This window comes from Manihot esculenta, chromosome 9 (assembly GCF_001659605.2).
Source record: "Manihot esculenta cultivar AM560-2 chromosome 9, M.esculenta_v8, whole genome shotgun sequence".
NCBI lineage: Eukaryota > Viridiplantae > Streptophyta > Magnoliopsida > Malpighiales > Euphorbiaceae > Manihot > Manihot esculenta.
Window position 1 is genome coordinate 891253 of NC_035169.2, and position 72089 is coordinate 963341.

Sequence of the window (72089 nt, forward strand, 5' to 3'; positions counted from 1 at the left end):
TTTTTTTTTTGTTATTTGACAGAAATGGTGGCTTCATTATCTGAATTGGTCCTGCACTTTGAGAAGGAGGCAAACACATGGAAATTAAGAATGTATAAAATACTAGTCATCATTCATAATAGCTTGCATTGCATCAGATTTACGTACTACAAAAGTCTGTACCCACAATTTATGAAACTTAAGATTTCATTAACCCACATCCAACCCAAAATAACCCACAATCTATGATACTTAAGATTTTATTAACCCACATCCAACCCAAAATAACCCACAATCTATGAAACTTAAGATTTCATTAACCCACATCCAACTACTTCAACAACCTACTCCTTTTCATCCATTTACTTACACCCAAAATAACCCCAAGAAGCAAATACTGCAAAATACATTACACAGATCTCATTCTCCCCTCAATGAGAACGAGAATGAGAAGAAAAATAAAGACTATTAACACCAATACAATAACTAAGATAGCCTTTGTAAAACCCATCATATTCTCCATATCTTCCATCTTCATTATCATCTTTCGATTCTCATCTTGTACAATAAGCATATCTTCTTTTATATCAGCCAACTCTCGCCCAAGATTTCTTTGCCTCGGCCCGACTTCCACTGTCTCTGCACTTGCTGGAAACCTTGATGCCAGTATACACCATCCCAGGAATGAGCCACATACGTTGTTGCGACAAGCATAATACAAGCAGTTCTTGTTCCTTTCCGATTCAGAAATCCTCACAGCAGCCCTAATGCCACACTTGCAATTCTTATTCAGATATCTTCCCTCCCATCCGCCGCTGGTCGTGGGTGAGCAACTGGTGACCGACATCCTTCAATAATTTGCCTGTGCAGTAACTTTTTCTCATTCTTAAATAGCCCCTTCTTCTGTAATTGGAGGGAAAAAATATCATCCTTCCCGCTAGTTAAAGGGCAATCTTGGAATTTTCTATTTAATTTTCTGTTGACCAACTTATAAATTGAAGACTAACGGTGATTTAACCGAAAATCTAACGGGAGGGACTAAACGCATAATTATTTAAAATCACAGTGACTAAATTAAAGGTTTTTTAAAACAGAGGGACGAAAGGTTGTATTTCACTAAACCAGAGGGACTAAATTACACTTTACCCTTATTTTTTTAATAAAGTCAATAGAATATATATATATATCACTCTTTAAAACTTATTTATTAACCTTTAAGTGATATTTAATAAAGAATTTTATTACTCATATAATTTTCTTTATTATTTTAAATATAAAAGTGTTAAATTATATTAAAATAAATTAATAAATAATCTACATGAGTGGATAAACTTCTCTTATATAAATTACTATATGATTTTAGACGATAATAGTAAGTAAATTATGAATTGTCACTATAAAATAGTAATGTAACAAAAATTATTTGATAAGTGGATAACGCGGTTTCATCCGATAAAAGAAGACCTGAACACCTTAATATTCGGTTCATCATCAAAACTCGTATTCTCCTGAATAGGTCGAAACTTGCATAAAGTTATTATTAGTAGGCACAATCCAACGGACTCCCATTAAGCCTATAATCACGAGATTCTCGACCAGTTAATTCAGCGGGACCCCTTATCAATTAGCCGGCCACATCGTCGCCAGATTATTAGGAAATGCTATATTTATCTCCATCTTCTTACAATATAAAAGCAAAACAATCACAGAGGCAAAGATACATAATTCTTATACAACTACACTTGAGTTCTAAGCAATTCTTTACATTCGCCCTATTCTCCAGTTTACTGACTTGAGTGTCGGAGTGGCTGTCATGGGCACTCACTACCTCACATTTTCTTTCTTGTAGGATTGATCAATCACAACACAGCTCTATTTTCGACCGCATCATTTGGTTCTATTGCTGGAATTTTTATTCAATTCTCTCTATTCATTTGGATAAAAAAGGTCTCTAATTCTCTTTTCTCTTAAAAAGAAATCTTTCTCCTTCCTTGAGATGGACATCGATTCACAAGCTAGACAGTGATTCATGAGCTGCTGCTAGGGTCTTTACCAATGAGGACACTATCATTTCTTCGACTCCTAGTAGTGGACATAATATACCCCCTATGGTCAGTGAAATAGATCCTAATAATCCGAGCATTGAGCAAATACTCCAGTATATCAGAAGGCTGCAGGTTATTTTTGAGTAATACAAAGCTCAAGAACAGGCATCACTCATGGCTCCCAGGGGAAGGGAGGAAGTCTCTATAGATACCTCAAGGACTCGAACATGGGCAATCCAAACACGGCCTAAAGGGAATGACAAATTCAAGAAAGATGAGCCATTAGACGATGTTCTGAAGGACGCCAGTTGGAAGCTGGTACGGGCTGCTTAAAAGTACTGAGAAGGACGGAAAGAGGACAACAGGTGAGCGAAAAGCCAAAAAAGCAAGGATATGAGAGAGACCACAAAAGTTACCTGGTCTCCTGAGGAAGGAATGACCGAGGTAAGTATAAGTATTATATCCCATTGAACGACTCACGAACACATATTCTAATATGGATTAGAAAAAATGACAAAAAGATTAGGTGGCCTCCCAAGCTCAGCCCTACGAAAGCCGGAACGCGAGACAGGACCAGGTACTGCCATTTTTATGAAGACCATAGACATGTAACAGAGGAGTGCTAGCAGTTGAAAGATGAGATCGAGAGATTAATAAGGAACGACACACTTTAAAAGTTCACTAGGAAGAGTATGGAAGAGATGAGACTAAACCCAAGGTAATCACCTCTGATAGAGAACCTGTAGGGGTTATTCACATATCTTTTATGTAGGAGACTCAGCCCTCAAGAGAACAGATGTAACAAATGCTGAGTCTAGTAAATTGGCCAAAAACTGGAAAGGACCATTTAGGGTCTCGAAGGTTATTCATCCAGGGTCGTATAACTAGCTAAGCTAGATGACCAAGTCATTCTCTACTCCTGGAATACTTGTAATCTAAGAAAATTTTATTAATAACATTTAACGATGTATTTTTAGTAAGTTGGGCAAAAACTAGAAAGGACCATTTAGGGTCTCGAAGGTTATTCATCCAGGGTCGTATAAGCTAGCTAAGCTAGATGACCGAGTCATTCTCTACTCTTGGAATACTTATAATCTAAGAAAATTTTATTAATAACATTTAACGATGTATTTTTCATGTATTGTTCTATTCAGTGACAAGGAACGATTGAGGTCCTCATAGTCTACGTGATGCCTTCTTCAAAAAGATTAAAAAGCATTTCTAAAAGAACATAAAGCAGCTTTAGCTACGCCATTCGGGCATCGGTCTTGCATAACAAGGCATCTCATGCCAGGCCATTCGGGCATTGGACCCACTAAAACAAAGGCCACAAGGCAACTCTCGCTAGGCCATCCGGGCGTTGGACCCACTAAAACAAAGATCATAAGGCAACTCTCACTAGGCCATTCGGACATTGGGCCCACTAAAACAAAGTCTATAAGGTAACCACCAGACCATCCGGGCATTGGACCCACTAAAACAAAGGCCATAAGGCAGGTTTCACCAGGCCAGAAGACCGGGCATTGGTCCCACTAATCAAGACATTCATGCCAGACCACAAGGCGAGTATATGCCAGGCCAACCAACCAGGTGTTAGTCCCAAAAATATTTTATGCCAAAGCCATAAGGTGAGTGTTAGCCAAGCCACGTGACCAGGCGATAGTCCCGCAACATAAAAAATTTTAAAGTCATTGGACGCCCAAGCATAAGGCAGGTACCCATTAGACTCAATGATCGGTTGTTAGTCCCATATTAAAATTTCTAAGACATTTGATATCCAAGCCACAAGGCAAGTATCCGCCAGGCTCAATGACTGGGTGTTAGTCCCATATAGAAACTTTTCTAAGCCATTTCATGCTTAGATTGTACAGCGAGTATCCGCCAGACCTCATGACCGAGTGTTGATCCCGTTTTACAAAAAAAGGTGAGTTATTTTATGGCTAGCAGTTAGATCAATAACTAGGTGCTATGTTTGGGTGATTGACCCCTTAGCAATTTTTATCAATTCAAGTTTGGATTGGCAATAGATGGAAGAGGGTTACGGACGAGTATCAATCATACAAGCATGTAAAGATAATAAAGATATGAGAGAAAATATTTTCATTAAAACTTAGAAGATTACAAAGGGGGAGGGATGACTTCAGGTTCCTCTTCCCGAATCTCCATTACATCAGCATTTCCTACATCTATTATATTTTCTGCAGAGACTCGGCTGATATCATCAATCATTTCCTCCTCTTGCTCGTCCTCACCCTCCTCCTGCTCTAGAAGAATGTCATCTATCCAAGCAAAGTCCTCAAAAGAAAACTGCTTCACCAGCTCCTTCTTAATTAAGTCTTGGCCTTCGACGAACATCTCTCCTCCCTAGGCCACCGTCTCTTGAAGCTTGGCCTCTAATTCAGCAATTCCATTGGAGGCGACCTTGTTCTCCTCAACTTGAGACTGCAACACTCGACTTGGCACTGAAGCATGGCCACTTAATCCTCAACACTCTTAGCCATTCTTAAGGGCAAGTTTGGAAGCATTGGCCTCACCCAAATCTGCCTGGAGTTTGTCTACTGACTCTAGAGTCTCCGTCATGGTGCCTTCCACCTCATCAACATGACTCTTCAACTTCGAGTACTCCTCTGCCAAGAGTCTTCTGTCTATTCCTTAAACCTCGAATTCCCGCCTCAGGACCCTATTATGCTTCTTACCCATATAGGTATAGAGGGCACTCTCTAGGGCAGAATGCATGACATTGTCAAAAAGTTTTTCCGTCTCAACCTCATTTAGGTGACGACAGTCTTCAAGCCTCAGAGAATTCTTGGTTACTAAGATAGCCAGGTTGGGCTTGTCCAGAAGAGAATTCAGCCGGGTTAACGCCAGCACCAAGTGTTGAATGTTGCAAGGCCATAAGGAATCAACCCCCACATTGGCGAGAATATGCTCAGTAGGGGCATGAACTGATGTAGAAGGTTTGTAAGCAGGGACTGTCATAGAGGTACCCACTGTAGAAGACTCGGGCTGCGAATGACCCGATTCTTCTATTGTAGGTGGGGTAGGAGGAGGAGTAAGCATGACTACTTCTTCAGTTCGACGAGCACGCTTGGGAAGGGGACCAGATTACCCAACAATAGCTTTGCCCTTGTGGGTAGCCCAGATCGCTTTAGCAAGCTTGTTCCTTCCAACCATATATGTACAAAGCAAAAAGTAAATAAGTAAGGCAGTCTGAACTGTAAAAGAAAGCGAAAAAATAAATATCCTGCTTGTTGGCTAGAGAGGTGCTTTCCCCAAAGCAGGAAGGATTGGGCAGGTGAGAACTCTGAGCCTAGATTGCCTGAAAAAGGCTCTGCCAAGATAAGACGGTGTTTCTCACCACCTTGGTAATGTCCATTTTCTGCAAGGACTTAGCCATTGTCAAGATGATGTTTAAAGCCCCTTCCTCATCCCTCCATGGCTGGATCCCATCAGGTTCCAGCTTGTTCAATGGCATCCAAAACCCCCGGACGTCCAATGGCGGAGGATAAAAAACTTATTCTTCTATCGCTTAAGTGAAGAAGGTATCTGGTCAAACATTGTCTAGCGGTTCCTCCAACTAAAGAACCAGAACTCTTAATTTCTTTGAGTATCCAACTGATACAGCTGAGAGAAGACAGCCACACTCGGCTCAATGTTGTTATTAAAATAAACAAACCGAAAAGCCACCAAGATTCTCCAGCCATTGGGATGCAATAGAGCGACTGAAAGTTTATGGAAACAAAGGACCTGAACAAAAATTGGGTTCATGGGGAACTGAAGACCCGCTTTTAGCTGCTCTTCATAGACAATAAGGTATCCTCTGTAGGGATCTGGTCATCTACGTGAACACTCGAGGATGGAGCAAAGACGTGGAAGGTTTCTCGAAAAATTTAGTATTTTTTATGAAGACGATCTACACCCTGCTTTGTCAGTATGGAGGGGATGTCATTAATCAAGCTACCTTTGCTTTTGTGAGCCGCTCTCAATGGAACAATAGGAGCTGGGGCACGGATGGGGTCGTTGGAGGAAGAGCTTGAGGAAGGGCTTCCACCAAGAGAAGGAAAAGGAAGTATCTATATTCATTTTAAAAGGAAACAAAAATTACCGTGAAAGCAAGGGAGTATAATCAGGAAAGAAAGAGCAACCGAGTCTTTCCAGAAGCAAAGATTACAGTTGTGAGAAAAAGTGATATTTGAAGAAGAATAAGGGTTCTTATAAGACGGTTTTGATGACAGGCTTTAAATGCAGCTCAAGAAACAAGGCAACCATCATTGAAGAGCTAGGTAGGCAAAACGACGTGAGCAGGGGAAGACCAATCTCAATGAGCCACATGCCCCAAATTTTGAGAACAGTTGTCACCTCCGAATTTGAAGAATCGAAGACTAGCGGAGGACCTCTGATGTTATATAACAATTTTCCATAGCAAGTCATGAGCTATCACCACAAAACAGGTCCATGTGATAAGGATCTGATAAGTGGGTAACACAGTCCCACCCGAGAAAAGAAAGACCCGGACACCTTAACACCCGGTTCATCATCAAGACTCGCTCTTCCCTGAATAGGTCGAGTCTTGGAATAAAGTTACAGTTAGCAGGTAGAATCCAGCGAACTCCCGTTACGCCTATAATCATGGGATCTCCGACCAGTTAACCCGACAGGATCCCTTATCAGTTAGCCAACCACATTATCGCCAAATTATCAGAAAATACTATATTTATCTCAATCTTTTTATAGTGTAAAAGCAAAATGATCACAGAAGTAAAAATACGCAATTCTTATACAATTACACTTGAATTCTAAGCAATTCCTTATATTTACCTTATTCTCTAGTTTACTGACTTGATCGTTAGAGTGGCTATTGTAGGTATCCACCACCTCATATTCTTTTTCTTGTAGGATTGACCAATCACAGCACAACTCTATTTTCGGCCACATCACTATCTAAAAATGATCCATTAATATTTGAAATAAAATTTCAACTAATTAATGTTTTTATTATAAATAGAATTTTTTAGTGTGAATTTAAAAATAACATATTAAAATATTAAATTAAATTATTAAAATAAAATAATAAATAATTAATAAGTTGCATTGGTAAATAGAAGATAAGTAAAATAAAAAAGGAAAGGGAGAACAAATTAGAAAATGAATAATAGGAAAGAGAAAAAAAAATATTGATATTGACCTAAAAATCTATAGTAGCAGTTAAAAAAGAGTTTAATGAATGTAAAATTAAAGTTTAAAAATTTTTAAGAAAAAAATTAAAATTAAATAATTAAATTGAAAAATATTTTGAAATTGAGTGACTCTCGATGAAAATTACACTTTCCGTTGGAGGATGAATAATTCAGCTTATTTTCCTTTCTAACTAAGCTTGTATTTCAGCTTATAATCTTAAGCTATGTTTGGTTTAATCCTATTTTTAAATTTTTATAGAATTCAGTTAGGTTTTATAATTTTTTATTTAATTTCAATAAAAATTAGAATTCAATTTTATAAATTTAATTTTATATAATTCATTATAAATAAAATCAATTCCTATCAAATTTAATGAAATTTGAAACCAATTTCATAAAATTTACACAATAATATATTTCAAACTAAAATGCCCATATTAAATATTTTTTCTCAGCAATTTATCTCTTAAACTTTATTAGTTATAAAAGATGAAATTATAAAACTAATTTTTTTATTTATTTAATATTATTATATCTATACTGTTATATTATATATATATATATATATATATATATATATATATATATATATATATATATATATATATATTTTTTTTTTTTTAATTTTATAATATATAAACTTATTTTCACTTACCAGTAACACCTTTTATTTTATTATGCAAGTATCTAAATCATGAAAATTTATTAATATATTTTCAATAGATTTATTTTTTTTAATTTGTTATAAATTTATGAAACATAAAAATTTTTTATATATAGATATTTTTTTTATTTTACTCTTTAAGACTATTTTAGAAAAAAAAGTTAGTCATATCATACTAAAAAATTATAGAATTAAATAGAATTCTACATAATTTTATAAAAGGGTAATTGAAAAAAACTACTTTGCAATTTAGTGTTTTTTTCAAGTAGAATTTTGTAATTTAATTTATGATGAGAAGAGTCATATGTTCTCCTGAAACTTTTTTATTTAATACCGTTAATAAATACTGATGTACCACTTAAAAATTAATTACAAATAATTTTTAATTTAAATAAATTATATTTTAATCTTTAAAATTTTATAAAATATATAATTTAATTTAAATATTCATAAATATAGTTATAAAGTTTTATTTTTTAATAAAATAGATTTTTAGTTATAATTCATTCTTATATTTTTACAAATTGATCTCTAAATATTATAGTTATTTACAAATAAGCATTTATATATTTTTTTCAAATTAATATCACATGTTTATTAAATTTAATATCTTAAAATAAATTAATAAAATTAAATTAAATCAAGAATTTTAGCACAATATGCATTTAAATTCAAGTTCAAAGAGGTATTTCTAGTCTAATTTTTTCTTCTCAATATGTATTTAAATTTAAGTTCAAAGAGTTATTTCTATAAGTTATTTTATTTTATTTTTATTTTATTGTTTTTCACATATAAGATATTAAAATTTACTACACAGAGAGATTAATTTGTAAATATATGGACTTATTAGTAATTATAATATTAAGGGACTAATCTATAAAAATATAAAAATTAATTTCAATTAAAAATATAAAATTTAAATTAAAAAATTATTTTATTAATCAAACAAAATTTAATGGACTATAGGGACTAAAATATAATTTTTATTAAATATTATAAAATAAATTATAATTTACTAGTAATATTTAACGGTATTAGTGAAAAAATCTCGCTTTATTAACTAGGGGTGAGCAGAATCCAGTTCAAACCGAAAAAACCGACCGAACCGAACCGATTTGAAAATTTGGTTCGGTTTTTTATACATTTCGGTTCGGTTAGGTTTTAAATTTCAGAAATTTTGGTTATTTCGGTTCGGTTCAGTTTTGATCAGAAAAAAACCGAAAAAACCGAACCGAACCGATTAGGGATAATAATATGTTTTTTCAATAATATAGAGAAATTAAATTATATTAAAATTAAAATATTTTAATTAAATTTTAAAATACTAAAAATAAAGTGTAAAAAATTTAAAAAATATTAAAAATCAAAACCGATCAAACCGAACCAAATCGAACCGAATCAGACCGGTTCGGTTCGATTCGGTTTCTGACCAAAATCGGTTCGGTTCGGTTTTCATAAAAACTAGAATTTCGGTTTTCGGTTTATTCGGTTCGGTTCGGTTTTGAACCGAACCGACCGAATGCTCACCCCTATTATTAACGACATGGAAGTGTAGAACACTACTTGAAAATGCGCTAAACCACAGGATAATTTTATATAATTATACCTTTTATAAAATAAAATTGAACCAAATACTATGTTAATTTTTTTTTAAGTGTGTGTTTGTTTTACCTATAATTTATAAACTATAAAAGTAAATTGACACGTTGTTTATAATATTTTTTGAACTTATAAACTTAATTTATAAGTTTAAAAAATAAGATGATATTACTTTTTAATTTTAGTACTTATAAATACTAAATTTATAGATTGATTTAATTAGTTATTTTATAATTATTATTTAATTTTAAAATTTTACTATGAATCTTAATTAATATATATTTTTTAATAATTTTAATAATAAATAGACTTATAGACTTTTTTTATCAAATATGTTGACGGTTTATAAACTATTTATTGATATGACCGAAATAGAACTGTGTTGTGATTGATCAAATCCTGCAAGAAAAAGAAAGTGAAGTGGTTGGCGCTTACGACAGCTACTCCAATACTCAAATCAGTAAATCGAAGAGTATGGCGAGTATATAGAATTACTTAGAACTCAAGAGTAGTTGTGTAAGAAAATGTGTACCTTTATCTATGTGATCATTGATTTTTATATTGTAAGAGAATGGAGTTAATTATGGCATTTCTTGAAAATCTGGCTAGTATCGGCTAATTGATCGGTGATCTCATAATTATAGACGCAATAGGGATCTGTTGGATTGCTTTTGCTAATGGCAACTTTATATGAAGATTCGACCTATTCAAGGGAGGGCGAGTCTTGGTGAAGATTCGGGTGTTACGGTGTCTGGAATCGAAGAGTATGGCGAGTATATGGAATTACTTAGAACTCAAGAGTAGTTATGTAAGAGAATGCGTACCTTTATCTATGTGATTATTGATTTTTATATTGTAAGAGAATGGAGTTAATTATGGCATTTCTTGAAAATTTGTCTAGTATCGGCTAATTGATCGGTGATCCCATAATTATAGACGCAATAGGGATCTGCTGGATTGTTTTTGCTAACGATAACTTTATATGAAGATTCGACCTATTTAAGGGAGGGCGAGTGTTGGTGAAGATTTGGGTGTTACGGTGTCTGGATTTTCCTTTCCATGGGTGGGATCATGCATCGGCTTATCAGGCTTCTTGCCATAGTGATTGTTATGTTATAACAGAGGTCCCCCGCTGGTCTTCAATTCTTTATATTCGAAGGCGACGGTTTATCTTCATGATCTAGGGCACGTGGCTAATTTAGATTGGTCTTTCTTGCTTGTGTTGTTTTGCCTGCCCCTGCCCATAAATGACGATGGCTTTTTTTATCGAGCCGCCATCGTATAAGAAACCTTTCTTCTCCACTGATATTTATGCTTTGGGGGGATCCGACCACCTGTCTTTTTTATTCATATTCCCTCGCTTCAAAGTAATTCCTTCTTGCTTTTCCCTTTTTATAGAAATGAATGGGGATACTTCCCCTTCTTTTTCTCCTTCCTGTGGTGGAAGTTCCGCCTCAAATTCTTCCTTCGACGGTTTTTGTGTTTATGCTTCATCGAGCGTTCGTGTGGATGACCAAATCCATGCGAAGGATACCATCATGGTCTACAAAAGGCAAATGTAATACCCGGCTAGACTCCGGTATCGGAATCCCTACCGTCCGGTGGGACCTCGGATGTCGGAAACCTCTAGAAGGGTAAAACTGTGATTTTATGAAATGTTTTCATGTATTTCATGTTTTTAAGTAAGAAATTAAATGAGTTTTTGCATGAATATAGCTTGAAGGAAAACCCAGGTTCGGCCGCCGAACTTGACTTTCGGCCGCCGAACATGCATGTGATTAGGAGGCACGTTAGGCCCCCGAAAGCATGAGTGAGGGAAGTGCAGGTTCGGCCGCCGAACCTTATGTTCGGCCGCCGAACATTGCATGGATACGGAGGCACATTCGGCCCCCGAACGTGGCCTGGCCAGCCACATATAAAAGGGTCCCTTTGGTCCGCACGGGTGAGCTTTTTCTCTCCCATTGTCGGCCAAGGTGAGTCTCCGCCGCTCCTCCCTCAATCTTGAATGTTTTCCCTAGATCTTTCATGGTTTTCATGAGTTTTAACTTCTTTTTTTAAGATCTGTGAGCTAAGAGCAAGTTTTGGGTACTTGGAGGTTCAAAGAGCTCAATCTCTCCATCTCCAAGCTAGGATCGCCTTTCCTCTCGTTTCTTCAAGAGGTAAGCTTCGATCTATGCTTCTCTTATGCTTTATGAAAGTTTTATGCAAGTTGATGGGGTAGAATGCATGTTTAAGCTTATTGATGAGTTTATGGGTTTTGATGCTTTGATGAACAATGTATGTTGATGTTTGTGTGTTTGAAGTGTTGTAGTTGGGGTATATCATAGTTTGAGACCCCTAGGTGTGTTGTATGCATGTTTAGAAACAAGTTTATGCATGTTTTGAGGCATTTTGGAGGCTGTGGACACAAGGGAGCCGAGTTTCTGCCCTTCGGCAGAAACTCAGGTTCGGCCGCCGAAGTGACTTTCGGCCGCCGAACCCCCTTGTGGAGGCAGTTTCGGCTGCCGAAGCCTGCCCCCGAAACTCAAGGTTCGTCTCTGTCTGGGAGGTTCGGCCGCCGAAAGTGCCGCCGAACCTGCATGACTTTCGGCTGCACAGGGACTTTCGGCCGCCGAACCTGCCGCCGAAAGTGCCCTGTTCAGCCATTTCTTGCATGTTTTCATGTGATGTTTTCAGGATGTTTTAGGGGGTTTTTGGGGAGTATTTTAGAGTCATGTTCATGTATGTTTGGTCCCTCATTTGAGTCCACCTGTGTAGGTTCGGACCTGAGGAACCGAGACCCCCAGCAGTGAGCCAGCTGCTTCAGAGTCTCTTCAGAGCTAGCCAGAGGTGAGTGGAATAAGCTTTAAGTTTTAAAGCAAATTAATGAAATGTTTTAGCATGATTCACGCATCATGAATGCCATGAGATATATCAGGTTGATTGCATTAGAATTCACGAATATGTTGCATTGCATACTTTGTTGTTGATGTGGATGAATGTTGAATGATCCATTAGCCCTTTTATGTCATGATAACCTATGTGAGTCCAGGTGTGCCTGCTACGGCTCTACGCCCCTGGCACTATGATTGATTATGGTAGTCCGGGTGTGCCTGCTACGGCTCTACGCCCCCGGCATGTGTAAGTAAGAAAGATAGGGGCTAAATGGTGACAAGTTCATCCTTGATGTGAAATGTTTGTGTTATGGCGCATACATGAAAGCATGATTTAAATTGATATTTTATTATTCTGCTCACTGGGCTCTAGTAGCTCATCCCACTCCCTTTATCCCCAGAGTTGCAGGTACAGGATAGATCGGGAAGTCGGCTAGAGTGAAGTAAAGTCATGTATGATGTAATAGATAGTAGTGGACATGAATATGATGTAATGAGTATTTATGACTATGTTAATGTAATGAAAGAGCAATGTATAGTTATGTAATGATGAGGATGATTGAGGACTAGTATGTGCTTGACCCTATGTTTATGGTTATCCCCTTGACACATGATCTATAGAAATGTTTTTATGATGTATTTGATAGTCCAAGCTTATCGAATGATGAAATACCCCATTGGAGCATTTGATGAGGACTCCAGTGGTGGTTATGATATTAGATGTGCACATGTTCAGGTTAAGCTTGGAAAAAGAAAGAAAAAGTTTACAGTTTCATGTATGTTGTTGATCATGTATGGGATATTACAGGTTACAGGAAGTATGTTTGGCTTGCTACGGGTCCCGGCGGCCTTAAGCCGATCTGGATCCTAGCGCCGGTAACGGGTCGGATTTCCGGGTCGTTACAGAGTGGTATCAGAGCCCTAGGTTCATATGGTCGGACCTAGAGTGTCGGGCTCATAGATGTTCTAGAAGGTCAAGCACACTAGGAAAATCATGTCCACTAGGATAGGATGTAGAGTCCTGTCTATATGATGATATGATATGCCATGATGATATGCATGTGCATAAATGCTATGATGTGATGCTATGTATATGATGAGGGTTCATGTGTTTCCACATGAACCATATGATGCTGATGATTGTTTATGCTATGTGTTGTTTTTCAGAAAATAGAATGAGAGGAACTCGTCGATCTGCACGATTGACTGGAGTGCCACCTCAGGACGAGGGCGCTGATGCCCGTCCTTCAGCGTTGCCAAGGGCAATGTCCAGTAGGTCCAATAGAGACAGAGTAGCTAGAGACCCTAGAAGGTCTTTGGATCTGGGTAGAAGCAGATCAGTGAGGGGAACAGTGCAGGGAGGAATGTCCGAGGATATGGAGGTAGATCAGAGGAGGGATGGCAATCTTGGTGTGAGTATGCCGGAAGAGGGCATGGGAGAATCAGAAGGAGGCGCTCAGGCCTCGAGTTATGTCCAGCCACATCACTACCCACCCTATTCACACCATCCAGGGTATTCGATGGGAGGTACATCGGATAACCCCAGTTTTAGCCCTTATCCTCCACATATGCCATACCCACCTTACTACCCACCATACTCTCAGTACCCCATGTACCCACCTCCACCTCCCTATACCGGTACAGCAAACCCTACCCCAGGGGATGTTGCACCTCCACCACCACCAGTACCTACTGTCCCGGAAACACAAGTACCCAAACCTACCTCATCTGGAGGGAGCAAGGTCAAGATGACCGATTACATGAAGCTGGGTGCTCCTCAGTACAGAACAGGCGATGACCCATTCGAGTATCTGAGCAGGGTCAAGACTATTACAGATGAGATAGGGGCTGATGACAGTAGAGCCATTCAGATGGCTGGGTTCACACTGGAGTGCAAGAAGGCACGTGGTTGGTTTAAGAACTATGTGAACCCGAGAGCGGACAGTATGTCCTGGGAGGAGTTCGCAAATGAGTTTGCAGGATGGGCTTTCCCTGAGAGCTCCAGAGAGCAGAAGATAATAGAATTCGAGCAGTTGAGGCAGACTGATCAGATGAGTGTGGAGGAGTACACAGACAGGTTCCTGGAGTTGTTGCCATATGCTGGGCAGAATTTGGACACGGATCAAAAGAAGTCAAGTAGATATATCATGAGGCTGCACTCCAGGTATTCCTCTTTGATACAGTCAGCAGAGAGGGAGAGTTTCCATGCCATAGTGGATATGGCTAGGAGAATGGAGGCTTGTGCCATCGTTCAGGGGAAGGTAAAACAGTCCGTGGCACAGTCTTCTGGTTCCAAGACCCCAGGTGGGGAAAGGTTAGACTCTTCTTCTCTGAGTGCAGCAGTTGCAAGCAGTAAGAAGTGGGACAGAGGCCACAGAAAATCTAAGAAGAATAAGTTCTGGAACAAGATCAAGTCAGGTCTGGGTTTAGGCAGTGGCTCAAGCTCTGGCGCAGAGGTTACAGCATGTATGAGATGTGGGAGACCACACAAAGGAGTATGTCTGGCGGGGACAAACACATGTTTCAGATGCGGACAGGCGGGTCATTTGGCTCGAGACTGTCCTAGAGCAGCCTTTCCAGCGCCGTCTCAGCAGACAGCCTCCGGCAGTGTGGTGCAGCCAGTAGCTCCAGCCACAACACAGGCCAGTGGCAGAGGCAGAGGGAGAGGGTCAGCCTCTTCATCAGCAGGATACAGAGGTGAAGGTCCATCAGCTCCGGCACGGATCTTCACTATGACTCAGCAGGAGGCCAACACATCCAACACCGTGGTGGCAGGTAATCTCATCATTGGTTGTTCTGATGTGTATGCCTTAATGGACCCGGGTGCATCTCATTCTTTTGTGGCTCCGAGAGTCGTGGAGAGGGTAGGATTGATGGTCTCTGGGTTAGAGTGTCCCCTATGGGTCAGTGGACCCAAGTGTGACCCGTCAGTGGCAGAGGCAGTCTGCCAATGTAGTCCAGTTTTCATAGAGGGAAGATGCCTTTCCGCCGACCTTGTGGTTCTAGATTTGACAGATTTTGACGTCATTCTAGGGATGGATTGGTTATCGACCCATGGTGCTACCTTGGACTGTAGAGACAAGGTAGTCAGATTCAGAGATCAGGATGGGTCAGAGGTCGTCTTCAGAGGAGACAAGAGGGGTACACCTAGAGGTCTGATCTCAGCTCTTCAGGCTCGTAGGTTGCTTAGGAGGGGATGTCAGGGGTTTCTAGCTCATGTGAGGGAGTTAGATAGTCATGTCAGAGTGCCCGCCTCAGTGCCTGTGGTGAGTGAGTTCTTAGATGTTTTCCCAGACGAGCTGCCAGGGTTACCACCTGCTAGGGAGATAGAGTTCGAGATTGAGTTAATGCCTGGTACCAGACCGATCTCTATCCCTCCCTACAGGATGGCACCAGCTGAATTGAAAGAACTGAAGGAACAGTTGCAAGAGCTGGTAGATAAGGGTTTCATCCGACCGAGTACTTCACCTTGGGGTGCTCCGGTTTTGTTTGTGAGGAAGAAGGATGGATCCCTCAGACTTTGTATCGACTACAGACAGTTGAACAAGGTCACTACCAAGAACAAGTACCCTTTGCCGAGGATCGACGATCTATTCGACCAGCTATCAGGAGCAAGTTGTTTCTCCAAAATAGATCTGAGGTCAGGGTACCATCAGTTGAGGATAAGAAATGAAGATGTATCGAAGACAGCTTTCAGGACCAGGTATGGGCACTATGAGTTCCTTGTGATGCCGTTTGGGTTGACCAACGCCCCTGCAGCATTCATGGACCTCATGAACAGAGTATTCAGTCAGTATCTGGATCACTTCGTTATTGTCTTCATAGATGATATCTTAGTGTATTCCAGAAATGCAGAGGAGCATGCCCATCACCTGAGGACAGTTTTGCAGACCTTGAGAGAGCATGGCTTGTATGCCAAGTTCTCCAAGTGTGAGTTTTGGCTTAGGAGCATATCATTCTTGGGGCACATTGTGTCAGAACAGGGTATTGAAGTAGACCCCAAGAAGGTAGAGGCTGTAGCTAACTGGCCTAGACCCACCTCAGTGACCGAGATCAAGAGTTTTCTGGGTTTAGCAGGTTACTACAGGAGGTTCGTTCAGGACTTCTCAAAGATTGCTGCTCCTATGACCAAATTGACAAAGAAGAATCAGAAGTTCATATGGACCGATCAGTGCGAGGAAAGCTTTGAGGAGCTTAAGAGGAGGTTGACTTCAGCACCGGTGTTAGCTCTGCCAAAAAGTGATGATGACTTCTCAGTATATTGTGATGCGTCCCGTGTGGGACTGGGTTGTGTGCTAATGCAAAATGAGAGGGTGATCGCCTATGCTTCTAGGCAACTGAAGAAGCATGAGCTGAATTACCCCACACATGACCTAGAGATGGCAGCAGTAATCTTTGCACTCAAGATGTGGAGGCACTACCTCTATGGAGTAAAATGTGAGATCTTCACAGATCATAAGAGCCTGCAGTACATCCTGAGTCAGAGAGAACTGAACATGAGGCAGAGGAGATGGGTAGAGCTGTTGAGTGACTATGATTGCAAGATTCAGTACCATCCGGGTAAGGCGAATGTTGTGGCAGACGCCTTAAGCCGGAAATCACTCGGCAGTCTATCCCACATTTCAGCAGAGAGGAGGCCGGTGGTGAAGGAGTTTCACAGACTTATGAGTGAGGGATTACAGTTGGAGTTGTCTGGCACAGGTGCCTTAGTGGCTCAGATGAGAGTGACACCCGTGTTTCTGGAGCAGGTAGCTCAGAAACAGCACGAGGACCCAGAGTTGGTCAGGATAGCCAGAACGGTTCAGTCATGTAACGACCCGGAAATCCGGACCGCTACCGGCGCTAGGATCCAGATCGGCATAAGGCCGCCGGGACCCGTAGCAAGCCTACTATGCATCCTGTACAGCTGGTATAATCCCAAACATGATCCAACATAAGTATAAACTTTAAAACATAAAACTGTAAACTTTTTCTTTAACCCGTTTGACCTGTGTATGCACTATGACTGAACTCATAGAACCCCTAGGGTCAGCATACTCTATGTCAAACTCGGTCCATCACATGAAACAACATAAAATAAAACTCATGTACAAAGGGATTATCCAACTCGGGCCAAGCACAATATTATAACTCTGAACATATGACTTAAGGTCATATTACAATACAACTCTTTTTACATCAATACATAAATCTTATATTACATCATGTCCACAACTATTCTATTACATAAGCATGACCATGGACGTATCCAGCTGATCTCCTGACTATCTCTGAACCTGCAAACCTGGGGATAGGGGAGAGGGGTGAGCTAAAAAGCCCAGTGAGCAGAAACTAACAACATTTGCTTTAATTCCACACTTTTTAGGTATATTATTATTCATTTTATTTATCAAATCATTTAACTTTTTCTTATTCATGCTTTCATGAAATGCAACACATCACAGCTAATCACATAAAGGATGAATTTGTCACCACTAGCCCTCTACATATCATGACATGTCCAACTACACCAGGGGCGATTAGGCCTCACCTAGTGCTCCCTTACATAACTCATATCATAACATGTCCGACTACACCAGGGGCGATTAGGCCTCACCTAGTGTTCGCTTACATAAACATAGTACCAGGGGCGACCTGGTCTTTCTATCTCATATCATACCATGGCATATCATATCATATTATCTCATCTCATACTGAGGGCTAAGGATCATCCAATATCCATCCACATCAACAACATATTATGCAATGCATCATATTCGTGGGTTCTAATGCAAAACAACCTAATACATATCATGGCATTTTATGATGCATGAACATGCTTAACATATGATTTATTTACTTTAAAATAAGAGAGTTGTGTTCCACTCACCTGTGACTAGCTCAGGGCCGACTCTGAAACGGCTGACAATACTAAACACCTCGGTTCCTCGGGTCCGATCCTACACAGGTGGACTCCAGTGAGGTGCCAAACATACTCTAAACAACTCATAAAAGACTACCCAAAAACCCCCTAAAACATCATAGAAGCATGCATAGAAAACACGCAAGAAAAGGCTGGACAGGGCACTTTCGGCGGCACTTTCGGCGGCCGAAAGTCCCAGACAGAGACGAAAGTCAGGCAGGTTCGGCGGCACCTTCGGCGGCCGAACTCTCTCTCCAGAGACGAAAGTCAGGCACTTTCGGCGGCCGAACATTACCTTCGGCGGCCGAAAGTCTGCTTTCAAGCCAAAACTCAACTTTCGGGGGCAAGGTTAGGCGGCCAAACCATGCATCCTTAGGCAGGTTCGGCGGCCGAAACCACCTTCGGCGGCCGAACCTGAGTTCATCCAGAACTCAGCCTTTGTGCATTTCAAGCCTCCCAAACCTTCCAAACACCCCAAAACAAGCATCCAACTTCTCAAACACATGCATACATCCTCAACCATGCACAAGGGAGCTCAAACAAGCTTAAACTCCCAAAAACAACATCTAAAGTATACATAGATAGTTTATGACCCACATAGGCCAAAACCATCAAAACAACCCAAACCTCACATACTCTCTCCCAATCATGCATACTCTCTCCCATATGCTCAAGGGGCTTGAAAACTAACTTAAACCCCAACACAAACATCACATGAACATACATTATCATACATTGGGCATAAAACCCACATAAACCCTAACATGCATATCTACCCATCAAAACCATCTTAAAACTTCATGAAACGTAAAGAAAAACATAGATCCACACTTACCTCTTGAAGATCGAGGGTTGGTGCGACCCAAAGCTTGAGATGTGGAGAACCCAAACTCTTAAAGTCTCCAAGCTCTCCAAACCTTGATCCAAGCTTTAAAACTCTTCAAAACAACCATATAGCTTATAAAACGTGAAGGATTTGAAGAAAAAGCAAGAAAACGACTAGAGGAGGACATGAACACACCTGAGCTCGAGAATGGGGAGAAATCTCGCCCATTTCCGGTCTGAGGGGCTTTTATAGGTGGCCAGCCAAACCTCCTTCGGCGGCCTAACGTACATGCAAAACACCCCCATGTTCGGCGGCCGAACTTGAGGTTCGGCGGCCGAACCTGGTTTGTTCAATCAAGACTTTCGGAGGCCAAAAGCGCTCCCAAAACCAACTCATGTTCGGCGGCCGAACTTCACTTTCGGCGGCCGAACCTGGCAAAAACCTCCTTAGTCTTTTCTTTTCAAAACTCAAATCTTTTTCATTTAAAACCATGAAATCAGTAAAAATCATTTTAGAAAATCACATTTTACCCCCTTAGAAGACTCTGGCATCATCAAAATTCCATATTCCAACGGAGATTCCGCCGGAAGGTAGGGATTCCGATGCCGGAATCTAGCCGGGTATTACATTCTTCCCCCCTTAAGAACATTCGTCCCCGAATGTTCCTCAGCTAGGACATGCATAACATGAAACATAACATACAGTCATAACAACACATAAGTTCAAATCTAAAAAGAAACACGGTGTCACTGGAGTATGAACTCTCGGTCTCCCTGATGCATTTTTCATCTTAAGGTGATTCTAAGGGACTTTCACCATCGGGATTTCCCTGTTTCCACACTTTCTAACTTGTGTGTCTGCGGTCCGTACTAACTGTTCAACATAGGTGAGATCCTTTCTGATCTCCACCTCTGGTTCTTTCCAGAACCTCACTCGGACCCGACACGAACTCATATATCGTGGAAACATGGAAAAACGAATGGATCTCTTCCATAGAAATGGGTAAACCTAACTCGTGGAATACATTCCCAATCCTTTGCAGGATTTCAAGGGTCCAATGTATTTGAGAGCTAATTTACCCTTTTGCCCATAATGAATCATCCTCTCTTTAGGAGACACCTCCAGCAAACCTCGATTTCCTCGAGAACCTCAACACGCTTCCGCTGCGCACTCTGACAAAACTCTTCTTCCCTCCTGAATCTCTACATGCCTCTTGCGGACAACTTCATAATGCTCCTGCTGACTCACAGCAGTTCTGATTCTCTTCATTTTCTGACTATGCAGCTCTCACTCCTTTTCTCTGTCTCCGATTTTCCTCTCTTGACTCAAGATGTATTGCAAGCTCTTTCGATCGGTAAGGATCTGTCCTCATACCTTATGCAGGTATCGCCTCCATATCTTGAGTGCAAGGATTACCATTGCCATCTCTGGATCATGTGTAAGATGATTCAACTCGTGCTTCCTCAGCTACCTAGAAGCATAAGCAATCATCCTACTACTTTACATAACACACAACCTAGTCCCACACGGGACGCATCACGGGACACTGTGAAATCTTTGTCACTGGCGGACAGAGCCACCACTGGTGCTGACATCAACATTTCCTTTGGCTCTTCCAAAGCCCTCTTCACTCTGAGTAGACCATACACCTTCTGGTTCTTCTTGGTCCATCTGGCCATAGGAGCGGCAACTCTAGAGAAGTTCTAGATGAACCTCCGTTAGGTAACCTGCCCAACCCAAAAAGCTCTTGATCTTAGTCACTACAAGGGGCCTGGGCTAGTTAGCTACAAGTTCAACTTTCTCAGGTCTACTTCACCTTTCTTTTCTCCGACACACATGACCCAAGAAGGATATGCTCCTTGACCAGAACTCGCATTGGAGAACTAGGCATCCAAGCCATGTTCTCTCAGGATCTACAATCCTGATTTCAGATGATGGGCATACTCTTCTGCATTTCTGGAACTCGCCGAAATACCGTCAATGAAGACAATGACGGAGTGATCCAGAAACCGATTAAAACTCTGCTTATGAGATCCAAGAATGATGTAGGGGCGTTCATCAACCCGAACGACATTCCTAGGAACTCATAGTGCCCATATCTGGTTCTAAACACTGTTCTCTACACATCTTCTTCCTTGATCTTAACTGATGGTACCTAGACTTTAGATCTATCTTGGAAAGGCAACTAGCTCCTGCTAGCCGGCTTAAAATAGACTGTCGATCCAAGGTAACCAATACTTGTTTTGGGTAGTGACTTTGCTCAACGACTTGTAGTCGATACAAAGTCCTTGGGATCCATCTTTCATCCTCATAACAACACTGGAACACCCCAAGGTGAAGTGCTCAGTCAGATGGGAACCCTTAACTACCAATTCTTACAACTGATCCTTATAACTCTTCTAACTCTGTTGATACCATCCTGTGGGGAGGGATAGAGATTGATCCAATTTCATGCATTACTTCTATTTAAAAATCTATCTCCCTGACAGGTGGTAGTCCTGGGAACTCGTCTGGGGAAACATCTAAACTCTCTAACAACGGGCACTGAGGCGGGCTCCCTGACCTGACTGCTAAACTCTCTCTGAAGAGCTAGAACCCCTGACAACTTTTCCTGAACAACCTACGAGCCTATAGGGTTGATACTGAACCTCTAGGTATCCCTATTCTGTCCCCTCTAAGGACTACCTCTGATCCATCCTGACCTCTGAACCTGACTACCTTGTCTCTGCAGACTAGGTAGTACCACTAATAGAAGAACCAATCCAACCCTAGAATGACGTCAAACAGTCAAATCTAGAACCGCTAGGTCAGCTGGAAGGCATCTACTCACAACACATACTCTGACTATACCGGCAGACTGACTCTGCCACAGATGGATCACACTTGGGTGTACTGACCCCAAGGGGATACTCTAACCCATAAGCTATCAACCCATCCTCACAAGGGCTCACAAGCAAACAAAGAAAAGAGAAACATCAGGGTTCATGAAACAGACACACCAGAACATACCAGAGTGAGATTACCTGATCCCATCGGGTTCGATGTGTTAGCCTCCTGCTGAGTCATGGCGAAGATCCGCGCTGGAGCTGATGGACCTTCCCCACGGGAACCTGCTGAAGAAGGGGCTGTCGCCCTGTCTCCGCCTCTACCACTGCCCTGAAACATGGATGGAGCTACTGGGTGAGCTATACTGCCCGAAACTGTCTGCTGGGACCGTGCCACCAAGGTCGCGGTGGGACACTCACGTGCCATGTGCCCCTCCTGTCCGCACCTGAAGCATGCTGTTGTCCCAATTAAACAGACTCCCTTGTGCTGCCTACCGCACCGTGTACATCTGAAGTTACCTGAACCAGAGCTCGAACCATCACCTAAACCCAGACCAGACTTTATCTGTTCCCAAAACTTGCTCTTCTTCGATCTTCTGAGGCCTCTGCCTCCCTTCTTACTCTTTGTGACAGCCTCGCTTAGAGGGGAGAGATCAACATCACTTGTCCCCGGGATTTTGGAACCCGAAGACTGTGCCACGTACTGTTTAACTGTCCCTTGGACAATGGCACTAGCTTCCATTCTCCGTGCCATATCCACTATAGCATGGAAGCTCTCCCTTTCTGCTGATTGAACCAACGAGGAATACCTGGAGTGAAGCTTCATAACATATCTCCTAGACTTCTTCAGGTCTGTGTCAAGACCTTGTCCTGCAAACGGCAACAGCTCCAGGAACCTGTCCGTAAACTCCTCTACACTCATCTCTTCCGTCTGCCTTAGCTGCTCAAACTCAATCATCTTCAGTTCTCTGGAACTATCCGGAAAAGCCCATCCTGTAAACTCATTGGCAAACTGCTCCCAGGATAAGCTCTCTACCCTTGGGTCCACATAGTTTTTGAACCATTCCCTTGCCTTCTTGCATTTCAATGTGAACCCTGCCATCTGAATGGCTCTACTGTCACTTGCTCCTAGCTCATCTGTTATCATCTTTACCGTTCCGAGGTATTCAAAAGGGTCATCACCTGATTCAAACTTGGGGGCATCCAACTTGAGGTAATCTGTCATCTTTACTTTACCCCCAACTGATGAACCAGGTTTGAGTATCCGGACATCAGGGACTATTGGTTCTGCTGGTGGAGGAGGAGGTGCAGCATTCCCTGGGTTAGGGTTAGCTGGACCTGAGAAAAAGGGTGAGGATGGAAACATGGGGTACTGTGGGTACGGTGGGTGAAAGGGAGGATAGGGCATAAAGGTGGGATATGGGTTATAGCTGAAGAAATCCGACGTACCTCCCATCGGATACCCTGGCCCTTGCGGGTAGGGTGGACACTGTGGTGGAATAAAACCCGAGGCCTGAGTGCCTCCTAGGGACTCCCCCATATCCTCTACTGACATACTCATGCCCAAACTACTATCTCTTCTTTGGTTATCCTCCTCTGTTTCCATCACCTCCGCTGACATACCTTCATGAACTGATCTCCTCCGACCTGCATCAAAAGACCTTCTAGGGTCCCTTGATGTACTTTCCCTGATCGTCCTACAAGATCTTGCTCTCTGCAGAGCAGGGGAATGGGCATCCATGCCCTCATTCTCTGGCGGAGCTCCAGTCAATCTCGCAGATCGACGAGTTCCTCTCATCTTGACTTCTGAGAGCATAACATAGCACATAAACATCAGCATCTTATGGTTCATGTGAAAACACATGAACCTACCTCACATATAAAGCATACATAGCATATCATACATAACATACATATCCTAGCATTAATGCACATGCTCATCATCATGGCATTTCACATCATCATACAAGACAGGACTCCATATCCTATCCTAGTGGACATGATCTTCCTATTGTGCTTGCCCTTCTATAACCTCTATGAGCCCGACACACTATAGGTCCGACCATGTGAACCTAGGGCTCTGATACCATTCTGTAACGACCCGGAAATCCGGACCGCTACCGGCGCTAGGATCCAGATCGGCATAAGGCCGCCGGGACCCGTAGCAAGCCTACTATGCATCCTGTACAGCTGGTATAATCCCAAACATGATCCAACATAAGTATAAACTTTAAAACATAAAACTGTAAACTTTTTCTTTAACCCGTTTGACCTGTGTATGCACTATGACTGAACTCATAGAACCCCTAGGGTCAGCATACTCTATGTCAAACTCGGTCCATCACATGAAACAACATAAAATAAAACTCATGTACAAAGGGATTATCCAACTCGGGCCAAGCACAATATTATAACTCTGAACATATGACTTAAGGTCATATTACAATACAACTCTTTTTACATCAATACATAAATCTTATATTACATCATGTCCACAACTATTCTATTACATAAGCATGACCATGGACGTATCCAGCTGATCTCCTGACTATCTCTGAACCTGCAAACCTGGGGATAGGGGAGAGGGGTGAGCTAAAAAGCCCAGTGAGCAGAAACTAACAACATTTGCTTTAATTCCACACTTTTTAGGTATATTATTATTCATTTTATTTATCAAATCATTTAACTTTTTCTTATTCATGCTTTCATGAAATGCAACACATCACAGCTAATCACATAAAGGATGAATTTGTCACCACTAGCCCTCTACATATCATGACATGTCCAACTACACCAGGGGCGATTAGGCCTCACCTAGTGCTCACTTACATAACTCATATCATAACATGTCCGACTACACCAGGGGCGATTAGGCCTCACCTAGTGTTCGCTTACATAAACATAGTACCAGGGGCGACCTGGTCTTTCTATCTCATATCATACCATGGCATATCATATCATATTATCTCATCTCATACTGAGGGCTAAGGATCATCCAATATCCATCCACATCAACAACATATTATGCAATGCATCATATTCGTGGGTTCTAATGCAAAACAACCTAATACATATCATGGCATTTTATGATGCATGAACATGCTTAACATATGATTTATTTACTTTAAAATAAGAGAGTTGTGTTCCACTCACCTGTGACTAGCTCAGGGCCGACTCTGAAACGGCTGACAATACTAAACACCTCGGTTCCTCGGGTCCGATCCTACACAGGTGGACTCCAGTGAGGTGCCAAACATACTCTAAACAACTCATAAAAGACTACCCAAAAACCCCCTAAAACATCATAGAAGCATGCATAGAAAACACTCAAGAAAAGGCTGGACAGGGCACTTTCGGCGGCACTTTCGGCGGCCGAAAGTCCCAGACAGAGACGAAAGTCAGGCAGGTTCGGCGGCACCTTCGGCGGCCGAACTCTCTCTCCAGAGACGAAAGTCAGGCACTTTCGGCGGCCGAACATTACCTTCGGCGGCCGAAAGTCTGCTTTCAAGCCAAAACTCAACTTTCGGGGGCAAGGTTAGGCGGCCAAACCATGCATCCTTAGGCAGGTTCGGCGGCCGAAACCACCTTCGGCGGCCGAACCTGAGTTCATCCAGAACTCAGCCTTTGTGCATTTCAAGCCTCCCAAACCTTCCAAACACCCCAAAACAAGCATCCAACTTCTCAAACACATGCATACATCCTCAACCATGCACAAGGGAGCTCAAACAAGCTTAAACTCCCAAAAACAACATCTAAAGTATACATAGATAGTTTATGACCCACATAGGCCAAAACCATCAAAACAACCCAAACCTCACATACTCTCTCCCAATCATGCATACTCTCTCCCATATGCTCAAGGGGCTTGAAAACTAACTTAAACCCCAACACAAACATCACATGAACATACATTATCATACATTGGGCATAAAACCCACATAAACCCTAACATGCATATCTACCCATCAAAACCATCTTAAAACTTCATGAAACGTAAAGAAAAACATAGATCCACACTTACCTCTTGAAGATCGAGGGTTGGTGCGACCCAAAGCTTGAGATGTGGAGAACCCAAACTCTTAAAGTCTCCAAGCTCTCCAAACCTTGATCCAAGCTTTAAAACTCTTCAAAACAACCATATAGCTTATAAAACGTGAAGGATTTGAAGAAAAAGCAAGAAAACGACTAGAGGAGGACATGAACACACCTGAGCTCGAGAATGGGGAGAAATCTCGCCCATTTCCGGTCTGAGGGGCTTTTATAGGTGGCCAGCCAAACCTCCTTCGGCGGCCTAACGTACATGCAAAACACCCCCATGTTCGGCGGCCGAACTTGAGGTTCGGCGGCCGAACCTGGTTTGTTCAATCAAGACTTTCGGAGGCCAAAAGCGCTCCCAAAACCAACTCATGTTCGGCGGCCGAACTTCACTTTCGGCGGCCGAACCTGGCAAAAACCTCCTTAGTCTTTTCTTTTCAAAACTCAAATCTTTTTCATTTAAAACCATGAAATCAGTAAAAATCATTGTAGAAAATCACATTTTACCCCCTTAGAAGACTCTGGCATCATCAAAATTCCATATTCCAACGGAGATTCCGCCGGAAGGTAGGGATTCCGATGCCGGAATCTAGCCGGGTATTACAAGTCAGGCCAGAGTAATGAGTTCAGATTCGATGATAAGGGGATCCTCCGCTACGGGAACAGATTATGTGTGCCAGATGACATTGGTCTGAAGGGAGATATTATGGGGGAGGCCCATAATACCAGGTATAGTGTTCACCCTGGAGCCACCAAGATGTATCAGGATCTGAAGAGAGTGTATTGGTGGCCAGCTATGAAGAAGGACGTGGCACTGTTCGTGTCAGCCTGCGATGTGTGTCAGAGGGTGAAATTAGAGCATCAGAAGCCGGCTGGAATGTTGAATCCACTACCGATTCCAGAATGGAAATGGGAGAACATAGCTATGGACTTCGTAGTGGGGTTACCGGCGACGTCCAACAGATTAGACTCCATATGGGTGATTGTGGACAGACTCACCAAATCTGCTCACTTCATCCCTGTCAGGAGTGGTTACTCTGTGGACAAGTTGGCGCAGGTATATGTAGATGAGATTGTCAGACTGCATGGGGTCCCGGTATCTATAGTGTCAGATAGAGGGCCCCAGTTCACCTCCAGGTTTTGGCGGAGTCTGCAGAACGCTATGGGTACCAGATTAGACTTCAGTACTGCCTTCCACCCACAGACAGACGGACAGTCAGAGAGGACCATCCAGACAATAGAGGATATGCTCAGAATGTGTGTGCTAGATTTTGGCGGTTCTTGGAGGCAGCATCTACCTTTGGTGGAGTTTGCCTACAATAACAGCTATCATGCTAGCATAGGGATGGCTCCATATGAAGCTTTGTATGGGAGGAAGTGCAGATCACCTATCTGCTGGGAGGAAGTAGGAGAGAGGACTCTTGCGGGTCCGGAGTTAGTAGAGCTTACCAGCAGGGTAGTACCCATAATCAGAGAGAGGATCAAGACTGCTGCTAGTCGGCAGAAGAGTTATGCAGATATCCGTAGAAGACAGCTAGAGTTTCAGGAGGGGGATTTGGTTTTGCTCAAGGTGTCTCCTATGAAAGGAGTGGTTCGGTTCGGGAAGAAGGGTAAGTTAGCTCCACGGTACATCGATCCTTTCGAGGTGCTTCAGAGGATCGGTAATGTGTCGTACAAGCTAGACTTGCCTACTTCGATGGAGAGAATCCATCCGGTTTTCCATGTTTCTCTGTTACGGAAGTACGTGTCGGATCCTGGAAAGGTTCTTAGTGAGCCTGATGTAGAGATCCAAGAGGATCTCACCTATGTAGAGCAGCCAGTGCGGATCCTCGACACTCAGATCAGAAAGCTGAGGAACAAGGAAATCCCGATGGTGAAAGTCCTTTGGAACCACCACAATATTGAAGAATGCACCTGGGAGACACGGGAGTCCATGCTCCAGCAATACCCCCATCTGTTTTGAGGTGAGTGTCAGTTGTGCTATGTGTTGCATGTGTGATATATTGTATGCTATGTTCTATGTTATGATTGATGCCATGCTTTGTATGTTAGTTGAGGAACATTCGGGGACGAATGTTCTTAAGGGGGGGAGAATGTAATACCCGGCTAGACTCCGGTATCGGAATCCCTACCGTCCGGTGGGACCTCGGATGTCGGAAACCTCTAGAAGGGTAAAACTGTGATTTTATGAAATGTTTTCATGTATTTCATGTTTTTAAGTAAGAAATTAAATGAGTTTTTGCATGAATATAGCTTGAAGGAAAACCCAGGTTCGGCCGCCGAACTTGACTTTCGGCCGCCGAACATGCATGTGATTAGGAGGCACGTTAGGCCCCCGAAAGCATGAGTGAGGGAAGTGCAGGTTCGGCCGCCGAACCTTATGTTCGGCCGCCGAACATTGCATGGATACGGAGGCACATTCGGCCCCCGAACGTGGCCTGGCCAGCCACATATAAAAGGGTCCCTTTGGTCCGCACGGGTGAGCTTTTTCTCTCCCATTGTCGGCCAAGGTGAGTCTCCGCCGCTCCTCCCTCAATCTTGAATGTTTTCCCTAGATCTTTCATGGTTTTCATGAGTTTTAACTTCTTTTTTTAAGATCTGTGAGCTAAGAGCAAGTTTTGGGTACTTGGAGGTTCAAAGAGCTCAATCTCTCCATCTCCAAGCTAGGATCGCCTTTCCTCTCGTTTCTTCAAGAGGTAAGCTTCGATCTATGCTTCTCTTATGCTTTATGAAAGTTTTATGCAAGTTGATGGGGTAGAATGCATTTTTAAGCTTATTGATGAGTTTATGGGTTTTGATGCTTTGATGAACAATGTATGTTGATGTTTGTGTGTTTGAAGTGTTGTAGTTGGGGTATATCATAGTTTGAGACCCCTAGGTGTGTTGTATGCATGTTTAGAAACAAGTTTATGCATGTTTTGAGGCATTTTGGAGGCTGTGGACACAAGGGAGCCGAGTTTCTGCCCTTCGGCAGAAACTCAGGTTCGGCCGCCGAAGTGACTTTCGGCCGCCGAACCCCCTTGTGGAGGCAGTTTCGGCTGCCGAAGCCTGCCCCCGAAACTCAAGGTTCGTCTCTGTCTGGGAGGTTCGGCCGCCGAAAGTGCCGCCGAACCTGCATGACTTTCGGCTGCACAGGGACTTTCGGCCGCCGAACCTGCCGCCGAAAGTGCCCTGTTCAGCCATTTCTTGCATGTTTTCATGTGATGTTTTCAGGATGTTTTAGGGGGTTTTTGGGGAGTATTTTAGAGTCATGTTCATGTATGTTTGGTCCCTCATTTGAGTCCACCTGTGTAGGTTCGGACCTGAGGAACCGAGACCCCCAGCAGTGAGCCAGCTGCTTCAGAGTCTCTTCAGAGCTAGCCAGAGGTGAGTGGAATAAGCTTTAAGTTTTAAAGCAAATTAATGAAATGTTTTAGCATGATTCACGCATCATGAATGCCATGAGATATATCAGGTTGATTGCATTAGAATTCACGAATATGTTGCATTGCATACTTTGTTGTTGATGTGGATGAATGTTGAATGATCCATTAGCCCTTTTATGTCATGATAACCTATGTGAGTCCAGGTGTGCCTGCTACGGCTCTACGCCCCTGGCACTATGATTGATTATGGTAGTCCGGGTGTGCCTGCTACGGCTCTACGCCCCCGGCATGTGTAAGTAAGAAAGATAGGGGCTAAATGGTGACAAGTTCATCCTTGATGTGAAATGTTTGTGTTATGGCGCATACATGAAAGCATGATTTAAATTGATATTTTATTATTCTGCTCACTGGGCTCTAGTAGCTCATCCCACTCCCTTTATCCCCAGAGTTGCAGGTACAGGATAGATCGGGAAGTCGGCTAGAGTGAAGTAAAGTCATGTATGATGTAATAGATAGTAGTGGACATGAATATGATGTAATGAGTATTTATGACTATGTTAATGTAATGAAAGAGCAATGTATAGTTATGTAATGATGAGGATGATTGAGGACTAGTATGTGCTTGACCCTATGTTTATGGTTATCCCCTTGACACATGATCTATAGAAATGTTTTTATGATGTATTTGATAGTCCAAGCTTATCGAATGATGAAATACCCCATTGGAGCATTTGATGAGGACTCCAGTGGTGGTTATGATATTAGATGTGCACATGTTCAGGTTAAGCTTGGAAAAAGAAAGAAAAAGTTTACAGTTTCATGTATGTTGTTGATCATGTATGGGATATTACAGGTTACAGGAAGTATGTTTGGCTTGCTACGGGTCCCGGCGGCCTTAAGCCGATCTGGATCCTAGCGCCGGTAACGGGTCGGATTTCCGGGTCGTTACAGCTGAAGGTGGGTCTTTATGAAGGTGCAAGAGTGATAGAGATACATATTGTCCAGCTCTGTGTATTGGCTGAGGATTGCAGTAAACCTGACTATATTAAGCTTATAAAAGGGCTTTGTGCTGATAATGGTGTTGGCCTCTTTAATAGTTCCCAATGCTAAGACTCTTAGGGAGTAGGTTAGATTTTGCAAGACTGATTCTGAGGGCAAGACCAGGAGGGAAATTGGAGAAGCGGTTCCCTTCTAAAGGTTTTACTTGGATAGACGACATCTTCTCGGAGGAGCAGGGTGATGACGAGTAGAGGGAGAAAGGACAAGATGAGAAAAACTCCACCGGCTGGGTCTCTGCAAATAATGTAATGGATGAAGAAAATACTTGTTGTAATAGAGACTCGGGAGGAAACTAAAGACATCCCTCCTCCCATGTAATCTTTTATAGTTTTCATTGAATATATATACATATATATTTACATATCTCACCATTATTTTTGTCATGCGGTTTTATGTTCTGTACTTGTCCCAAACCTTTATCCAGTCATCACCCATAAAGACTTAAATAATCTCTTAAAAATTGGCTAAGGGGTCACCCCCTTTCAACCAAAGAACCTGATGATCATTGCTTTGGCCTAAAAAATGACTAAAGCAGGTTTACGATAGGACTTAACACCCAGTCACTAGCCTAGCTAGTGGCCATAAAATAACTCCGGAAATCCGCATAATATGATTCAACATCTGGGCCCTTTGCCTAGTGGGTATCAGTCTTGTGGCCTAAGCATGAGATTCCTTAGATATATTTTTTGTGGGACTAACACCTAGATTTTAGCCTGACTGAATTTGTCTTGTGGCCTTGTAATACCCGCTAAACTCTAACGTCGAAATTTCAACTTTCTGATATAATTTCCATTGAAATCCAAAATATCAAAATCGGAATCTTTAGAAGGGTAAAATATAATATTTATAAAATGAATTTAAAGTATTTTAAAACGTATTTCAGAAAAAAAAAGTTTCAGGAAAGTTTTAAGGTTCGGCCGTCGAACCTTCAAGTTCGGTTGCCGAAGGTGGCTTCTCCAGCCACCTATAAAAGAGGTTCTACCCGAAGTGGAGAGAACTTTCTCTCTATTTCGAGTAGAGGTGAGTTTTTCTGGCCCTCTCCTTCACAATTCTAAGGTATTTTATGCCAAAACCACAAGGCGGGTATCCGCCAGACCTATGGCTAGATGTTACTCCCATTTAATAAAATTTCTAAGGCATTTTTATACTAAGACCACAAGACGAGTATCCACCAGATCCATAATCGGGTGTTAGTCCTATTTAATAAAATTTCTAAGGTATTTTTATGACAAGATCACAAGGCGGGTATCCGCCAGACCTATAACCGGATGTTAGTCCCATTTAATAAAGTCTTTAAGGCATTTTTATGTTCGATGTTAAGTCCAATTGATTATTTTTCCAAGTTATTTAGGTCAAAACCACAATGCTGGTAACCACTAGGCTGATGACTAGACATTAGTCCCGATTAACAATTTTTATGAGACATTTAAGTCCCGATTAATTTATTATCAGCTAGAAGAGCTTCTAGTTTTTTTTCTACTTGTTCGAGTATTGAGCATAAAAAAGTACAAAAACAAATAGAAACTTGGTATGGGTTGTAAATATATATTTAATTGTTTTATTATATTATATAATTTTAGAAACTTGGTAGATAAATTCAATAATATAAGTGAATGGCATTAGGCATTTAAAATCCTTTTATTCCAAAAAGAAAGAAAGAAAATAACAAGGACACTTAATTCACTTCTAGAAATCTTCATCCTTCTAGTTAATTAGGCAAGAGGATTGCCAGCTAAAAATGCTTTAAACAATGCTAGTGATCTCTTGGGTGATGAAAAGGGTGCCATGTGGGATCCACCTCTAATAGTTGTAAAAGTTAGGATGTCTCCATAAATTTGTGTCCATCCACCAACCTGGAATGAAGAATAACAAGTTAGACATAAAGGAAAAGATCAAACACCAACTCATCATTTTGTTTAGGCTTTAAAGTTTAAACCTGTTTATCTTCAAACCATGGTCTGTAAGTCTTGGTTGAGTTCAATTTCAGGTACTTTGCCAACCCATTAACCAAAGTCCTTGTCCCAGAAAATGGAATAACTGAGTCTTGATCTCCACTGCAACAATTCAAAAGATGAATTAGTGAATTTTGTAAAGTACAAGGATTTGATAGTAATTATTCCTGTGGTTAATGACAAATACCTGTACACTAGAACCCTGATGCCTGAACTGACCAGTGAACCCACAACACCAATAGTAGGTATCTCTAAGTTTTGCCCATCATAATTGATTACTCTGTAACAGACATATTTTATATCAGAACATAGAATTTAAAACATGTACTATGAGAAAAATTTGAAGGTAATATATTATGAGTTCTAGGGGTGAGAATTATTAATTAATTACTGGCTGCAGAAACTCCAACTGCTGATTCCAACAAGCTGGGCATGAAGAGCTTCTTGCACATCCTTCCTGTTCAAGTATTCATAACTCTTTTCTTGTACACATAGATCAATGTTCTCTGAAGCTTCCTGTATAGAGAGAAGCAAAATGCAATCATAAGTTTTATCCTAAGTTAGAACAGTGTGTAGCCTGGATAGTTTGGTGGGTTCCTGGAGTGCTTACAGGCTGATTGGAACCTTCCTGAAGAGAAAATTGAAATTTTGGTCTCAAGGGATGTTTGTGGAGTTGGGATTGTGAACGTGATTGCCCAGACGACACACAGACATCGGCGGTGACGTCGTAATCATCAATTTCAAAAGGAATTTCAGATGAAAGTTGAGCGCTTACAGCTCTACAAGCAGCTGAAAGAGAGCCTCTAATGCGCTCTCTCCAGAGCTGTGAGGTGTTACAAACTGAGTTGATAAGTTCATAAGTAGCATCTGATATCAAACTGTGAGACCAGTAGTAGACACCCTCTGAGTTCATATCAATACTAAACTCCAAGAGAGGGTTTCCTATCTGAAAATGTAATACATTTTATAAGTAATTATGGAGGAAAGATTATCAGGGTTCACTTTCGTTTTTTGCTTTACTTACAGCTATGCCCTTCAAACTGAAATTTAGTCCCGACTGAACAATGAGCTTCGCAAGTTGTGGGACATAGTGACCTGAAAACGAGGAGTCCAGAGTATCAGTTCTCTGACAAGGACACAGGAGCTTCGTACATGTTTCTTTGAGCTAAATTTACCTGCATAGCTCTCTCCAGTAATGAAGAAATCTCTGTTCTTGTACTCTGGAAATTTGGCAAACCACTGCAACAGGAATATGAAATTGTCTTGTTCTGAAAAGAACACAATCTGATATCACCACTTTTGATGAAAGCCAATCCAGACAATAAATTTAAGACCATTTATATATATATATTTTTAAAAAATCATTTGGCTCCAACCGGGTGCCATTTATGTTTATTTGAAGAAAAAAAAAGAGAGTGAATTCTCATAATTTCAAAACATTAGTTCAGAATTTAAACTGATTAAGGACAAAAGCTTGTGAAAAAACCTGGCAAGACAAGAGTGGAAAGGTTCTTAACCTGTAATAGTGTCATTCACGTAGTCATAGAAAGATGCATTAGCAGAATAAGAGAAACCAACCCCAGCTGGTGATTCCAAATACAGCATATTTGCTTCTGCAGACATGAGGAAAGTTTAAATTATAAATTTTTGCACTTAATATTATTGAAGTAATCTGTCCAATCAATAAAAAAGAAAAAAATAAGAACTTTGTTTGGTCAAATAACACAACTAAAAGAAAAAAAATTCTACGCACGGTGATTAACTCCACATGTAGCCTGAAAATTAAAAAAAAAAATACAAATAAAGGGAGGCAGAAATGGACAATATCATATGGTGACACCTTTATTCCAGCTAAATTCATTTGTGACAAGATTCCCTCCACCACTTGGCCTGAATGGGCCATGCTCGGAGAAAGCTCCGGCTCCAACAGAAGAACAACCAGGCCCTGCAGAAAGATCAAAGTAATTCAATTACCGGTTATAACTAGACTTGTTTTCGAGACAGCAACCAGTTAAGCAAAGTGGGCATACCTCCATTCAACCACAGAACGAGAGGCTTTGAAGCAGGGTCAGTTTCTGCTTCAACAAAGTAATAGAAAAGAGCTCTATTTTGTTTTTGATCAACGGTAATGTAGCCTGCATATTGCTGGAAACTTATCTGTGGTTGCCCTGGCAGACTCACGATTTTATCATCTTCTCTGGAGGAAAATCCTTCTGCTGAGAATGATACTTGCATGAAAATCATGCAAATCACAGCCAATAGGATCATCCATGATGACTGAGAATGCATGGCGTAGAGAGAAAAAGGAGAGAGCACAATGCCTAAAGTGTCGAACTATGCTTTGCTTTTATAGGCTTACAGCTTCAAGCCAGAGAAACCGCTCTGAGTCGGCACACTTGAAGATTACATATGTCTTAACTTGAACGTCTAGTTGGTTTTGTAGCGGAGGATGAGAATTAATCAAGGTGGTTGACATAAGAATTGTTGTGAGATAATATTAAATGACTTCATATCATTGTGATTTACGTAATAAGAAAATGAACAAGGCCAGTTGAAAAATGAACAAATTGACCGAGTAGAGAGAGTTTCAGCTAACGGCTAAAAGAATATTGATATTTGCAATGCAACAAATTATTAGTCGGCTAAATTAGCTGGCCCTATTGATTATATTGCTTTTCAATAATCCTTTGAATTTTCCTTTGTTGGCTTCTCACGCGGTAATATATATATAAAGTATTTAAATAGACTTGATTTATTTTAAATTTAAAAATATTAATATGAATTTCATCTGTCTTAAATATTTATATCATTTCGTTAATATAATTTTAATTATATATATAATTTAGTACTTATACATTTAAATAATTATACTATTTTTTTATCAAAAGTAAAATAAATTAATTAACGATTACTTTAATTGAGTAATTTTTAAATAATAATTTACACATTTTTTTATTAAATCTTTCAAATTTTCTCTTAATTATTAGGATAACAAATGAATTTGTTGCTAAACTCTTAAATTTCTCGCCTTGTAAACCTGATATAAAATATAATAATTTTTTATATTTCACTTGTAAGATGGAAAGTTTGCAAAGAAATCGATATCCACTTAATGAAAAAAATATATATATTGCAAAGGTCGAAATTGAAATTAAAGGTATATAGGAACCAACAGTAATTTAATTTATTTGCCTTTTTATACAATAAGTTTTAATTTCCATGATAAATAAAATAAATTTTGTATTAAAATTTTTATAATTAATTAATTAATATTACCATTAAAAATATAAATAGTTATATCAACGTCTTTTTTAAAAAGTTTAACATTGTAACCATTTCATATAATAAATTTTAACACAATGAAAAAAATTATAGTAAATACACTTTATAATATAATTATAAATAAATAAGAATAATTTTCATGATATAGAAATAACAAAATATTTTTAAAAAGTTAAATATTATACATGGGATTAAAATTTAAGTTATTATTAATTATGAAACATATAAACATTTATATTATTATCCCATTTCAAAAAAAAAAAATTTATATTATTATTAATTATACCTTAAATTTAGTAACGGATCTAGAAACTAAAAAATATTGTCTAATTTTATATTTTCAATACTTTCAATTTTACTTATTTCAGAAAGATTTTATCTTTATAAATATTGAAGACAAGGTAAAACGTAAAATTTAAAGTAACAAAAACATATTACAAACTAAATCAATTTATCCACTTGAGAGTTTTTTTTTTTTTTTTTTTTTTTTTTTTTTTTTATATTTGAATAGCTTAACTTATTAATTATATCAATACTATTTAATTTTAGCTATTTTTTTTTAAATTTAAAATTTATTTTTATTTATTTAAATAGTCTAACATAAAATAAATATAACTATAATTTCTTTAAAAAAATTATTATATAAAATAAAATAAAATAAAATAATTAAATAAAAAATAAATAATTTATCTTTTAAATATTTTAAAAAATAGAATATTTAAAATTAAAAATAAATTTTTTAAATTTTTAAAAAATACAGAAATTACTAGAAAATAGTATTTGAAGTTGAAATTTTTTATGAGAGAATTACTATTAAATTTCTAAATTTTAAAAAATTTTATTATTTCGTCTCTATATCAAAATCGCTTAGTAAAATATCTCTTTATTTTATAAAATTAAATTGTTTAATAATTTATAAAAAAATTATTTATCAATTTATTTTATCTTTGATCATAAAAATTAAATAGTGTAAACATTTAAACTTAAATATACTCAATAATATGTATAATTAAAATTATAAAATTAAATAATATAAATATTAAAATATATTGATAAATTTTTTAATAAAATCATTAAAGAATTTAATTTTATAAAATAAAAAATATTTTAATTGTGTAAATTTCATCCTATATTTTAAAATTTCGAGATTTAATAATAATTTTTTTAAAAAAAAAAATTACGTAAGTACTATCCAACATAGAATGCTTGAATTCCATTTGTTTATAGAAAATAATTTATATTTAAAAAATATTTTTTATAATAAATATTTTTTAATAAGATGATTTATTTTTTTATTATTTAATAATAAAAGATATTAATAAATTTATATATAAAGATATTAATAAATTTATATATAAAGATGTTAATAAAATTTTTAAAATATATAAAATAACTTTTTTAAAATAAATTTATTTTTTTCTTAATAATTAAAATTTTTAATGCATTAAACATAAAAAATATTGTTTAAAAAATATTTTTTTTTTACAAATAGAGCCCAAAACTTTTAAGTTATTAAAATAAGTTATGCCAAAATTAAGAATAATAAATTTAAAATTTTAGAAATTAAGAAGTAAGAGTGAGAAAATTGCCACTATCCTCCACTTATATATATTAATATTAACCCATTATATGTATTCGTTCTATATATTTATATTTATTATATGATAATTTTTAAATAATTATTGATATTATAAATTATAAAAAAATGTAATTAATAAAATATAAGTATTAATATAAAATAATGTAGAATTTTAATTAATTTACTTTTTTTGTGAATATTAAAATAAACAGTAGGATTATTTTTTTAAATAAATATTTAAATATATCACCTTTAAATATAATAGTTTTAATTTTTATTTTCTATAAAAAAATAAATTGTTATAAAATTTATAATAATAAAATAAATATAAGATATATGAAAATATAATTTATAACAAAATATAATACTTATTTTAAAATTAATTAATATTAATTTTTTTAATTAGCTGAATTTATTTTTAAATTATGTAATTAAACCGATAATAAAATTTAATAGTTTTATTTTTTTTTATCAAAATTACAAATTATTAATAAAAATAATATATGCATTGATTTTTTTTTTTCAAATTAATAATATCATCATTTATAAGCAAAATGAAACTATATTGAAAATAATTAATATTTATAAATTAAAATATTATGTTAAAAATATTTAGAATAAAGAAATGTACATAAAATAATAAAAATAATAAATAAATTATTTTAAATATCTTAAATTTAATTTAATACATTAAAAATAATTTGTACCGATATAAACTATTTTTTATGACTCTTTTAAATATATAAAAAATTAATTATATAATTATTTAATTATCCTATTTTTTTCTAAAAAAATAAGATTAATATTACCAAATTTATTGATTTTGATATGTATATATATATATATATATATATATATATATATATATATATATATATATATATATATTACTTTGTTATCTTATCATTACCATCTTATAAATTTAAAATTTTTATTTTATAATTTAATATTATAAATATTATTTTAATATTTTTAAATAATTATAAAATTGTCATTATCATTTAAATAATTTATATTATCACTTTATTATCCTTATAATCAATGTTTTAAATTAAAACACTTATCTATCAATTTAATATTATTAAAATCAAATTTTATTTTAAAAATCTTATCTCAAAATATTTATTTTATTATTTACATGTGTTTTAAAATTCAAATAACTATTTTCTAACTTTAAATTAATTTAAATAAAAAAATTATTATTCACTTTAAGTTTCAATATAATAATTAATAATATAAACAATAACTTATTATTTTATAACATAATATTTCTAAATTTATTAATATTTTATAATTAATAATATATGCATAAAATTAAGTTTGATTCTTGAACTATAATCTGTAATAATTTATTTTTTTTATAATTTTGAGTTAATTTTTATTTTTTTTAGAATTTATCAATATTTAAATATGCTGTTTTGATAATTTTATATTAAAATTTCAATTTTTTAATATATATATAGTCGATAATTGATTTTTAAAATTATTATAATCAGTTTAATTATTATTTTATAATTTTAATTTTATAAATTTAAATTTATTATCTAGTAATTTAATATTATTATAATTATTTTAATATTTTAATATTCTTAATTAAAAATTAATTATTATTATTTGAGTTATATTATCATTTATTATCCTATAATTTTTAATATTAAAATTTAAAATTTTTTTTACTATTCATATATAACCTAAAATTTATATATTTATTTACCAATTTTAAATTAAGTTTGATAATAATAATTAATTTTACTTTAAAAATAAAATATAATTGTTATAATTCTAATTATTTTAATATTTTTAATTAATATTTAAATTTATTATTTTAATAATTTTATTTAAAAAAAATAATTTAAATATTACTAAAATTATTTAATTTTTAATATTATCTTATATAATTAAATTAATTAAACTCATAAATAAGAAATTTAAATATATATTAATTTTAGATAATAAATATCTAAAATTATTTTAAAAATTAATTAAATAATAAAATAATTATTTATTTTAAAATTTAAAATTAATTATAATAAACAGCACATCTATCCAAAAAGGAAAAACATAAAATAAATCAAATTTCCCTTTTTTTCATTACCATTTTTAAATTCTCTCCGATTCTCATTAACAAGTATCCAAACATGGGGTTAGTCTGATTCAGAGCAATTGAAGGTAACCCTTCTGTTCTAATTGTCCTTCCATTCCTGTTTCCTTTTCTGGATATGATTTGTGCAAATATATATATTGCTTCGCATCGCTGATAATAGCTGTATTTTTCAACAAGTGCTCTAGCTCCGTCGATTTTGCAATGTTAGCCTCAAAGAAGTCTCTCCAAAAGCTTTACCGGTGTTGTACCATTTTTCCCTCGATGATCAATTCAGGCGATAGCTGGTTGCTCAAAGGGCACACTTCGTTCCAAGCTTCCTGTTCAGAAACTGCCAAGTAAGCGATTACCTTTTTTTTAAATAAAAAAATTTCCAGTGAGCATAGCATATTCAGAAACGAAATGGGTTTGTTTCATCATCAAGAATTGAGTTCAGAAGGCTTTCATTTGCCTCTAGTCTTTATCTCTTATGGGTAGTGGTTTGGTTAATCAATTATAATACACTTTTACTTATCATGTTCTTCCTTGATGATTTGGACGGATTAAGTTTATTCTTTTGTTTCTTTTAGTGTCCAAATTGAATAATGATTTGTTTTTCTATTCAGTGATGCACGAGAGAGGATATTTTGGAGTGGACAAAGAAGAAATGTATCTCGGGTTGGTTCCTTGACTCCGACATGTGCAGTGTTTCGTGGGAATTCTTTAGACATTGATAATCTTTGCCATGATTGGCACTTGTCAAATCGTTGTTACACTTCCCTATCAAATTACAAATCAACAAGAGGATCTTCTGATAAGGTAAATCAGCTATTTTCAGAATTATTTATTTCCTCTCTGTATATTGCAGAAAATGACATTGTAAGTCAGGGACTTATACTGTCTATTACATATCGTTTATCCTAGGCTCCTTGGTAAATAGGTTAAATCTGATCAGAGTTTGTGATTTCTTTTCCTTTTATGTTTAGTCCTGCATATTGTATCTTCTGCAACACTATTTGGTTCTTGCACTTGAAATTTTGTTCTTCCCAATGCATTGAAAGTTTTTCATTCTTATGTAATACTTGATTATGCAGCTTTTAGGAAGCATTCCCAAATATGTAAAGATGGTGGAAGTCGGTCCAAGGGATGGATTACAAAATGAGAAGGATGTTGTACCTACTCATGTGAAGGTTGAGTTGATTAGGATGTTAGTTTCTTCTGGGTTGCCTGTTGTCGAAGCAACGAGTTTTGTCTCACCAAAATGGGTACCACAGGTAAGAGATTGAATTGACAAAGGTAATCAAAATTTTCTAGAAGAGTTGTTTTGTCTATAGTTAGAACTTTCTTCAATCTTTTGGTTCATTGTCTTGTTAATATTGCTGATTGCTGTTCACTTGTCTTATTTATATCTGAATGATGTGCTTTATTATTATTTTTATTTAAAGAAAACTTATTTCATCTGTTCTTGATGTTTCAAGCAACTATTTCTTCTTCTTCTTCCTTTTTTTCTTTTTTTCCCCAAATGTAGCCTCTTTTGAATTTACATAGTGGTTTATTCTTTTTTTTTTTTTTGGGTGGTCAGGTACACTCTAAGAATTTAAATTCATTAGTTTCATTTTTGAAATGGAGAAATTTAGAATTAGTTTGTTTTCATTCTTAATTTTGACAATACATATTTTTCTTCAATTCTTTTTATCTATGATTCTCATGTAACTTATGTCTAGGAAACCCAGAGTTTTCGTAGTAGCGAAATTTCATGTATTTTCATAATGATTTTTCTTATTTAGGATTACCAAGTTGTTTTTGTCAAGATTTTGATAATGGAATTATGGGTATTTAATTTAGTTTAGAGGTATGCCTGCCTATGTTACTTCACTCTTCCTCGTATATGCATTTCTTTAATTCCCATACCTATAGCCTTTGATACTCCGACTCTTCATTTTTCCATAACATACCTGTGCCAACATGCATTTCATGGAATTCGACATGAAATATGTGTCCAGACACATATTCATGCACACGGACACTTGAGTGACATATTCATGCATAGTTCATAGAGCATTTTTTTTCTTTTGAGATGAAGATATTAAAATAAAAATAGTTGTTTGATTGTATTTTGAATGATATATTTAGTTGTATTTAATCATCTATTTATACTATAATTATTACTATATAACTTCATGTTTTTCTATTCTTGTTTATTTTATACAACATAATGTGTCCAAGTATTTGTGTCTAAACTTAAATTAATATTCCTGTATTTTCTATTTATAAAGTTGACAAAGTCAAGTATAGGGATATGCAGTTATGCACCCATTTCTAATATTCGCATCCGAGTCCAAGCAACATAGCCTATAGCATCCCTAGTTACTATGCACAGTAACCCAGTAACCACCAATCTCTCTCTCTCTCTCTCTCTCTCTTTCTGTCTATCTCTCACCAGCCCTTAGACAAAGACCACCATTTTAAGCTCTTGCCTTTAGAATCCTTGTTTTTTCCTTTCTATTTGTACTCCTCTTTTTTCATTAAATCCACTTAAAATCATAATGATAATTCTATTGATTAGTTCTAAATCCCAATTTTTATCAATTATTTAAGTTTGCCTACTATAGGAGCACTAGTAGATAGATTATTTAACCCGTAGGCAGTTAATCTGTCCTACATCAGTGCTGCCTTCTAATGCATTGCTATAATGTTTCCTGTGGTTGGATTACAGCTAGCTGATGCAACGGATGTAATGGCAGCAATTAGAGATCTCGAAGGTGCTAGATTTCCAGTGTTGACTCCTAATCTGAAAGTATGCTGCTGCAACTAGAAATTAATGCCAAAGAACAGCTCAGAACTTTCTTGGAGGTAATTTATGAGGTTTTATGCTTTTCTCTTCCAGGGTTTCGAAGCAGCTGTTGCAACTGGAGCAAAGGAAGTTGCAATCTTTGCATCAGCATCAGAATCTTTCTCAAAGTCAAATATCAATTGCAGCATTGAAGATAGTCTGATTCGTTATGGTGATGTTGCCCTTGCTGCCAGCAAACTTTCAATACCTGTTCGTGGGTATGAATTTAAACTTATATATAACCTTGTTTTGGGATTTGAGCTACATTAAATGAATTTAAACTAAGGTTAGTGTTCTCCATGCATGGAATGATAGCAGTAGCATAGAACATTATTGTTTATACTTGTGATAGTTGTTTAGAGTTAATAGGACATATTTGTGGGCTTCTGTCATGGTTAGAAATATTATTTCGGATATCAGAAGTCTTAGGGCACATCATCATGTGTAGACCTAAAGAGATGGTGAGCTGACTTGCAGAGCAGGTACAAAAGGAATTGGTGAAGTCCAAGATTTGGTTTATTTAATGGGAAGTGTAGTTAGTTTTTGGAAGACGAGAGACCCTTGGGAAGACACACGTAATACACTTTAGTTATGTTTATCTTTGGCAAGGTTTAGATTATGCAGTATGCACAAAACATATTCAATCAAACACACATTGAGAAAGATAGTAAGGAGGTTGACATGGGAACAAAAGGGAATGAGGAATGTGATTTTGTGAGATAGTATTGGCCATACAATTAATCAAGTAATAAGCAGTAAGAACAATGTGCTCCCCAAAAACAAAATGGAGAATGCAGTATATGAGTAAGGTGTGGCTGTTTTAAATAAGATTCCTTTTCTTACACTCGGCTACCCAAGTTCATTGAGGAGCATGAGTGCAATAAGATTGCTGAAAAATTCCTTAAGAAGCCATGAAGGTTTAACAAGGAAGAATAGTTATTCTCGTGTATTATTACTAGGGCTATGCATGGTTCTTGGAGGTCTGAAATCAAACCAAAGGACTGTATCGAATTGAATCTCAATAAAAAAAGAACCGATAGTGTAGGAAACAAACTGTACATAGTTGACAATTGATTCTAGCTAATATATCTTAGATATTTGGTAAATTATATTTAACTGTTACTTTTGGTATATAAAATGACTAATAAGGTATATTATCAATTTATTATATTAATGAAATAAATATAAAAGTACTAATTTATTATATAAATTATACAATAATTAAAAACAAAATTTTAGTATGTAAAATCTTTTATGTACATTATAATGTTATCATATTATAATAAATATTATAAATAGTTTAATTATTATTTATAGTATTTTTAATTTATGTATTATGTATTGTAATTTTAAATAATTTATTGATGTAAAATTTTTTATTTTTGAAAAATTATAATTAATAAATTTTAAAAGGGTAATATGGTCTAAATAAAAAATAAATTCAAAATAGCTACAAGCTAATGGGAAACAACTCTAATTCTAGAGCTGATTCAAAATGCAGTTGCTATGCCTCATATCAGCTGCCTATCGGCTATACTTTAGTTGTTTTTTTTTTTTTTAACTTGCTAAACATCTTGTTAGTTGTTTGGATGTTTACCAGCTACAGCTGCATCCAAATTCCAAAATCTAAACTAAACACTCCTCTAGCTATTTGATTATGGTTCCAAAAAACCAATTTTTCATATAAATTTTTTAAAAGATTTTTAACATACTATGGTTCTAATATATAATTTCAGTAAACTTTTATATATTTATATACAATAAGTTTATGTATGTGTGTATATATATATATATATATATATATATATATATATATAAAGAGTTATTAACATTATAATATAACTTTATATTCTAGTTACTAATTAAAGATTTCTAATCGTATAATTTAACTAGTTTAATTAGTTAGTTATAGTTTGTCTTGTCCAAATATACTATCTATACACTATCTGCGCATCAATAGAATCTACATTATATTAATAGAATATACACTAATAAAATCAACTTTAATTATATATGTGTATGTATTTGTATTGTTATTATTATCCATTATATGCATATGAAATAGTTGTTAATAATTTAAAATAACCATATATTCTAATTAGTTACTAAAGATTTCTAACCAGATAATTTAAATAATTCAATTAGTTAATTATAGTTTGTTTTGTCTAGATAGACTATATATTCATTATGTCCGTAGCAATAGAATCTATATTAATGGAATATAAATTAATGTAAGCAATTATAGTGTATATGTGTGTTTACTTGTAATTGTTATTATTACCTATTATACGTTTATTAAATAGTTAGTAACAATATAAAATAACCATCTATTATTATTAATAACCACACATTCTTTTTTTTTTTTTGTCAAAAACCACATATTCTAGTTAGTTATTAACGATTTCTAATTATCTAATTTAACTAATTTAATTAATTATTTATGGTTTGTCCACTCAAATATATACCATTTATGTACACTTTCTCCATATTAATCGAATATATATATCAATGGAAAATAAATTAATAAAATCAATTTTAGCTATAGTTTTAGGATGTAAATTTTATTGCAATAGCCGAGAACCAAATCGTGACCGTTTTGAAACTGAAACTGAAATTAGAACTGAATTGGAACTGAAATATATAGTACTAAAATTGTGATTCCAGTACTGGTTCTAAGAAATTCACAGCTTTTGATCCATTTATTAAAGTGACAGTGGAAATAGTGGGAGAAAGGACAAGAGTGGATAAATTCTTTTTATTATCAGAGATGTGGTCAAAAGCACTAGAACTAAGGTTCTTTGCTCCTGTAGAGGTTTGAGTTTTATAGGACAAGAGATTTTTATACTGTGACGCACATGCAAGAGGGTGATCATTGTTTGGTGTCCTATTATTATAAATATTGTTCAATCAGTCCAAGTTAGGTGACTATCTTATCAATAATCATTTTGGAAATTATATAGACCTAGATGACAAAATAAGAGGAAACAAAGGCTATATGAGTTAATGATATAAATGTTATTGGAGAGAAAACCAACTACCATGAGCAAAAAGATCATCCAAAAGCATTTGCAAGCCATTGAAAACTACTGTGATAAAGAAAGACCAAAAAATCCAACAGGCCGAGAAGTAGGTGAGGGTCAAAATAGGGTCACCATACTTAGGTGAGATATCTGGCAGCAATTGGACAAGAAAAAGTCTTTGGAAGTGGTCTTGTGGCGTCGGCGCATGGAAGTGGCCAAACACATTGGAGCTACGTTTAGCTTGTTTCCAATGATGCACTTCAGGGTAGCTACTTGTTGGCATATGGCACTCCTAGTGTTGGGGTGCTGGATGAAAAATCTTCCACACTTGTTGATGAGTCCCCTGGAAATGGATCTTGTCATGCGTTGGTGGACTAGGAAGTCTCCTTAAACAGCAACCTTTCCTTTGCCTTTGTTTCTGCCCTTGCATGCTAAACCTATGGTGAATGTGAAGAGCTCAATGGAGGGACAAAACAAAAGAAGATAATTCCCTGAAAATGGATCTTAGATAAACCAGATCTAAGAAGATATTTAAGAAAGACAGGACAGAAGAAGTCATTGTATTTGTGTAGTCAACTCAATATCCAGAATCTTCCTCTTGCAGTAGTTACCTTTAACTCTTGATTCTGTTGTTGATTTGGATAAATTTACCCCTCAAAGGAAAGTGGTCAGGACCTACACCAAACATCCTATATCTAACTTTGCTTTTTATGATTCTCCATTACTCTCCTATAGAGACTTTGCCTTATCCATTTCCTCGATCAGAAGGAAGCCTTTAAAGATCCTAAGTGGAAAGGAGCAATGATCAAAGAAATGAAAGTTTTGGCTGAAAATGAGATTTGAAAACTTGTCACTTTTTTTGGAAAAAACTAGTTGGCTACAAATGTGTGTTTGAAATACAAAACTGATGGTACAATTGAAAGATCTAAGACCCGTTTGGTTGCAAAGAGGTTCACTCAAACTTATGGAGTGGATTACTAGGAAATGTTCATAATCTGATTCTAAAAGAAGATAAAGATAACTTCATAATCTGATCCTAAATCTGATCGATATAAGTTTAGCTCCTCAATCCTTCTTGTTGAGAGTCCTATGTCATTGATATAGTTTCCCTACAAATGAGTCCATAACACTTGTTTAAGGGAAATGGGTAGTTTGGGGAAATTTGATTAAAAAAAAAGAGCTGGGACTGAAACCCTAAGCTTTGATACTACTATGAAGAAACATAAGAGGAGAGATTTGGAAGAATAAGATTGCTTGATTATTCCCTTTAAGTAATGAGGTTTATATATAGTTTGTCAATAAATCAATAGAATCAATTGCTACAATTGATCTTAATAATCAATCTCATAATTTACAGAATCACAGATTCACGCACAATCAACCTTTATGCATAACAAATTAGTTACCAACTAAAAATGTCTCAAAATTTCAGCAGCACAACTGTGGAATTCGAAGTCATTTGTGTCCAAGATTGTTTGGTTAATGTGATATTTTAGCTTCTGTTTGGTTCACATGCTCAGTGCATTCTTTGCTTTCCTCTTCTTCTTTACTCTATCTCTCTCTCTCTTCCTTTTGCTTTACTGTTTCATCTTTTGGAAGTGGAAAGCAAGTAGTGATTTTGGTTGTATCATAAAAAAACGAGGCTTTTTTTTAAAAAAAATAAGGGGACAAAATGACCAAGCATTTTATCTTTGACTTTGTTTTTCCTTCTCTTTCTTTTGATTTGGAGATGTTTAATATTCCATATCAATGAAGAGATGTGCTTGTTTTCTCATATTTGGTACTCAAAGCTCATTTTTGGTTAAAAGTTTTGCTACTCCATTATTATGAAAGCTTTAGTAGATTAACCTAGTAATTACTTTTACTCTTGTTAGATATATATCATGTGTTGTGGGGTGTCCAGTAGAGGGAATGATATCTCCATCAAAAGTAGCATATGTTGCTAAACGACTTTGTGATATGGGTTGCTTTGAAATTTCTCTTGGTGACACAATTGGTGTTGGTACTCCTGGTAATGCCTAAAACTTCCTTTTGCTAGTACTAAGCACTTTGTTTTGTGGAATGGGATAGAATTGGAACCGAATAGTTCTTTCATGGCATTGTATCACTATCTCTAATTATACGTGGAATTTGTACTTAACAAATCTAAAGAATAATTTATTATAGATATGCAATATTTTATTGTACATTGTAAAATTTAGTTGAACTTTGACATGATGAAGCAGCTATTCCGAGATATATATATATATATATACTCACACATACATATACATATATATGTGTAGATAGATTTTTTCACTTTTGACTTAAAGACGAGGAGCAACTTTTCTAATTCTATCCTATGCTATGAACTGAAGGAAGCTGTAGTGCTTAATTTCCTTGTTGGATGGTTAGAACTACAATGCAACTTTGTGTAGTTAAATGCATGCTGAACTCACAAGGGCCATCATCTAGAGCAAATGAGGGGCATGCCTTAGAGATTGAGGTGCAATTGTACACATAAAAAGGAAATAAAATAAAATGAAGAAGTTAAAGAAGAAAAGGAAAAAACAAAGAAACCTTTTTTTTTTTGGGGGGGGGGGGGGTGGTTTTGGGAATACCTTATCTAGGAATTCTCTTCTCTCTCTTAGACATCTTTGGCCTGCCGACTTTCTAATTTATTTGTTGCAACATTTATGGTTCTATTTGTTCTCCCATTCTTTTTGTTGGGGTTATATTATAAACACTGGTGCAAAGAATAGAAAGGATTTGTAAGTTCCATCTCTTTCTGAGTTCATTTCAAGGTTCAGTTCTATATATTTCCTGACTGGTCTTTTTAACTGCTATGTAATAATTACTAAGAGTTTTAAGAAATTTAGAAAGCCTATTTAGAATTTGATACAACTTTTTGATTGACATCCATACTTTCCAACAGGCCAACCCATTAAACAAGGCAAAACCCTTGTGTCATTTTTCAATTATAGATCCTTTTTTTTTTTTTATAATCAATTTTAGCTCAATTCTCAGGTTTGTATTATTTATAGTCCACTATCAAAATTGAAAATTTGAGATGTTGACATGGCTAATGGCATGCTGAATAATGTTAATATTTTAAATATGGCTGCTAACATGGTAAAAATATTTTACTTCATATATGATTGTTGGTGTGGCATAAAAGCATTTCCTGCGTTTTCTAGTTATCTAAGAAAATTTGTCTTGCTAATTTTTTCCCCCATTGTTTGACAAGCTTCTCTTGCTTTGCCCGTTGGACTTTCTTGGTATCTGAGTTTTACAGTTCCATTTCACCATTGGGATGTTCTGCCTCAAACTTTAGCTAGAACAATGTTGCTTGTCCCCAAAATAAACAACAACAAAAAAAAATAACTGTTTAAATTTATTTACTTGGTTACATGTTATCATTTGATTTTATTCTCCCTTCCCATGACTCAGGTACTGTAATTCCAATGCTTGAAGCTGTTCTTGATGTTGTCCCTGTTGATAAGCTTGCTGTGCACTTTCACGACACCTATGGTCAAGCTCTTTCAAATATTCTAGCATCACTCCTAGTAAGCGTCATTCTTCATGTTTTCTTAAAAGAAAAAAATCATGGCAGATTACTGACACCTACAGTAATGTTCTAAGGAGATCTTTTTCAGTCTGCATCTCAGTTTATTTTGTTTCTGTTCGAGATGTCAAATCCATGTTTGTTCACAAGTCCCACATTGTCACGATGATTCACCTGCCAACTACTTTTCTATCAGCCGAGGTTTAGAGGAAGTTGGGTGGTTGATTGGTGGCCATCATGATTTCATTCCAGCGGTTGTTCACATGTTTAGTTTTTGACGCATCACTTGTCTCACTTCCCCATTCCAACAGTGACATTTATAACTTCTCATAGAGGTCTAGCAAAGATTGAGTATGGTTGCTGATATACTATCAATTTATGCTTTTTCTGCTGTTTCTGTTCAAACAAACACAATATATTACATACATTATATATACATATATAATGCGTACATGTAATTTAATGAGTACTATACCTGCTTTCTTTTTTTTTTTTTGGGGGGGTTTTAAAGGAATCTCTCTATATCTTTTTGCCAGATGGGGATCAACACTGTTGATTCATCAGTATCTGGTCTTGGAGGTTGCCCATATGCTAAGGGGGCTTCTGGTAATGTTGCTACTGAAGATGTTGTCTACATGCTCAATGGTCTTGGAGTTGAGACGAATGTGGATCTCCAAAAGGTCATATTAGCAGGAAATTTCATCTGTAAGCATTTGGGGCGGCCTTCTGGTTCAAAAGCAGCAATTGCCTTGAGCAAAGTAACAGCTCATGCCTCCAAACTTTAAGATATTACTAGAGCAGGATGATATCACAATCATGGTATGCAGAAATGTCTTTCAAATTTCTTAATCATGCATTATGACATGCTCTGCTTTCAAAATGAAATACATTAATATACAATCCCTTTAGTTGCTTCAAGAATGCACATGTAAATTTTTGTTAATGGATATTTATCATGCAAAGTACCTTTAAATTACTTCCTTGGGTGCGATGTCCATTCTGTGTTTGTGAAACAGAAGATTGATTCAAGAATGATCATATGAAGAGGGGAAATATAAAAGATTCAATGGTTGGGGAAATTCCTTTTATTTCTTCGCATTGAATTTGAACTTATTTGTATCACTAGGCTAAGACAAGAAGAGCTTTTGAGAATTCACTTGTTCAATTAATAAATTAATCATTCTGGTGTGTATAGTAATGTGCTTTGTTGTTAGCCAAAAAAAGAAAAACATTTCAATATAAAGAACCACGATTTGTGGTTGAAATAAGAAAAACACAGAATTTAGAATAGGAAATGTAAGTTCACTTTACTTCTTATTGCCTAACATGTAGAGCAGAATTTTCCTTAAGCTTGAAACATCCCATGCAGCATTAGCTAAGGATTTGCTTGACCTTTACGTCATTAAGAGAGACTTCCTCCTGTCTAAATAAGGATTCCAATCTAAGACACCACTTCTAATCTTTTCCCAGATGTCTTGATTGAAAATATAATTCCTTTCTATACTTTCAGAATTGGGATTGATGTTTCCATGTAAATGATAATAGAAGCCACGGAAAATTTGCTTGATCTTGACATCTTTTATGCAATGGTTCCAGCAGGAAACAGGAAGAGACTTGTAACAACGACTCTCTCCATCAATTGGCTTCTTGTATGAGAACTGAAACATTTGATGAGCACTATAGTAAGCAAAGGTACAAACAAAATCCCAAGGGTTCATTTTCCATTTTGTTTTTACTGATTTATTACTTCAAGCTCAGAAAACACTTGTGTGGATAGAAATTGGATATACCTTAATTTTATACAATACAACATTTTAACTTGGTTGAGCACATATGCCAGGATATAGATAAAACTTTCGAAGTTCATATGCATTTGTTTCAATATATTATAAGGAAGAAAAAACAAACTTAAGTAATGGCAGTGACTGTCTTCACAATGGGAATATTACTCGAGTAAACCCACAACGCAAGTACCATTTAGTTACAGCACACTGGAATCACTTGGCAACAAAAAGTAGATCTCAAGAAACTATTTCATTGTAATTCCAAAATGAAATGAATACCCATATAAATTAATATCATACCTTAAAAAATGATTTTACTGGGCAATTTATATAGATACTTTCTAGATGAGGAGAAATCCACAGCAAAGCATCCACAAGTAAAGCAATTGGAAGTTCATTGCTGATACTGTTGATTGAAAGCTTCAATTCTTTCACTTTAAGCATTGGAGGCTGTAGGAGACGTCTCATTTTGCTAGGAATAATGTAACTCTGCAAAGATAAATGACACAAACTTAAGTGCTAGTAATCCCAAGGGAATGACTAATTCAAAAAATAAAAGTTTAATATTCTAATGATAGCAACATTAGACTTGTTACAATTATTTATTACTAATTTTGTTTAAGAAATTATCAATATAGATAGAAATATACAGTATTGCATTAAAAATAATACAATATCAGATAGAAAATATACTTTCTAAATTAGTAATAAATGATAGTGCTTAATAAAGCTTAACAAGTACAAAGTTGTACTCCTTAGAATAATCAATAGAAATTAGAGGTAGGCATACCTTTCCCGTTCTACCTTTCAAGACCACCATCCTGAAAGATTGATTGAACTTGTCAAGCAATTCAATCAATCTAGCATACCAAGAAATTTCCATAGTATTGGATTCAAAATTCAAATGAACCTCAGGTAAGATCAACCCGTTTGAAGAAAATGAAATTATATCACCACAATATGAGAGGACATGTAGATTAGGTGTATCAATCTGAATTGTAGCCACCCCTTGACATGACTTTATGCTCAATCTATGAAGTCTGTAACTGGAAATCTTTAGAGTCTCCAACATATCGCATTCAGACAAGCGCAAGCTTTCCAAATGAGGAAATCTCTTCAATTGCTCATGCATCCATGCATCAGTTATGGGAGCTCCAGTTATTGCTAAGCTCTTCAAATTTTTAGAAACCACCTTTAGTACAGAAGGCAAAGATGAACCTTCTAAGGATAATGAATGAAGATTTGGTGCTTCCATCTCAAGATGCTCAAGATGAGTATATTCCACATGGAACTTGACTAGATTGGCAAGATTAAAAATCTGTAGCTTCGTAATACCATAGCAGCTAATGAAGCTCATTTCTTCAATACTAGGAGACCCAGCAACTAGTTTGCATATAACAATATCATCTGCAAAAACACATTTTAGAGACAACTTCTTCAAGAAAGGTAATCTTACCTCATTGATAGAGGGCAGAATATGCAGGTTGCAGTATCTCAATTCCAAAATCTGTACTGAAATTGCATTGAAAACGGCTGGAGGCACAGAGTAGGTACACTTTTCAGACAGGGTGGTTGCAGCAACTACAATTTTCAAGTGCTTGACATTACTCTCTAGGGCATAGCCAACCCATCTATCCATATTGGAAACCATTTCTAGATCGTCATAAACCCAAGGCACTTTAAGCTTAAATTTGATCAGATTAGTCCTCTGACTACGTCGGCTTAACAAACACTGTTCACTATATTTGTATAACTCCTGAATCTTCTGCGTGATCTCAGAGTTGCTAGGAAGTTGTCTAACTCCAGTTAAGAGCATCCAGTCTAAATCAATTTTCAAAATGGGGAATGTCTTCCATGCATCTAACCATGTTTTCGACAATGCACTAGTTCGAGCTATATCTTTAGTGGAGAGAAAGGACAATATGTTATGCAATATAGGCTTTGGCAATTCAGATATATAATCAAAGGTTTCTGTGTTCTTCATGCTTGTGTTTAGCAGATTCTTGATGCTAATTGAACTGCCTGTTCAAGGATAGCTTATAGATTAGAAGATAAAATAATCCTGAAATTTTAAATATTTACACTATGTTTCCATGTTCCTTAACTGGATTACCAGTATGTCGAAATAGGATTAATAAATGAAATTTTATGCCCAAACACATTACATAAGCAAGTTAATACACAATTAAACACACCAATTGTGTGGTTTGCCACTTGAATGAACCATAACACTAGCTCAATCAAACAAGCTGTTCCACCAGCTAAAAGCAACATCAACAACACAACCAGCCCCAGCGTAGCAATGGCAATTTTAAAATCACCCAATCAGGAAAGAGTCAGCTCAAAATCCATAAACATCAAATTCAAAAAACATCAAACTCAAGTTGAACCCTTGATTTCCTTCTTAAAAAATAGTAAAATTTTTATCACAATAATAATAAAGGCAAACATAAGTACCTGATAAAGAAATTAACCTTTTGAATCAACTCTTTAGAGCAGTGAAATTCATGAAGAAAACTGAAGCAAATATTGCCCCACTATATATGTATATCGGATTGGGACCAATATGATTTTTTTTTTTTTTTTTTTTAAAATACAGTCGGGTTCCTAATAGGATTTAATTTCAGAACTCAGTCTCAATACAACTTTGATACTATCTTTTTGTTAGAAGTCCTTGTATAATATAGGACTCGGAGCTTGTGTTTTCACAGATAGAACTTGGACTCTGGATTTCTTTTTTTCCTTTCCTGTTTGAAATAGGCTTGCTTAAATTTGTTTTTAATATTAATTAAATTCTTAATGCTGTTAAATTAATTAACTATAAATTTTAATTATTTTAAGTAATTAAATTTAGCCAAATGTCCTTAAGGGAATTGATTTATTATTATTTTTTATTTAAATTTGGAAAATTAATTTTGTATGTCAATAAATTATTAAACAATAAAAAATAGGTAAACAAAAATATGGATGAACTCATTAATGTAAAAGCAAATTTTAATAAATCTTTTGGTTACCATGCCGTATTCAAAATTCCTCACGATACTGAGGTACTAACAAGACCTTGAAGAGTCTAACTGGTCATGGGTATTTGCAAGAGTTGAAACGGCAGCGTTTAATAAAGTTTATATGAACGTAAAATTCCACTTTGCTTGCCATTTATAATAAGAATTTCATTTAATCAAGTATGAGAAAGCCGTGAAGTAACCAATGATCACAAGAATCAACACTCTTATTATCCCTTTAAAGAAGAAAATTATTTGCATCATTTACTATACTATTACACATTATTTATATTTGTTTTATATATTAATTATTTATTTTTTATTAATAATAATAGCCAATTAAATTTGGTCTTCTATTGTTATAATATTAAATTATTATCATTTATTTATATTTAATTAAAGTTTTTTAGAAAGATAATCATTAAATAAAATTTAAAAAAATATACCACTTTACTCAATTTTATCATCATAAATAAAATATTACAAATATGGGATAAGTATGCAATTTTTTATTTTATTTATTAATATTTGTTATTTAATCAAATTATTATCATTATATATTTAATACATTTAGTTATTTATTTATAAAAAAAATTATTTTAAAATGTGACAAAATTTAAATGTTAAAATAATTCTTCAATAAATTTGAGTTTAAATAAAAAAATTAATGAATCAAATTAAAGATTTATAAATAAAAAAATTAAAAAATCCATTTCAAAAAAAATAATATAATATAATAAATTTGTAACTATCAAAATTATATAGGGACATTACCCATTTTTTCTAGTTAATTTATTTGTTAATTTTAGTGATATGATTTGATTACTGACTTTAGACATAAATTAGAATATTTAATTATTTACTTTCTATTTAATCGTAATTCTTTATATATGAATAGTTATGTAAATCACTTATAGAGATTAAAAGTGAAATACAAAAATACTATAAAATTTACTAAAATTTTTTATAGTATCAGAACTTTTTCCTAATTTTAGGATTTAAATTCAAGTTTTCTTTTTTAAGATTTCTAAAACTCTACATCTACCTTTTTGGTACTACCCTATTTATTTAGAGACCTTTTCACATCTCACCACCACCACCAAAAGGATCGCCGGACTGTCATCGGCCAGCCGTACGCTGAAAAGCCACATGTGTGAGGCTCACGTGCCCTTCCTTCCCGACGCGTGAGATCTGACAGACGCTACTTCGCTGCTCACTCCACTTCGACACTGTTTTCGACCCACTTTTCGGCCATCCCGTGCTGCTACCTGGTCCTTTGCTGATTTGGTTGGACTCTCTTATGTGTACAACTTTGGGTACCTCCTATTCATTTACGGTTCATTTATTTTTACTATGGCAGAGGGTAAAAAGTCTTGATTCCTAACTCTAATAATCATTAATTATAAATTAGTTCTGTAAAACTTGATAGAACCAATTATCTTGCTTGGTCAAGGTCTTATTTGTTGTTTATCAAGACTAGAAGATTGTAGAGCTATATCACTGGGAATAAGAAGGAACTAGATGAAAGTGATTCAATTTTTTTTCGATGGGAATCAGATAATTATCTTGTTATGATATGGTTACTTAATTCTATGCAATCTCGTATTTCCAAATCCTATTTGTTAATTGATACTACTGCAAAGATATGGAAGGCTTTGTCTTTAACTTATTCCAAAATTGGAAATGGTACCCAAATTTATGGCATTCGAAATAAAATCTATGTTACTAAGCAATGAGAAATGACTATCTCCCAATTTTATTCTGAGTTATGTGGTTTATGGTAAGAGCTTTACTATCAGAACTTGATTGTACTGGAAATGCAATCAAATTTCAAAAAAGGAGCGGATCTATGATTTTTTTGCAGGGTTGAATAATGAATATGATCCAATTCGGGTCCAAATGTTGGGAAAAAATCATTTTCCTTCTCTAGAAGAGGCCAATGCTCATGTTCAACAAGAGAAAAGTCGCCGACATGCTATGCTCTATATTGCACTAGTTGAAAAGGCTGGATTGACTACTAATTTGAGTATACTGCAACCTCCTAATTCTGAGAAAGATCACCTGCATTGTGACTATTATGGGCAACCGAGATATACCAATGAGGCTTGCTGGACGTTACATGGTCATCCCACTAGAGGCCGTGGAGAGAAACAAGGTACCACTAGAGCTCAAGCTAATTTAGCAGAAACTGTGGAGGAGTCCTTTAAGGAGACAGCAGCTGCTGAGTCCCTTTCCCCTAATGAAATTCATAGTCTTAAGCGACTCCTATCTCATATTGACACCTCTTCCTCCTTTGGTGCCACATTTAACTTTATAAAGTCAGATAATGCTTTCTTTTTTGATATTGTTCTATGGATTATTGATTCTGGTGTAAATAGACACACGACAGACTTTTCTAAAGGTTTTCTCAATTATTTTTTTCTCTAACTAAAGACAGTGTCAAAATTGCCGATAGCTCTTTTATTCCCAGGAACAAGTTTTATTTTTTATGCATCTAATATTAAATTATATGTTTTTCATGTTTCCTGTTTTTCTATCAATCATTTATCTATCAATACTATCACTAGTACTCTTAACTGTAAAATTGAATTATTTTCAGATCATTGTGTTATTCAGAAACTTCTCACAGGGAAGAGGATTGGTAATGGTAGACTGGCAATGGTAGACTGGCAATGGTAGACTGTATAATGGCCTATACATGTTGGAAGGTGTTTCAAGTTTTTCAATATCTAAGTCTATTTTGGATAAAATAAAGATGTTAATCAGAAAATAATATAGTGATACAAACAGTTAGGACATCCATTATTATAATTTAATAATTCAATTAGATGACTAAAGACAATATTTATTTTGAAATTGTGTTAAAATATTTAAATTAAAAGAAAAAATTATATAAATTAAATAATTTTAATTTTATTTAAATTATGAATATATGATATTATAACAATATAATATATGTTATATACACATACACACAAAAGGAAAATATTGAAAATGCTAAAAACATATATAATAATTTATTATTATAACAATAAAAAATTAGTTTATATGCTATTGAAATTAAAATAAAGTATTTAAATATAATAATATTCTAATTTTTTAGAATTATAAGCTAATTAAAAAAATAATTATATATTATAATAATAAATAATTTAATTTAAATAGTTGGTAAAAATCAATATATTATTGTAATTATATTAACCTCTATAATAACCTGCATAGTACTATAAAAAATTGGAAGGATATTTAATAGTAACAATAAAAAAAAGTACTAATTTTAAAATTTAGCAAAAAAAATATTTTAATTTTAATTGAATTTTTAAAATTACAGAGGTTTAATATATTTTGAAAATACAGAATTAACTGATTAATGTGACTATAAATTATGTGAATTAAATATTAATTTTTCCATATAACTATTGATATAGTGGAGAAGTGGCTGGCACATAGGGAGAATAAAAAATCATAGGTGCAGTGGGACCTGCCTTATAATCATTCAGGACAAAGAAAATTAAGATGGGTAATCCATTTCTTCACTGTGATCATTCAATTCATTTGATTTTAAGGTAGATAGAATTGAATATATTTAAATTAAAATTAAAATTTTAAATTAAATTAATCGAATCAAATAAATTAAAAATTAAAGTTTTAATATTTATAAAATCAAATTGAATCGATTTTAGTTAGAAATTAAATTAAATCGAATCGATTTAATTCAATTCGATTTGATTTGATTTAATCAATTTGAATTTTTAATAAATTTTTTATTTTTTATAATTTATTTTAATAAAATTTAATTGAAATATTTTTATTTTAATATAATCTAATCTCTCAATATTATTGAAAATAATATATTATTATCGATTCGATTTAAATTTTTAATTTTTTTTATTAAAATCAAATCGAACTGAAATAATTAAAATTTTTAAAATTAAAAACTTAACTAAACTAAAATAAATAAAAAATCAAATTAAAATTTTAAATTAATTTAATTCAATTAATTTTTTTAATTTAAACCGAATGGTGTTCATTTTTACTTACTTCTTGAATTTAAAATTTTCAGATAAAAAAATTCTCATAATAATATTGAAATTTACTAAAATGTTATTATTTTTAATTACTTTTTACCATTTAATTATTTAATTTTTACAATTTAAAAATCATAACTATTCACTCCCTATAATTTTAACTGACTATAAAAATAAAATAGTAACATTAAATTGTATTTAATTTTTTGTGAAAATAAAATTCATAATTTAAATTATTAAATATTTACATTTGGTGAAATTGCAATCATTCTAATTTTGAACACCTAATGATAATTGATATAGAATGAGAAATAAAGTATTGGTCCCTATGGGAAATAGTGCAAATGTAATTCAGCAACGGAAACTGCAAACAATTAAAGCAACCAATAGTAATACCCTGAGAAAATCAATTAAGCAGAGGTGAATTTATTACACCAACCGCTTCATTAATTGCATTAATTTTTTAACAGAAATAAATATATTTATATTTTTTTATCTTTATAAAAATAAAATTTTTAAAAGAAAATACAAAAAAAAAAAAAAATTAACAGTATTCTTGCTTCCTCAGTAAAAATCTCAAACCTAACTATCATTTACATCTGTAAGATTACTTGAACCAGCTCTGGAACAAGTCCTGAAGCAGCTTCAAGCAACAAAAATGCTCATAAAAAGGAAAGAAGTAAAAAGTTAAAGGAAAAAAGGGGAAAAAGAAAAGAAAAGAAAAGAAAAGAAAAGAAAATCTCACAGCTGAAACAGAATTCAAGCTTCCTCACTGTAGAAATAACTTATCTGTTGTGTAGAGGATTTGGTCCTGTGTAGATTTTCCTTTTCTCAGCACCAAAAATTTCATCAGGATCCTTGTTAGAATTTTTTCCTTTAAATACACCATTAGAGTTTTCAAGGCTGAGATGATGATGATGATGATCAGAAGCAGAAGCTGAAGCAGACCTACCTTTGAATCTACTGAACTTTCCATACCCAACAGCTGAACAAGGAGTCTCTAGCTGTGACATTATCAACAGAAGAAGATATAAGCAAGCTAGCTTTCTTCTAAAACCCATCTGCTTCTTCTTCCTTGTAACCCAATTCATGGCATGGAAAACTTTTAACACAAAATTCTCTTTTCGTCTCTCACTCTTTCTAAGAAGCTGAGGAGTTTGTGGTATGAGCTTTTGGGTTGATGTTTCTTTCTTTCTTTCTTTTTGTTGTTTTTTTTTCCGGGTTCTGATATCAAGAAGCTTTTTGGTTGTTTGTTTAGAGGCCTTTAGCCTAGGAATTTGAAGAAGAGAGGCAAGTCAATGAGAGGTTAGAGTCAAAATGCATAGGATTTGCTGCTTTGTTTTTAAATATAGAAATGGGTTTTTAGAGAGGGTGTCATTGGCAACTTTGTTTGCTGATTTCAGAGCCTAAAGTCTGCTTGCTGAGAAAGAAAAGTGTTCAATTCCCTAATCTGAAAGTGAAAGCTCCTTCAATGGATTCTAAAAGCTTTTGCTTTCTATGGGTTTGTGACTTGTGTGCAACTGATCTTGTTGCTAATTACATGTGAGAAAAGACAATATCCTTTTCACATTACATATAATAGTAAAAAGTATCATTTAGTCCTTATAAAGTAGTAAAATTAATTATTTAGTATATTCATTTTATGAAATAAACAAATAATCTCAGTCTTTTTTAGACCCTTCACTATTTAATCTATCCATTTTCAGATCGTTAAATATTATCCATCTTTTAAAATTTTATTTAATAAATTATATAAATTAATTATTATAATTTTATTTAATTTTATCTTATTTTTAAGAAATTTTTAAAAATATTTCTTAATATTTAATACAATTTAATATATTTAAAATTAATATAATTAAAAAATTAATAAAAAAATTATATTTTTTAATATATATAAAAAAGTAAAATAGATAAAAATTATGAGACAAAATGATATAAATAATTAATGGTCTGAAATGGCAAGAATCATTTAGTTTGTTTGTGAAAATGGATTTCATATATATATATATATACCAAATGCTATGGGCAATATTTATAGTAAAGATCATACAAGCTTTTTAGGCAATATTTGTAACTTAAATAGAAAAAAGAATGTTCTACTTTCTATCCCACCAAGATTTAAATTAAAATAATATATGAAACATAATGTATAATATTTCTTTTGTATTATTTAAAATATAAATAATAAAAAATATTTTACCTTTTTTGAATTATACACTCAAATTAATAAATTTTAAATCAATAATATTAAAATTATTGCTGATAAACCAACTAAAAACTTAAATTTTAGTGGACCCGAATAATATTTATATCTCTAAAACGTAAGAATTAAATTTATCAAGAAAAGTAAACTAAACTATTTCAATATTAAATTTGTATTTTTCTTTATCCCTTAAGGACATATAACTGCCATTCTACTACAGTGTCACATGTTCTTATCATACAGTCTAGTATATATGGATATACCTGCCGGTCCATACTCATCAGGCGACCATTTAATTTCCTTCCAGCATGCATGTTGATATGATCAGGGCATAGTCGGGCCTGTTCTTCTGTTCTCCGTCACATTACTGGTGCTAGAGCCTTTTCTAAAGGGTCTAGGTCTTGGATCAATCCTGCTTGAATTATGGATTGGGTGACGCGCTGATGGGTTGGCGTGCTTCGTGGGTTCACTGTGGACCTGTTTCTCTTTTCGAGAGCTCGGCCTTAACCCGAATATCAGAAGCGCCGCAGTCATCATGCATCAATTTATATCTTAATGGTGAAAAAAAATAAACCATATATGTAAACATAGAGATTCTTTTTTCACTTAGTCTACCATATGCTATGAGTATATTTGAAAAATTAGCCAATAATAATAAAAATTAAGTCAAGAAAGTGAGATAAGTTGGTGTCTTAGTCAATGCTATAATTAACTCAATAGAGTTATGATTTGATGAAGGTACATCCATTACCTAATTAAAGACTACAACTGGACCCATCACATAGAGAGAGAGAGATGCAATTCTTCAAATTTATCAACATAACTTTAATATTACCACGCTGATTAGATATGATGAATTACAACTTTTCACAACAAATTTTGCATTTAGTGGTAAGATTTTTATGCCAGATTGATTGTTTGGTTGCTTAAAAGGTTTGTTAAATTAAAGCAAAGAGCTCATTTACTCATTGCGTTTCTTTTTTTTTTTTTTTTTAATTCTTGATGTTGATTCAGAAACTATTAAATGTTTAAAAGCGGAATGAATCTTTTTATAATTCATTTCAAAATTAAAGAGATTTTTAAAACCCTTTTCAGACTCTCAAAACTCTGTTCAAACTAAAGTTTCAAACAATATAAATTTTTATTTTACATACACTCAGTCACAGAATTAAAATTTTAAAAAAATAAAATTATCGATAAACTATTTAAAGAGTTAATCTATGTGATTTATCTAATAATTTTTTAAAATTTATCTTTCACCCTATACTGATTTAAATATTGAAGATTTTCGCCACTAAATTAAATAATATTTTTTATTATTGAATTTTTATTAAGATATTAATAAGAAATTTTGTTGGAGGTTATAATTAAGTGGATATGGGTGGATATCCTAAAAAATAAAATGATACAATATTAATATTAATATTAATTAGATAAAAAAATTAATATATATCTTCATAAAATATGTAACAAATAATATTCTTAATATTACTTAAGAATTTGTTTAAAATAATAAAACAAATTAAAAATTACTTTTATAAAATAAGGAAAAAAAAAATAAATTTATCAACAACTGATTGGATCAGCGGAGTAGAGCTCATCTGCGGTTAGACTTTATTGCAAAATTAGAACTTAAAGAATTCGGTTAATAATACTACGCGGTTGATAAAAAAAAAAAAAATTATAAATTCAATATATATCTTTTTTAGTAATTTGCCTCCTTTTACTACAAGAGATTTGTCGTTAAAATATAAAAACGTTTCGGCTGATTTTGAATTAAAATTTTAATTTAATTTAATTTTTTTATTAATTTTATCATTTAAAATAAATTTTCATTTTTAAAATAAATAAAATCATTCATAATTTTAAATTTTCTTTTATAAAATAAATCGCACTAAATAAAAAGTTTAAGTTTTTAACGTCATAATTGCTCTTGTATTTGAAATGAAAAAATAATTAATTTTTTAATTTAAAAAATTTTATTTTAAAGTAGTTAAAATATTTCCTAATTTTAGGAGAATTAATTAAAATTATTTTTTAAATAAACCATTTATGGAATACATTATTATAAGGGATACATTATTATATTATATTTATTGTAGCAAATAATTATTTCCAAATAAAAGTTTTATTGAATAATAATGATTACGGGTGTGTGGTTCTAGTTAGTTTCTTGAAGGATCGAATTTGAAATCAAAAGTCGTTTTCCCTAAATTTTTTAAACCAAAATTCAATCAAAATTTAATTCGGTTTAGGGTGAGCAGTATTTAGTTCAAATTGAAAAAATCGACCAAACTGAATTAATTTCAAAATTCGGTTTGATTTTTTATTCAATTTGATTCGGTTCGGTTCGGTTCGGTTTTTAATTTTAAAAATTTCGGTTATTTCGGATAACAAAAACTACAAAGAGCAACTAAAGGCGGGTCTTCGATTTTCAATAGATCCATTCTATGTTGAAGTCCTTTGTTTCCACAAGTTGGCAGTTGCCCAACTACATCCCAATAGTTGTAGGATTTTGATAGCCTTTTGCTTCCTCTGCTTCAACAACAAAATTGAAGTCGGATTTTCAGGAGTCCTTCGTGGAAGACACAATTATCATCTATAAAGAGCAACTAAAGGTGGGTCTTCGATTTTCAATAGATCCATTCTATGTTGAAGTCCTTCGTTTCCATAAGTTGGCAGTTGCCCAACTACATCCCAATAGTTGTAGGATTTTGATGGCTTTTTGCTTCCTCTGCTTCAACAACAAAATTGAGCTGAGTATTGTGTTGTTCTCCCAACTGTACCAACTAGAAACCCGAAAGAATGAAAAATTTTTGGTTCTTCAGTGGGAGAAAGTATCAAACTCTTTTTGATCGGATACCCTCTTCCCTCAAGCGTTGAAAAAATAAAATTTTCATCCTGCATCATAGGGTATCCGGGGGTTTTGGGCGGCTCTAAGCTCACTAAAACGTATACATGAAGCTACGAAAGAATAGGGTCCAACCACGGCGGGACGAGGAGGAGTCTTTGGACTTCCTCTAGAGGATGGCCTCAACACAGAGGATTGATATTATTGTGGTGGTGAGGAACACCATTCATTCCTAGCAGAGCCACATTCAAGCTGACTAGGCTCGGGCTCTTCACCCACCCAACCTTCTGGACCTTCAGAAAAGCATGTCTAATGCTAGCGAGTAGGGTATTTTTCTTTCTAACCCCTTTATTTTTAAAATTGTCTTATTTACTCACCTTTTATTCTATGCAAATATGTCGAATCGAGGAACAAATTTACCGAGGTAGCACACACCACTCATAATGGCAAAGATGTTGCTGGATCGACTGGTCCACCACCTAAACGAGCTCGCCGTACTGAGAAGATTATCATGCTTCCTCCTTCTCCACACCCTTCTACCACTAAAGAAGCAGCCCCTACTCAGCCCGAGTCTTCTACAAAGGGCGATCCTGCATCAGTCCCTATTCAAGCAGACCAATGACAGGAAGAGGCTAGAGTTGGAGCCACATAGCCTAAGGACATCCACCATCTGGCACTAGCCCTGACTCAGACAACCTTTCTACTCGAGCAACCCCATCTTTTAGTTTTTATTTCCAAGAATGCTCTTAGGCTCAGGGATCGCCACTGACTGAATAATTATTCAGTTCTTATTTTCAAAACTCGACATGTACATACAAACATAACTGAAAACATAAACCCATACTAAAGCCCTCATCAAATGCTCCAGTATGGTCATCATTACGTACCTCAGTTTGATCCAAACAAAGCTTAAACTTTAAAATTTTTACATAATAAGATCATGAGCAAAGGGATTATAAAAGAAAACTCGAGCAAATCACAATTCTAATACATAATTTATTGCATGTCCACAACTATAACTATTATATCAGAACTATACCATAAAATACTACTGAGCTCCCGAACTGACTCTGGTCCTGCAAACCTGAGGTTAGAGGAAAGGGATAAACTACAAGAGCCTAGTGAGTAGAAACATAATCATAAAACAGTTTAATAAAATATATGATCATATGAATGCGTCACAACACAAATAATTCACATCAAAATGGACTTGTTAACAGTAACCCTTCATAATTTCAATAGTGCTTGACCCACAACGGGTGCTTCTCAGGACTTTCTCTTAAACATAACATAACATATCCATAGTGCTAGGAGTGTAGAATAGGCAACCCTGGTCTTTCTCTTACATAATGCCAAGGGCGTAGAATGGACAACTCCAGTCTTTCCATATCATTCATAACATATCATAGCATACTCGAGGGCTAGTGGGTCATCCAACATCCATCTACAACAATAATTACTTATGCAATGCATCATATTTGTGAACTCTAATGTAAAATAACCTAATCATATACACATAGCATTCGTGATGCATGAGCATGCTTAAAACGTTTGATTTCTTTAAAATAATAGTTTAGCTTAGTTCTACTCACCTTTGACTAACGCAAGCCTAGCTCTAAAGTAGTTATCTTACTATTCGTCTTTATGGTCTCTCAAGTCCAATCTTACACAGATTGACTTAAATGGGGGACCAAACATAAATTTTACAATTCTTAAAACTATCCTAAGAAATCCCTAAAAATATAAAAAGAAAACATGTGGAAAATAAACCGAAAACGACTAGACAAGGGACTTTCAGCAGCAGGTTCGATGGCCTAAAATCTCCTTACAGATCCGAAGGTTAAACCTTACAAGGCAGCCTTCACAGGCAGGTTCGGCGGCCGAACCTGGATTCTTCTGCAATGCTGAATCCGATTCTACCTCAGCCAACAGCTGCTCAAACGTAATTAAACTTACATGCAATAGCTTAAAACCATAAGGACATCCAAAATTGACTTAGAAGGTTTAAAACGACTCTAGAAACACCAAATCACCAACATGCAAACAACTTAGTACATAGACACTCAAGATTCAACATAAAATGGAAAAGAAGACATAAACCTTGCATGCATTCACATTTCAGCAACTCAAGCTACATACAACTCACATTGAGTCCAAAAGAAACGAGTTTTGAGAAAGTTAAACTTACCTCTTGAAGAAAATATAACCACAACAAGGATTTTGAGAGAGGAGAAAGAAGTTTGAACACCTTTGACTTTAAGCTCTTAACCCAAAACTTTGATTTTCAAAATCGAGAGGAAGAATTGTGAATTCTTTGAAGAGAAAATGAATGAATAACTCAAAAATATTAAAGAAGATACTTGGACTTACCTCTGTTTGAAAATAGAGAAGGAGTTCTCTACTTTTCGGGCTGGAGCCCTCTTATAAGTGATTAGAAAAGCCACCTTCGACGGCCGAACCTTAAAATTTTTCTAAAATATTTTTTTAAACACATTATAAAATGATTAAAATTTATTTTATAAAAAAATCTATTTTACCCTTTTAAAGTTTCCGATTTCGAGATTTCATATTTCAAAGGAGATTCTATCGGAAAGTTAGAATTTTGATACCGGAATTTAGCTAGATATTACACTTTGAATCACCACCTAACCTCTATTAAGACAAAACATCATCAAAGTAGACAAAGGATGATAACCAAACTTCAGCATATATTTTTCTAACTTAAAAAAAAGGCCAAATAATTTTATTAGGTCAACTTGATATACTATGTGGAATTTTGGAGATACAATCCACATCAACCGGGAGCAATAATTCATTAAACATAAATCCATTCCAACTTAATAAAACTCGTTATTTTTATATCCTTTAGACCCGTTACTTTCAAATCTTCTAGCCTCTCAATTGGAGGAGTTTAAACAAAGAAATTTCCATCTTTAATCAACCAAATATTACTCAAATATCAATAGAACTTCCATCACCAACTCTCCACCATAACCTTTTTTGAAGCAAATCTTAGGACTACAAAATACTTTTCTAATGAAACTGGAGTTATGACTCTCCTCTGCCTATAAAAAGTCCCTTCTAAGGAAGTATTTAGCTTTGAATATTCTATTGAAAAGTGCGTTTAGATTATGAAGAAACCTCCAATTCTGACAATCCAATAATGCCAAATGAAAATGATCGAGACGGCATAAACCCATATTGCCTAAATCTTTTCCTAAGCATATAACCAATTAATACCCTTTCTATCCTGCCTAGTCAACCCCATCTAGAAGAATTCACCATATGTCGCAACTCATAACAACAATAAAAAAAAATAGGGATAGTAAAGCAACCATAAAATAAGTAGGAATACCTTGAACTACAAATTTAATTAAAATTTCCTTACCAACTCTAGAAAGCAATTTACTCCTCTATAAGTGAATCCTCCTCTATAATCTATATTTTAAAAAAGAGAAGACTTAATATGTAACAGCCCGGAAACCAGTACCTCTCTGTAATGGCCCAAACTGCTCGGCGCTAGGATCCAGATCGGCTTAAGGCCGCCAGAACCCGTAGCAAGCCTAACCTGAACTCCAAACATCCCATACATGATCCGACTCGACTACTAGTCTTTTAAACTTTTTCTGTAAAATTACCAGACTTAACCTTTAAAACATCAGACATCTCAATCTGAAATAGCCCTCAGGCTAAACCAGTGATACGCTACCAAGTAACCTCCATGCACTATGCTCTGAAACATAGAACCCACTCTGTAGGGTCAGCATATCTTAAGTTAACCTTGGCTACCATAGAGTCACAGGAATCAAACCTGGTCTTCCCTCTGCACTGGTCTTGGGTCAAGGGAATTAAACCCTGTCTTCCCTCACAGTTATCATTCACTGGGTTTTCGAAACATAACATTTATTAAGTCTGTTTTGACTCATTTCTCATCAAGAAACATAAAACAGGATACATGCAAATACTAGGGATCAACACACACTAGGCAACGCACATTCTAAACTATATCATACGATCTTACTATCTATTACATGCCTTTACATAGATCTTTTGAATTTACATCATGTCCACACTAAGCTATTACACATGCAGTCGTCTCATCAACACTCTGCTGCTGCTGACTTCCCGGCTATACTGAACCTGCAAAACTGGGATTAAGGGAAAGGGATGAGCTTCTAAAGCCCAGTGAGTAGAAACACTGAAAAACAGTTCATTAATACATACTTACATGAATGTGGCACAACACAAACATTTCACATCTCGGATTAGACATCACCTCAAAACTCCCTCTGTCGGCACCCGATTCCCAGAGGAACTCACACAGGATTTTCACTGCCATGACAGATCGTGGGCTATTGATGTCGCCTTGGTCCAATCCCCACTATCAGTAAATAATGCAATGCACCATATTCGTGATTCTAATGCAATCACCCTACTACATAACATGGTATTCATGATGCATGATCTGTGCTAAAGCATTCCATTTTTCAGTATAAAAGATTAAGTTTAGTTCTACTCACCTCTGCTCCTCTAGCAGAAAACTGACCTGACGCTGCAAACACTAACACTGGTGACCTCCTCGATCTCTCGGGTCCAATCCTATACAAATGGACGCAAATGAGGTGTCACACATACTCTTATCAACTCTTAAACAACTTCCCAAAACCCCTTAACACGCTCTTAGAACAATCACATAAAACATGCAAAAGAAAGGTTAGACAGAACACATTCGGCAGCAGGTTCGGCGGCCGAATGTCCTGTCCAGAGCCGAAACTCACATACTTTCGGCGGCCGAATCTCCATTTTCGGCTGCCGAACCCTTTCGGGGGCAAGGTTCGGGGGCCCCAACACACTCCAGAGACAAAAGTCTCTAACCTTCGGCGGCACCTTCGGCGGCCGAAACCCCTAAACAGAGCCAAACCTTAACACACTCGGGGGCAAGCTGTGGCAGCCTAAGCCACCATGCAAGAGGTTCGGCGGCCGAATGCACCTTCGGCTGTCGAACCTGAGTTCTTCAAGAACTCAGCTTCTCCCGCAACCTAGCTCCTTCATCCTTTCCACCTCTCTAAACAAGCATAACTCCATTCTTCAACACACATATACTCAAGTATATGCACAAAGGGGTCCAAAACTAACTTACAACCCCAACAAAACAACAAACATAACACATATACAAGCTTTCATGCATAACTCATAAAAAAACTAAACTTTACCCTATACATGCAACTCTACCCTTAACCTCGTTAAAAGTTGTATAAATCATTAAAACAAGTTAAAAAGTTGTCCTTACCTCCTAAACACAGAAGCTGATCAACCTGAACCTAAGGATATGCACCAACTTCCCTTCACCTTCTCCAAACGACCAAACCTCTCTTTTCCCCTTTACAAACCACAAACCAACTCATTAAAACTGTACAAGGGTGATAAAAACAAAGCAAGTGACTCATGGAGGACGTGGCCTCACCTCAGGAAGTGAAAGGAACAGAAATCCATCCATGTCACCGACTGGAGGCGCTGAAATAGAGGGCTGGCCGACTCACCTTCGGCTGCCAAACCTGCATGCACAACCATGCAACGTTCGGGGGCCGAACATGACCTTCGGCAGCCGAATCTATAACACTTTCGGCGGCCGAACATTACCTTCGGCGGCCGAACATTACCTTCGGCGGCCGAACATGGCAAAAGTCCCCATAGTCTTTTCTCTTCAAAACTTAATCCAAAACTCATTCAAAACATATAAAATACTTAAAACATTTTAGAACACTCGTAGCTTACCCTTCTAGCAGCTCCGACATCCTCGAATTCCACCGGACGGTAAGAATTCCGATGCCCGATCTAGCCGGGTATTACATAATACTTATTCATATCAATGAGAGAAGGGAGGACCAAATACTTACCATGATCAATCAGTTCATATAATTTATGGGATTGAAAAATAAAATTATTTAAATTAAAAAATTAAAATAATTTTTATTAAAATATCAAATATTATATTATTTGAACGGGTTTGAGAGATTTTATGAAATTGAAAAACAATAAAGTTTTGATGAAAAAGCAAGAATTTGGTTAGAGGTTAGATTTTATGAAAAATAACGATAATTTAGTTGAATCAAACCTATATAGTAGTTTATGCTTTTTTTTTTTTAATAAAAAGTAATTTAATGCTTATCATGTATAAAATTTATTGAATTATAAAATTAAATTGTATTTTTTTTAAAAAGAGAATATTTGATAAGGACATACATATTATGAAAAAATTAGTAATAATATTGTAATTTCCCTATTTTACCTTTATTGACCTTTTGTTTTGTAGTTTTCACATAATAATAAAAAAGAATTAATGGAGCAGCTGGGTGTGGGACAAATGTAAAGAAGTGGGATGTGAATATCACAATGTTTGTAGTGATCACTTTCCTACTAGGTATGATGATGTTGCTTTTGGCTGATTTTTAATTTTAAAAGAACATCAAAGTCATGCCCACTAGATTGAATATCTCTTTTTGTACCAATTGGTGTGTTGGTGGTCACACAATGGAAGTCTTTATACCATTCTACCAAAGCATTGGTACTTCAATTTCACCATACTAATTCATTAAGGAGTCCTTTATTCTATAAAAAAAATTAGAATATAGTAATTAACTTTAAAATATATGATTAAAATTAATTCAATAAGAAAAAGAGTGAAATATCGAGAAAATTTTTATAAAAATTTTAAATTTTAGAATGTTTTATGATCTTTATAAAAATGTTAAAAATGGATTAACAAAAATATAAAAAAGAATTCAATTGTAAAAATATCGTTAGTATAGAATATTTTTATAAAAAAAATTAAGGGTGCAATTATAAAAAAATATATATATGATTTGAAATTTTTATGAAAATTATCTCTATTATATAAATGGATATTTTACTTTGAATTGCTTTTCTTATCAAACCAAACAATAGATAGTTCACAATTTGGATTAAATAGACCAAATCAACTGGCTACCAACAAAGTAATAATTTATCCAACCAATCGATCATTAATTAGTTATAATAATAACTAATCCGTTTCTAATTAGAATTATTTAAGGATTTTACGTGAGTTTCAAATAAATAAATGCACAAATAATCATGAAAGGAAGGATAATTTAAGGCTAATTTACAACTAACTCCTTAAACTAATAAATTATTCTCTACTTGATTTTTGAATAATAATTTACTTAAATTTAAAATTAATTAATAAATTAGTTCACTTTTTCAATTTCAACAATTTAGTTTTTATTATTTTTTAATTAATAAAATAGTCTTTATATCTACATTTTATATATATATATATATATTTACATAATTATTTATTTTTATATATAAATAATCAAATTTGTTAGATTTTGCCTAAAAAAGAGAAGCTAAAAGAAAATAGGAAAAAATAAAAAAAATGAGAGAAAATGTTGAAAGTGCATGGAGAAGAAAGAAAAAAAAATAGGGAAAAAAATATTGAAGTAAATATTTATGAATAAATTAATAACCGATTAAATTATGGAAAACTCATTTATAAATAAAAATTTAGTTTTTTTCAAAAGAAAAAGTCAGCTTTTTCTCTTTAGAAATTAGCAATAAATTTTTTAATTTGTTAAATTAAAATTTTAAATTATTTTAATTTAATTAATTTTTTCGATTTAAACTACATATTGCTCACCCTACTAAATACATGAATGGAAAAATGAAAGATTAACGCGAAACACATATTTGTAGTATTAAGTAGATTGGAGTGTGCTTGTAATGTTGTTTTGCATCTGTTTTGGCTACAAATGCTTTTCTTGAATTGAAACTTTTGAAGACCAATCACTTCTAAAAAGGCAGATGTGGGGTTTTTCATTCAAGTGGAGCATCACCTTTAGATGTCAAGAAGCAAAAAATCAAATCCTTATCTGGGCAATGTCGTTATGAGTACATGCGTTATGATTACCCTCATAGAATATTTATTTATTTATTTATTACCTTTTCTTCTCTACTTTTTTTTTTTTTAATTTTCTTGGTCAAAGGCTTGCATCTATCATCATTTGAATATAACTACTACTATTAGATATTCACTCATCATGGGCTACAATTGGCCACTCTTGTTAATATATGCCTAATAATAGAGCCCTTCTATCACTTTATCCATTCACATTCAATCTCTAATTTCATAACCATATGTGCGCTTAGCTTATTTTTAATCAAAATCTAATGTTCTAACATTCAAAAAATAGGATCCAGGAAAAATCACGCCTCTCTCTCTCTTTATCCCTTTTTTTTTATTTTCTAGTGATGTATAATCACTTTCCTGCTATAATGTCATACTCAAGCCATACGTACGGGCAAGTCAAAACACTTCTCCACGCCAGGCGACCATTTAATTTCCTCCGGCACACATTGACAAACCCCGAGGTGATTGGGCTCGTTTCCCTTACTTCCTATCACATCACCAGACTAGGCCTTCTTTCGGTAGGCCCGCGTGTATAATCAGTCCGGTCCGCTTCTGCTCACAAAACTGGGTCACGCGTTGCTGGAATGACCTACTTGCATACGATTCGATGGGCTTTGAACCCTTATCCTGCTCCATAGCCAAGCTTCGTCCCTTGAGGAGAGAAGTCTCGGTGGTCATCAAAATTAAAATAAATTTAAGCTTTTCATTTTTTAAAAAGATTAATTGATTAAAAAATTCTAACATTTATATCATTTTCAACTTGGAGCTAGATGCAACAAAAGAAGAATTGCATTTGGCAAAAAGTGAGGAAAAAAAAAATGCAAGTGTTATAATGAGAGGGTCCGTGTGTATCACGTGTTGCCCAGGGACAGCATGGTCGTTTGTTTATGAGTATGTTGCAACATTGTCATACAAGTTTCCAAACTCTTTTCTCTCTTTTCACATATACCCTAAACATCAATCCCACCCACAAAAGACAATGCCACTGTCTCAAGGGCCTGGCCACCGCCATACTGATGCAAACGCCCAAGTGTACCCAGTCCTCGTGCTCCACTAATTAGTGTTGATGTGCTCTTATACTTGTTCATTGCATTTCTTTTTTTTTTGGAAGAAAAATTCAATAAGAACTAAAGATAGGCCAAATCGCCATTACCTAAGAAAGAAGAATAAAAAAGTGCCTTTGTTAGCTAGATCATGACCTGTCCTGTTGCAAATCCTTGAATTCAAACAAAAACAAAGGAAAGATCTTCTATCAATTTTGCTAAAACAATACAGCCAGGGTCATCATTCGGTCAGTTCGATTTAAAACCGAATCAAACCAAATAAATTTAAAATCAAAATTTTAGTATTTATTAAAATCGAACCGAATCGATTTTAATCAAAAATCGAATTGAATTGAATCAGTCTGATTCAATTTGATTCGGTTCGGTTTAATCGGTTTAAATTTTTAATAAATTTTTTATTTTTTACACTTTATTTTTAGTATTTTAAAATTTAATTGAAATATTTTAAGTTTAATATGATTTAATTTCTTTATATTATTGAAAATAATATATTATTATCACTAATTAGTTCGGTTTGATTTTTTTAATTTTTTTCTGATCAAAATCAAACCGAATCAAAATAATCGA

At 35.0% G+C, this 72089-nt stretch overlaps 3 protein-coding genes across 8 annotated transcripts; 1 reads left to right on the forward strand and 2 right to left on the reverse strand.

The window, feature by feature from the left end:
* Positions 1 to 31968: 31968 nt before the first annotated feature.
* LOC110623600 (serine carboxypeptidase-like 45) lies at positions 31969 to 34702 on the reverse strand. The gene is made up of 10 exons (XM_021768596.2): positions 34332 to 34702; positions 34142 to 34246; positions 33819 to 33914; positions 33477 to 33569; positions 33326 to 33396; positions 32912 to 33247; positions 32693 to 32817; positions 32489 to 32581; positions 32286 to 32403; positions 31969 to 32202 (listed from the first exon to the last, which is right to left on the reverse strand). The coding sequence occupies exons 1-10, from the start codon at positions 34588 to 34590 to the stop codon at positions 32062 to 32064; spliced, it is 1437 nt and encodes a 478-aa protein (XP_021624288.1). The 5' UTR covers positions 34591 to 34702; the 3' UTR covers positions 31969 to 32061.
* A 4520-nt stretch (positions 34703 to 39222) lies between these two features.
* LOC110623394 (hydroxymethylglutaryl-CoA lyase, mitochondrial) lies at positions 39223 to 55221 on the forward strand. Of its 6 annotated transcripts, none has more exons than XM_021768321.2 (10): positions 39223 to 39331; positions 39452 to 39601; positions 39869 to 40061; positions 40337 to 40516; positions 41959 to 42039; positions 42130 to 42293; positions 46970 to 47106; positions 48525 to 48640; positions 49176 to 49458; positions 50236 to 50471. In XM_021768321.2, exons 2-9 carry the CDS (start codon positions 39468 to 39470, stop codon positions 49422 to 49424), a joined length of 1254 nt encoding a protein of 417 aa, XP_021624013.1. In that variant the 5' UTR covers positions 39223 to 39331; positions 39452 to 39467; the 3' UTR covers positions 49425 to 49458; positions 50236 to 50471. The 6 variants fall into 6 exon arrangements, 4 of the variants coding, with proteins under 4 accessions (XP_021624013.1, XP_021624011.1, XP_021624012.1 ...); XM_021768319.2 differs by having other exon boundaries at positions 39228 to 39331; positions 39444 to 39601; XR_006352059.1 differs by lacking the exon at positions 39223 to 39331 and adding an exon at positions 54498 to 55221 and having other exon boundaries at positions 39338 to 39601; positions 50239 to 50331.
* LOC110623392 (putative F-box/FBD/LRR-repeat protein At1g78760) lies at positions 50034 to 52407 on the reverse strand. The gene is made up of 4 exons (XM_043959796.1): positions 51214 to 52407; positions 50724 to 50912; positions 50589 to 50630; positions 50034 to 50297 (listed from the first exon to the last, which is right to left on the reverse strand). Exons 1-4 carry the CDS (start codon positions 52405 to 52407, stop codon positions 50034 to 50036), a joined length of 1689 nt encoding a protein of 562 aa, XP_043815731.1.
* Positions 55222 to 72089: the final 16868 nt, after the last annotated feature.

What these genes read in the sequence shown, in the direction of transcription:
- LOC110623600 (XM_021768596.2), bottom strand. Translation starts at nt 34,590, where the DNA reads ATGCATTCTCAGTCATCATGGATGATCCTATTGGCTGTGATTTGCATG. An exon ending in AGGAAGGTTCCAATCAGCCT is followed by an intron (nt 32,818 to 32,911) that starts GTAAGCACTCCA and finishes CTCTCTATACAG; the next exon opens with GAAGCTTCAGAGAACATTGA. An exon ending in AGTTGGAGTTTCTGCAGCCA is followed by an intron (nt 32,582 to 32,692) that starts GTAATTAATTAA and finishes TGTCTGTTACAG; the next exon opens with AGTAATCAATTATGATGGGC.
- LOC110623394 (XM_021768321.2), top strand. Translation starts at nt 39,468, where the DNA reads ATGTTAGCCTCAAAGAAGTCTCTCCAAAAGCTTTACCGGTGTTGTACC. An exon ending in CACCAAAATGGGTACCACAG is followed by an intron (nt 40,517 to 41,958) that starts GTAAGAGATTGA and finishes GTTGGATTACAG; the next exon opens with CTAGCTGATGCAACGGATGT. An exon ending in TGTTGACTCCTAATCTGAAA is followed by an intron (nt 42,040 to 42,129) that starts GTATGCTGCTGC and finishes TTTCTCTTCCAG; the next exon opens with GGTTTCGAAGCAGCTGTTGC.
- LOC110623392 (XM_043959796.1), bottom strand. Translation starts at nt 52,407, where the DNA reads ATGAAGAACACAGAAACCTTTGATTATATATCTGAATTGCCAAAGCCT. An exon ending in TGAAAGGTAGAACGGGAAAG is followed by an intron (nt 50,913 to 51,213) that starts GTATGCCTACCT and finishes TTATCTTTGCAG; the next exon opens with AGTTACATTATTCCTAGCAA. An exon ending in TGCGTTGTGGGTTTACTCGA is followed by an intron (nt 50,298 to 50,588) that starts GTAATATTCCCA and finishes CAAATGTTTCAG; the next exon opens with TTCTCATACAAGAAGCCAAT.